General features: G+C 35.8%; 1 protein-coding gene across 1 annotated transcript; it reads left to right on the top strand.

Annotated features, from left to right (window-relative positions):
* Nucleotides 1–43,548: 43,548 nt before the first annotated feature.
* LOC130970774 (beta-amyrin 28-monooxygenase-like) lies at nucleotides 43,549–48,755 on the top strand. Its single transcript, XM_057896955.1, has 4 exons — nucleotides 43,549–44,099; nucleotides 45,254–45,672; nucleotides 47,720–47,907; nucleotides 48,259–48,755. Exons 1-4 carry the CDS (start codon nucleotides 43,567–43,569, stop codon nucleotides 48,556–48,558), a joined length of 1,440 nt encoding a protein of 479 aa, XP_057752938.1. The 5' UTR covers nucleotides 43,549–43,566; the 3' UTR covers nucleotides 48,559–48,755.
* Nucleotides 48,756–72,089: the final 23,334 nt, after the last annotated feature.

Below are 72,089 nucleotides of genomic sequence, written 5' to 3'. Positions count from 1 at the left end.
GAGACTCATAATCTATTAGGGCTTGGGGTGGATAGGAGGGTTCTTTGTTTTGGAGAAAGAGTTCATAATAGGAAGGTGGTTCTTCTTGGTGAGATTGTGGTGGTTCAACACTCTCCACTTTTTCCACTTGTTGCACAATACACTCCATGGTTGCTTGAAATTGATCCAATGCTTCCTTGAGATGATCCCTTGACTCTTGTTCCACTTGGATAACATGATTAGGATCATATGGCTCTTGGATCGATGGACATGAATGTTCCTCCATGGAAGGTTGTAGTGGAAGGTAGAATTCGTCTTGTGGTTGAAGATTTTCATACATTGGAGGTCTCATCTTGGTAATAGTATGGAGGGGGTGGCTCTTGGAAGTGTTGATATTGTGGTGGCTCCATATATGGTTCATATGGCTCAAAAGGTGGTTGGTGTAGTGGGTATGAATTGGGGACATATGGAGGTGTTTGGCAAAATGAGGCTTGTAAGTATAGTTGAGGATTATGTTAAGAATAAGGTTCATAAGCATATAGTGGGGCTAGTTGGTAACAACAAGGAGTCCATCATAGCTATCGGATTGATATGCATTAGGAGCGGGATTATACCTATAAGAAACCGGAGGAGGTTGTTGCCAAGAAGGTTGTCCATAAGCTTGAGGCTCCTCCCACCTTTGATTGTTCCATCCTTAATGCATATCCTCATTGTAATCTCCACTTCCTACAACATAGTTATAACCAAACTCATAGCCAAAAGGATGAGAGTTCATGATAGCAAAGACCAAAACAAATGCACAAAAACAAAGAGATAAAATCTAACTACCAAGTCAAACAAGCAAATCAACAAAAGAGCAAACTATTCACAATATTAACATATGTACAATAACCAATAACAAATGCACATTTGCAACTCTCAAGCAACGGCGCCATTTTGATGAATCGGACTTTTGTGTGGTATAGAATTCACAAATGAATCCTCGTTGCAAGTATAGTTTCTAAACCAACAATAATCCTTTCATACAAAAATTTAGTTGTCACAAGTAACAAACCCCTAAAAATATAAACCGAAGTATTCAAACCTCGAGTCGTTCTCCTTAGGAATTTCAATAAGGTGTTCTTGTTATTGGTTAGAGGTATGTTTTGGGGTTTTTGGAATAAGAGACTAGAATTGTGAATTGCAAAGGAGATAAACTAATAACTATGAAAGCTCTTGGCAAGGTATGAGAACTAGAAATCCTATTTTAGTTATCCTTATCAATTGTGATGAGAATTGTTCATTGCTCCCACTTTGGTTAACCTTTAACTTTGGAGGAAAGTCAAGTGGATGAATCAATTTGATTCCTCAAGTCCTAGTCAACTTTTAAGGAAAGACTAGCTTTAATGGAATTCAAATCAATTAGCAACCTCTAAGTATCAATCAACAAGAGAGTTTGATAACTCAAGAGTCTCCAATCATTCAACCTAAGCCAAGAGGAGAAAAATCTACACTAGCATCCTTTCAAGCATTTAATCCAACACTTGGAAGGCATCAAAGGAAGGTAAGAGAAAATTGCAAGAAAAGTAAATCCATAATTACTAATAGCAAGAAATTGACAATCAACAATAAAGGAACATGAATCATAAATTGCATTAAAAGAGAAATAGAAGAACAAGAGTGCATCAACATAAAAGTAAAGAATTACAATAATTAAAGTACAAAACTAGAGAGAGGAAGAGTGGAGGAGCAAGAATTGATAAAGAAAAAGTAAATCAAAGCATGAATTAAACCAAGATCTAGAGAATAATTAAACCTAATTCTAGTCCTAATTCTAGAGATAAGAGAGAGCTTCTCTCTCTAGAAACTAACTCTAAACTAAAACTAAACTAATTGGTAACTAACTTGTTCATTCTCCTTCAATCCCTGAGTTAAATAGCATCAGAAATGAGTTGGATTGAGCCCAAAATGCTTCAGAAATTGCTGGCCACGAGTTCCCTTTAAGTGAGTCACATGCAACATCGATGCGTACGCGTACATCACGCATACACGTCTCTAAACGCGTTGCAACTATAGAAAATCTTATATCATTTTGAATCCCCGGATGTTAGATTTCCAACGCAAATGGAACTGTCTCAGTTGGACCTCTTTAGAACATGTTATGATCGATTAAGTACGAAGAGGTCGGGCTTGACAGCTTTGCGATTCCTTCATTTCTTCATGAGTTCTCCATTTCTACATGCTTTTTCTTCATTCCCTCAATTCCAATCTTTGTCTCCTAAACCTGAAATCACTTAACAAACATATCAAGGCATCTAATAGAATCATGGTGAATTAAATTTAGCTATTTTAAGACCCAAAAAGCATGTTTTCACTCTTAAGCACAATTAAAGGAGAATTTACAAAATCATGCTATTTTAGTAAATAAATGGGAGACAAGTTGACAAAACCCTCTAAATTTAACACAAGATAAACCCTAAAAATGGGGTTTATCAACCTCCCCACACTTAAACAATAGCATGTCCTCATGCTAAAATCAAGAAGGACAAGAAAAGGGGTATGAACATTTATTCAATGCAAAGAAACTATATGCATCCTATCTAAATGAATGTAGCTAAATGCCAAATGATTCTTCCTACTTGGTTAAAAGTAAATCAATTCTCCAAGAGAATGTATAAACAGGTAGGGCTAAGGTCATATGATGATTCATGAATCCTACCAATTCAAGTATAAAAAGAAGTTCAAATAGACTTGCAAGAAGAATGCTCATGAAAGCCGGAAATCAAGGAATTGAGCATCGAACCCTCACTGGAAATGTTTGCACTCTAGTCGCTCGAGTGTATAGGGTTGATTCTCTCAATTCTTCCCTAATCATGCTTTTCAAGATTTTTTTTCATCTAACAATCAACAATTATTCAATGCATGCATACATTCATCATGAGGTCATTTCATAGGTTGTAATAGGGCTAGGGTCAAGGTAGGGTTATATATATGGTTAAGTGGACTAGAATATGAATCTTTGATTAATCTAGACTTTCTCACCTAACCTATATAACAACCTATACAAATTCAAAGCTAACCTAACTACCCATTCTTCACTTTTTCACATACTCATGCATTTTCTTTTGAGTACCACACATATTCATTGATCTTTATTAATCTTTAATTTGGGGCATTTTGTCCCCTTTTATTGCTTTTTTTCTTTTATTTTTTCTATATTTTTTTCTTATTCATATATTTTTTTATTTTTTCTTTAACATTTTTTCTTTTATTTTTTTCAAACTATATACAAGAACATCAATGCATAAGGTCTATACATTTAATCAATACATGAGGATGCACCTGATTCCCAAATATAGAAATACAAAACACCCTTTTATCCTAACCAATGTTCCCAAACTTGAATAATAAACACTCTCACTAGCCTAAGCTAATCAAAGATCCAAACAAGGGACATTTATTATTTTTCGCTTTAGGCTTGTAATGTGCTAAAATAGAGAACAATCGGGTTAAGCGTAGGCTCAAAATTAGTTAACAATGGAGAGTAAAAGGTAGGCCATGTGGGTAAGTGAGCTAATGGAATAATGGCCTCAATCATGTAAATGCATGAATACAAGAAATAATTAGACATATAGAATTAAGCAAATCAAGGATCACAATCATAGAAAGAGAACAATTGCACACAAGAAGGAAAATAAGTGGTTATAAGATGTAACCACACCATTAGGCTCAAAACTCACTTTCTTGTGTTCTTATCTCAAAACCATGTTCCAAAATACATTCTTCAAGTAAGTTCAACAAAAATTTATTTTTCAAATTGGTGGGGTGCCCTAAAGACAGTTTCTTGGAAAGTCAATTATCACCCTAACAAAGTAGTCCTAATAAGAAAGAAGTGGTAAAAATGTGTACAAATTCTAACTAACATGCAACCTATCATGCAGTGCAACAACTAGCTAACATTGGTGTTGAAAAGGAAGTTGCTACCCATGAAGATCGGTCGGACAACCTCCCCACACTTAAAGATTGCTCCGTCCTCGGTGCATGCAAAGAAGAGCAAGGTGGACGGGTTGCTACAATTGATGAGAAAATAACAACAAGCTATAAAAACAAAATGAAAATTCAATGAATAAAAGTATGCAAATGCAATAAATAAAAGAAAATAGAAGATGAGAAAAATAACTCTTTTTTTACGGAAGGTAAAGACTAAACTAAGAAAGGGAGAGGAGAGAAGAAGAAAGGTAGAAAGAAAGAAGAAGGAAAAAATGGAAAGGAGATGAGAAAAGAAGGTGGGTGGAATAAGGCGATCCACGCGTACGCGTGCGCGAGGGTGGTGTCCGAGAGGATCGATGCGTACGCGTCCTTCACACTTGTGCATGGGTTGGTTTGTGCGAGAGGCACAAAACTCGTGCGATGTAGGCACAACTCTCGGGTTGATGTATGGAGGGATGATACTTCTTGATCCATGCGTACGCGTAAAGCACGCGTGCGCGTAGATGGGCGAAAATGCGTGGGGCATGCGTACGCGTGCATGGCGCATATGCGTGGGTTGGTGCTCTGTTTTTCAAAATTTTTTCATGTTTTTGCACCAAACCAAGCATCCCAAACCTCCAAACAGCTACCAAAATACCATAAAACCTTATTTAACATACTAAACTACTAATTAAACTAAACAAAACAAACAAAACATGAAATTAAACCAACTTTACAAATTTTTACAACAGAAAAAAATGAAAAGAATTTACCATGGTAGGGTGTCTCCCACCTAGCACTTTTGTTTATTGTCCTTAAGTTGGACTTATGAGGAGCTCCCATCAAGGTGGCTTCTGCTTAAATTCTTCTTGGAACTTCCACCAATGCTTGGTTCTCCATTGTGCCCTATTATTCAAAAATAATGATTCCAAGCTTGATTGAGTTCCGCATAAGTTAGGAGCTCCCAAATTGGATCCTCATCGCGTAATCCGGGATCCCACACTTTATTTTCACACCCGTCTTGTGGTTGATCATCATTAATCCATCCGGGTGATAAGTAAGAGGAATTCTCAAGGTAATACCAAACTCTCCTTCTAGACCCATTCAATTGGGCACTAACCCAATCCTTACATCTAATCCTTGAAGTATCAATCAAAATTAGTCTTGATTTGCAACTCCAACCACTAAACACTCTTCTCTTACGCATCACTCCACAAAGCTCTCTAAGTTGACCATTCGTTTCAAGCAAGCCATATTCGAGTGGGATAATAAAACTAATAGAGATAAATTTCACCAACTCAAATGTAAAAGTTGATGACAACCTAGGCAAAGGAGCTTCCAAATGTCTTGATAAAGCATATTCCATCCCCCTTTTTCTAAGGATATCCACCTCTCCACAATATTTCCTAATCTTAATCCTTTGTTCAAAAATTTTATCTAACTCTTTTCCTTTACTCAAATCATAAATGGGAGGATGAGAGAGATTTACCTCCATATTACTTTCTATCCCATCGGGAGAAGATTCTTTAAGTTCAAGGAATTCTTCGCCACTAGGATTTGATGCTTGATCTTCAATTCCAAGGGAACTCAATTCTTGCTCTATCCCATCCAATTCTTCATTTGGAATATGCCTTGGAGGATGTGCACTTTCCTCCTAAACATCAACTTCAACCTTGTTGGAGGGCTCTTCTATGACCTTAAATTCCCATGGAGACTCTGCATCTCCTAAATCTTCAACCACTTCTTCCTTTTCTTTAATAATCATAGCTTTCTCCAATTGTTCCAACACAAAGCAACTTCCCTCATTTCCCACCGGAGTTTCCAATCTCTCCTTCATGCTATGCTCTTCCTTGGATTCTTCGCATGTAGCCATGGGAGTTTCTTGAGTATTCAAACAATGGGATGCTAACCGGTTAACCTCCTCATCTAAGGCAGCCATGAAGTTTTGTGCTTCCCTTTTCACCTCTTCTTGTTCTTGAAGTAGCAAAGTGAGAAACTCATTGTCTATTGGGGCTTGAGGTGGATAGGAGGGTTCATTGTTTTGGAGAAAGGGTTCATAATAGGAAGGTAGTTCTTCTTGGTGGGATTGTGGCGGTTCAACACTCTCCATTTTTTCCACTTGTTGCACAACACACTCCATGGTTGCTTGAAATTGATCCAATGCTTCGTTGAGATGATCCCTTGACTCTTGTTCTGCTTGGATAACATGATTAGGATCATATGGCTCTTGGATCGATAGACATGAATGTTCCTCCATGAAAGGTTGTGGTGGAAGGTATAATTCATCTTCTGGTTGAAGATTTTCCTATATTGGAGGTTTCATCTTGGTAATAGTATGGAGGGGGTGGCTCTTGGAAGTGTTGATGTTGTGGTGGCTCCATATATGGTTCATATAGCTCAAAAGGTAGTTGGTGTGGTGGGTATGAATTGGGGTCATATGGAGGTGTTTGGCAAAATGAAGCTTGTGAGTATGGTTGAGGATTATATTGAGGATAAGGTTCATAAGCATATGGTGGGGCTTGTTGGTAATCACAAGGGGGTCCATCATAGCTATCGGATTGATATGCATTAGGAGTGGGATTATACCTATAAGAAACTAGAGGAGGTTATTGCCAAGAAGGTTATCCATAAGCTTGAGGCTCCTCCCACCTTTGATTGTTCCATCCTTGATGCATATCCTCATTGTAATCTCCACTTCCTACCACATAGTTGTAATCAAACTCATAGCCAAAAGGATGAGACTTCATGATAGCAAAGACAAAATCAAATGCACAAAAACAAGGAGATAAAATCTAACTACCAACTCAAACAAGCAAATCAACAAAAGAGCAAACTATTCACAATATTAACATATGTACAATAACCAATAACAAGGGCACATTTGCAACTCCCCGACAACGGCGCCATCTTGATAAATCAGACTTTTGTGTGATATAGAATTCACAAATGAATCCTCGTTGCAAGTATAGTTTCTAAACCAACAATAATCCTTTCATTTAAAAATTTGGTTGTCACAAGTAACAAACCCCTAAAAATATAAACCGAAGTATTCAAACCTCGGGTCGTTCTCCATAGAAATTGCAATAAGGTGTTCTTGTTATTGGTTAGAGGTATGTTTTTGGGTTTTTGGAATAAGAGACTAGAATTGTAAATTGTGAAGGAGATAAACTAATAACTATGAAAGCTCTTGGCAAGGTATGAGAACTAGAAATCCTATCTTAGTTATCCTTATCAATTGTGATGAGAATTGTTCATTGCTCCCACTTTGGTTAACCTCTAACTATGGAGGAAAGTCAAGTGGATGAAACAATTTGATTCCTCAAGTCCTAGTCAACTCCTAAGGAAAGACTAGCCTTATTGGAATTCAAATCAATTAGCAACCTCTAAGTATCAATCAACAAAAGAGTTTGATAACTCAAGAGTCTCCAATCATTCAACCTAAGCCGAGTGGAGAAAAATCTACACTAGCATCTTTTCAAGCGTTTAATCAAACACTTGGAAGGCATCAAAGGAAGGTAAGATAAAATTGTAAAAAAAGTAAATCTACAATTACTAATAGCAAGAAATTGACAATCAACAAATCAAATCAACAATAAAGGAACATGAATCATAAATTGCATTAAAAGAGAAATAGAAGAACAAGAGTGCATCAACATAAAAGTAAAAAATTACAAGAATTAAAGTACAAAACTAGAGAGAGAAAGAGTGGAGGAGCAAGAATTGATAAAGGAAAAGTAAATCAAAGCATGAATTTAACCTAGATCTAGAGAAGAATTAAACCTAATTCTAATCCTAATTCTAGAGAGAAAAGAGAGCTTCTCTCTCTAGAAACTAACTCTAAACTAAAACTAAACTAATTGGTAACTAACTTGTTCATTCTGCTTTAATCCTTGAGTTAAATAGCATCAGAAATGAGTTGAATTGGGTCCAATATGCTTCAAAAATCGCTGGCCATGAGTTACCTTTAAGTGAGTCACGTGCAGCATCGACGTGTATGCGTACATCCCTAAATGCGTTGCAACTATGACAAATCTAATATCATTTTACAGCCCCGGATGTTAGCTTTTCAACGCAACTGAAACCGCCTCATTTGGACCTCTTTAGCTCAAGTTATGATTGATTAAGTACGAAGAGGTCGGGCTTGACAGCTTTGCGATTCCTTCATTTCTTCATGAGCTCTCCATTTCTACATGCTTTTTCTTCATTCCCTCAATTTCAATCTTTGCCTCTTAAACCTGAAATCACTTAACAAACATATCAAGGCATCTAATGAAATCAAGGTGAATTAAATTTAGCTAGTTTAAGACCCAAAAAGTATGTTTTCACTCTTAAGCACAATTAAAGGAGAATTTACAAAATCATGCTATTTTAGTGAATAAATGGGAGACAAGTTGACAAAACCCTCTAAATTTAACACAAGATAAACCCTAAAAATGGGGTTTATCTGATACCGCTAGATCCAACGGTTTGAAAAGAGGTAAGTGAAAGATCGGTAACAACGTGTTCTGAGTACGATTAAGTTGGTATTTGGTTTTGGCTATCATAGATTGAAATCCAGTGAATGTCAGTCATGCTAAATTGTGGTTTAGTACTTGAGAAAATAAGTGATAGAACTAGTACCAGACGAGAAATCAGAGTAACGCAGCGGAGACTTGCAGAAGCAGTAACACAGGATAGCTACGAATAGGAGCTGTAAAAGTTTACTATAATATCTTAAATTTGAATTCTCGAAGGGTTTAGTGGGTTACTGCAAGTAATGATCCCCAAATAATTGGAATTGATTGCGGCTACGAGCTTTGATGGTTCTGAAACAGATAAGGAAATTATCATTGATGCGTAACTGGATTTAAATGATGATTGAGTGTAAGTCGTCATGTTTGAGAGACGAGTACTATAATAATTGGTCATGGTGATCTTGGATTTAGATCAAGATTTATAATGATTGTTTTCAAAGGATAAGTTTGGAAGCCCTTAAATTGAAATGTTGATGTTGTGCTAAGATTGCTTTGAGGGAACTCATGACGGGTGGTAAACTCCAGTTTTTAGGGGAGGTGCTGTCGAAATTTTTCCAAGAATTTGAAAGAGTGGTGGTTATGGTTTTGAAAATGATTTTTTATTTGAGTAACTTTAACAAAAGAGATGTGCTTCAAATGCTTTTATAGATTATTAAAGAAAAGTGGATTCTTATGATTTTGTTAACTTGTTATTTCAAACTCATTTGACTTCTAAAAATGAAGAGAGTTTTGATTAACTAGTCAAAGATTTTATAACAGCAAGTTATATAGAAATTCGAAGGTTTGGGAATAAGAAAGTAAGTTTGGAGGTTATGCTTGGAGTTTAGCTGTGATTAGTGGTAATTGGCTTGGCAGAGAGAGAGGACAATGATGGAGTATGATTAAGGTATGGTGATTATTTTTGGTTAATTATAGTGATGTGGGACGATGACTATGATTAATGATGACGGTAATATTATTGATGACATGATTTGAGATTTAATAAGATGTGAGTTGATGAAATGACGAAAGTAACAAACGAGGTTGTTGGTCAGCATTGGACGAATGATCGAGACCCTCAGAGATAGAGGAATCAGAGCGCAGCAATAGAAGCGCGTAGAGTAAAAAAACCTTGGATCTACCAAGCGTTGGATATAAAGGCAGACTACGCTCATGTACTCGTAGTGATGGATGGAATTTTTGAGGGCGAAAATTTCTGTTAGGGGGGTAGAATGTAAAACTCGGTCAAACTGTAATTAATTAAATAATAAATTAAATAAGAGCGAATATGGTTAAAAAATTTGGCAATCAGAATTTGATAATTTAAATATGATATTTGGATTCAGTGAATTTTTCTGAGTCACAAAACATAGTTTTCTGTGTAAGAACGCGCACTGAAATTTTGACCGGTAGTACCGACTGAGATCTGTCTAGTACTGCAGCTGAAAAAATTGATTATAAGTAAATGAGCTTAAGAAATTAAGAATTTTAATTAGGGAATGTAGAAATATTTAAAGTGCGATTTAGAACTCAAATCTTAAGGGTTTTGGCCCAAAATTGGGCCAATGGACAAAAATAAGTGAACCGGGCCTAAGTAGACCCAAGACCCAACATATATAAATATTAGTTATGAGCATTTCAGCTCATTTGCCCTAAAGAATTGGGTTTGGGGCGCTGAATTGAGAAGAGAGAAGAGAAGAGAGAAACCCTAACTCTCTTTGATATTCAAATCACCATAACTTGAGCTACGGGGCTCCAATTAACGAGCCGTTTATGGCCATGTGTTGCTCTTCTCATCCTCTACAATTCTATCTAAGTTTTGTGGTGATTAATCCACTGTCCTCTTCCGAATTTTCATTTTCCTCTTTAAATTTGAATTTGGTTTGGGTTTTGAGGAAACCTTGTTGTGATTTTGGTTGTTTAGGAGTACTTTAGTATGAGCCATGGGTAATATTCATCACAAACTTCAGTGGGTTAAGGTAAGAAACCCTCCAACCCTTATGACTTATCAATTTTATGAACCTTAGGTTAATGTATATATGTGAAATTACTTATGTTAGTGTATTTGGTGATTTTGGTGCACAATTGGGAGATTGGTGTTGCTTGAGGAGCTTTGGTGAGGCTTGGAGCTAAGGTTGGTGGAGACTTCCAAAGAAGAGGCTCAATTAGTTTGGCTACAAGAGGTACGGTTTAAGTTTCATTTAAGTACCGTGTGGTGTGATGAGAATTCCTAAGCTAGATGCCCCTAGGATTAAGTTTGGATTGTGTGAATGGTTGGTGCTAATATGCATAGTTGATATGTAATGTAAATTAATGATTTGGGTTGAGAATTGTGTGAATTGGTATGTTTGGTGTGTTGAGAATATGATGAATTGGATAATGAGTATTGGTTTGTGGAATATGCATTTAAATTGTGAATTTAGGCTGGAGGCTGTGAATTTTGGGCCGGAGGCCGGAAAAGGTAAGTAAGATAAGTTGACGTGTGTCTTGTGTGATAACATGAGTAATTGGATGCATTTTAGATATTGAATGTGTGAATAATAATTGGTTTGGTTATTGAATAATATGATTTGAGGAATTGAAGAGTGGAATTTGATGGTTTTGCGTGAAATTATGTAGATGAGGTAGGTTTGGTTTCGGTTGAGTGTAATTATGTGAATGTGATTGGGTTGTGGTCAATTGGATGAGTGAAAATGAATTTGGCTTAGGAATATTGAAAAAATTGGTGATTCCTATGTTTGGGTAAAAATTGATTTTTGGCCAACTTTGGAGGTGCGTAACTCGGTCCACGAAGTTTGAAATTCTTCAAAATTAAATTTTTATGAAAGTTTATTCAACGATCTTTCCAACGATTCAGAAACGGTTGAAAAAGGATTTTTGTAGAAGAAGTTATGTGTGTTGGAAGTTTGGGGTTTGAAATTGTGAATTCTGCAACTTTTTAATTAGTAAAATTTTTGGCAAAAAACACTCCCATGCGTAAGCATGGCCGACACACACACGTCGTTTTCAAATTTTCACTCCCCACACGTGCGCATGGTCCATGCGTATGCGTCGATGTGCTGCATTGATTGCCCAGCCAAATTCTTGAGAGTTGTTCAAGCATTGAGCTGGTTTTGTGCGTGGGGCATAAAACGCACCCACGCGTACGCATGGCTGACGCGTAGGCATACCTTGGCTCTTCTCCCATCCACGCGTACGCGTAGGCGACGCATACGCATCGTTGTAACTTGTGGCTTTCCACGCGTGTGCGTGGGTGACGCGCACGCATTGACCCTGTTTTCACCCCAAGGTTGATTTTTGAGTTTTCAAAGCTAAATTTCAGACTTCTAAGTCTCCATTCACACCCTTTATGACCTAAATCTTTACAATGTGCCTGGTAATGAAAAGAAGCTAGGGCATGTGATAACTTGTGGATGAAGTAAGTGAGATTAATGATGAGTTATGGTTAATGGTGACTGTATGAGTTGTTGAGGGTGATGATGGAAGTGTGGTGTATGCCGTGAGCCGAAGAGCTGTATTTAATAATGATTATTGGCTGGTTATAGGTTATGTTATAAGCTGGATGGCTATGATAAATATTGATTTATGGCTAGAAATTAAAATATGACTTTGAATGATTACTTTATCTTGAGCTCTTTTTCTCGAAAGTGCGACCCCAGAGAGATGAAAGAAGGTGAGGATCCCCTTCCTTGTTCCTCCTGGTATTGTAAAATCGCCCCCAGCGAGATGGTGGGAGGTTAGGATCCCCTCCTTGGTTCCTCCTGGGTATATGAGAACGTACCTCCTGGGTAGATGCAAGGGTTGTGGTTGCGTCCCACTTGCTCCAGGTTGGTTAGTATAGAGGCTCCCCGGGTAGACGCAAGGGTTGTGGTTTGTCCCACTTGCTCCGGGTTAGAGATTGTGATGCCTGGGTAGTAGCAGGGGTTGTGGTTCAACCCACTTGCTCCGGGTCAGAGATTGTGATGCTTGGGTAGTAGTAAGGGCTATGGTTCGTCCCACTTGCTCCGGGTCAGAGATTATGATACCTAGGTAGTAACGGCAGTAGTGGTGATTTTACTTGCCCCAGGTTGAGCTTTTGAGACTCTCGGGGTAGATGGAGTGGTTAGCCCCCACTTGCTCCTAGTCGAGTATGATTTGAGATTCTGCCGACCCTATGTCGTAAGCGTGGCCAGGCACTGTGAAAGTTTTGGATGAGCTCGCCCCCTGTGGAACCAGTGTGGGTGTTGTATGATTATGATTATGATCATGTTTATGATTGAGAATAACTCGAGTTGGGAATGCACGACAGAGGGACAGTCCAATGGTTAGCTACCAGGACTTGTCGGGTTGGCTATATAATCGACAGATGATATCATCAGCTATAGGACAGCATTCATCATTTGCATATGTTTGAATTGTTTGGGTTTGCCTATTTGTTTTGGATTGCTATATCATATATGCTATGATACCTGATTATGTGCTACTTGTTCTACTTGTACTTTAATTGTGTATTACTCGTCTATATTGCTTGTGTTTGTACAACTGAGAGGTCCTTCATGTTGGTGTCAGTGGACACTGAGGGCTATTCTTGAGGAGATGACTTGATGATGCAATTGAATAATGATGATGATTATTGAATGAGATAATTTGAGTTCCCTAGGTAGACACAGTTAAGTGAATTCACTTGCTCCAGGTGAGTATATGATGTATTGATATAGAATCGCTGAGACAGAACAACTGGTGATGGTTTTGTTTATCATTTTGATTCTGATTCGTGGGAGAGTTAGAAAGTTGGGAAGCATGAGAAATATGAGTTAGATTTAGCTTTCCCTTATGATAGTTGCCTATTTATGGATTACCGAGAACATAGGGTGAATGCTTGGTGGAAAGAAGTTTAGGATGTTTAGTGAGTTTTTATTGCAGTGCATTGAATTTATTTGGCACTTTTATCGTACAGGAAACCCATGGGTCGGGGATTCTCATTTCGTATATATCTCTTGTTTTTCAGATGCAGGTCCAGGTGCTCTGCAGTGAGCTGTGGTTCGTTTGAGAGACGGAGAAGATCCTTATATTCTCTACTTTATATTTTGCTTAGAATCTCTCCACCTTTATTTTGAAAAGATTATATTATGTATTGAACTCTTTGGAATTTGCCTATAGAGGCTCTTATGTTTCTTTTGGGAGAGATTAGGAGATACAGTTGTCAACTACTTTTATACTGTACCCTAGCCGACCTAAACTTCGCGGATCGTGACTTGTGGCTATTTATTATATATATATATATATATATATATATATATATATATATATATATATATATATATATATATATATATATATATATCTGTTATCTATCTCTTAATTCTCCTTTATGCCTTTATCCGTATATCACTTTCGACTTCAAGGTCTATCTTTTTGTTGTCGAAACGTGAGTGATATGTCTTCGCGATTTTATCTTTTTCTCTTTTCAGGCTTCTCGATTAATATTCCCTTCAAATATACTTATATTTATGTATTAAAAATCCACCTGAGAGTCGTACCACCGTAATATCATTGACTTATGACTTGAGCATAAGGATTTGAATATTAGGATGTTACAAAGAACGAAGGAAATAGTGAAAACGAAGAAAGAGAATGCAGAGAACGAACAAAGAGAAACACAGAGAACGTAGATCGAAAACGCTGAGAAAATTCAAAAATAGAAACGAAATTCTTTCGAAAAAGGCAGTTATATATTCACGCGTTAATTGAAAAGTTGGTTAAATAGTAACGCGTGAGATGAATTAGGTTAAAGAGATTTATAGGACTTATATCAAAAAATTACTTGTATATGGAGAATATTTCAAATACGAAACCCATGCAAATAAATATAATCTCTTGTATGATAACAAACGTACATTGCTACCGTGTGCAATTATGCTCTAATAAAGATCTGAATTAATTAGTTAGATAATAGCAATTTTTTTTTTTTTGGGTAGATAGACAATAACAAATTTAATGATTAAAATTTATGATAATAATTCAAAAATAATAAATTTGATAATTAGATGATCTTTTAATATAAGTGTAAGATTTGGAATTATGCAGAAGAAGAATGAACAAAAGAAAAGAGAGAAGAATTTGCTATAGTATTTGGAATGAATTTTTGTATGTATTGATTGTTCAATATTACATTACAATACAGAGTTGATCCATTATTTATAGGCTTATAGCATAGCTGAACCTTCATCTGTCGAGAGTGCAAGTCAATGTTTCTTGCACTTCAAGAAAGTCAGGTCAATTAATTTTGTTAAACCAGAATCTGTTATATTCTTGCTATTCTTGGAAGCTATTGAACTACTCTCTACAATAATAAAGATATTATTTATTTATAGGTGATGATGAACAAATAGAAAAACAATCAAATAATAAACGTCCAATATTCTATCATTAACAAGAGTATTAATTAAAATCAATTTAATTAATATTCAAATATTTTAATATTTTCTAATAAAAATTAATCTTCTTAGTTAACAGTTAATTAATATTTATCTATTTTTAAGTTTATTCTTCTATAATAACAGCCCAAACATTCAAATTTTACTCATTTTTTTTTATTATGTAGTTGAAAATATTATTTCACATGATTAAGTATAAGAATTAAGAGAGTCCATCACAGGCACCATTGACATTGCCACTTAAACATGATTTTCCTTACACCCCATGAAGTTAGGCACCCCCTAATATTGTGCCCTTAAATTGCCGGCAACATGCTTGCTACCCAGCACGCACGCGAACCATACCCACCTCTTTTTATAATCTTAGAACATGTATAATCTCTTATGACATTTAATGGCAGAGGATATAAAAAAATAATAAAAAAGACAACATATTAATAACAAAAAGAAAACTTATTACACAACTATTTTTTTTTTCTAAGAAATAAAAAGGTAAGTGCGTAAGGAAAATAATAATAATAATAATAATAATAATAATAATAATAATAATAATAAGTGAATTTTTTTAAAATAAATGAATTTTTTAAAAATAAAAATTTAGGACCAATACATATCAAATCAAATATGCACACAATTCAGTTTGAGTATTTACCCATTATAAAAATGATACCATTTTTTTCAATTTTTATCATATTTCGCATAACTTTAACATTTATACTCTTCTTTTTTACTTTCACAGTCTTTTTTTCCATCTTTTCCTTTTTCCTCTTCAGTTCCAAGATCAAGCCATGGTGTAACTGTCACACGTGTCGCACTTACTTCAACATGTCATGGACCACACGCTTCCCAAAATTTTGTGAATGATACACCCACCTCCTCCGCACTTCACCCACCAGAAGCATCCACCTTCACGTTCTCGATAACAGCATCACCTCCAACTCCGACAACGTCTACCATATCCTTGAGACCAAGTTCTACAACTACCCCAAGGGCACGCCTTTCTCCACTCTCCTGCACGCAATATAGATTGGTGGACATTAAGACATCATGAGAAGATTCTCTTTCGACAATATATGCAAATTCTCATTTGGAATTGGCCCTGAATGCTTCATTCCTTCTCTCCCGGAGTTCGAGCTAGCAGACAACTTCGACCTCGCATCCAAGCTATCAGTACAGCGAGCAATGTCGCTGTCGCCGCTCATATGAAAACTGAAGCGACTACTAAACATTGATTCGGAGAAGAAGCTAAAGGAGCGATCAGAGTGGTGGACAATATGACCATGGAAATAATAGGGTAGGGGAGGAGGGAAATGGAGATGACGATGAACCTTAATAAATTGGACTTGTTATCTAGATTCATGGGATCCATCGAAGACAACATGTACTTGAGAGACATAGTCATTAGTTTTCTTAGTATGAATTGGTTGAGAACAAGTTGAAGATTTTTCTTCTTTCGAACATTGAAGTTGCAGAGTGTGCATTGTGTAACTTGAAGTTGCAATGTTAGACTGTTAGAGTTATGCAAGCTATAATGGAAATTGGGAGCGAACAGTATAGTTTCTGAATAGAATGGGTCAGGGACTACTTTGCACCTTTTTAGAGATGTCGGAGACTATTTTGTCTTCGATTAGAGTTGACAAAGTAAAGGACCTAAGTGACTAACGGAGTTAATTCTTAAAGATCAATCAAATAATTCGTTTTAGTTGGGGTCAAAAGTATTTGGTCCAAAATTTTTTGGGGACCAAAATGGGTAAATACTCTAAATTAAATATACAATCTTTTCTTTTACACAAAACTAAGTGAGTATATACCCATTTTGGTCCCAAAGAATTTCAGACTAGACACTTTAGTCCCCAACTAAAATTAATTACTCGATTCGTCCCTAACAATTAACTCCGTTAGTCACTTAGGTCATTCGCTCTATCAACTAACAGAGGACAAAATAGTCCCTGACCCCCTCTATTCAAAAACAACACTGTTTTCTCCTAATTTCAATCATATATCGCATAACCCTAACAGTCTAACATTGTAACTTCAAACTGTAAAACCCGGTTAATTAATGACTAATTAATCCATAAATTAGAATTTATTCTAGAAAGCCAAAAATATTATTTTTATGGCTTAATATGATAGAGGAGATTGAAATGAGAATTTCGATACCAATTTTATAAAAATCGGCCCAACATTGGACCGAACGGGCCAAACCGGACCCATATTGGGCCCTTGACCCAACCAAACTAAACCTAAAACCCTAAAAACAGCACTCTCTCTCCTCTCTAAACCCTCAAACACGCTGGAAATGGTATGAGAAAGGGGAAGAACACTCTTCCAAGATTCTAACCCTCACTTGATCTTCAAACCACTATAACTTTTGATCCGGAGCTCCGATTACCACACCGTTTGCGGCCACGCGTTCACCGCGACGAGCTCTAAAAACCCACTACTTTATTCTTGAGTTAAGCCATGATTTTAGTCCATTTTTCCCAGCCTTAAATTCGAATTTTATAGAGAAAAAGTATTGAGATTTTAGGCTCTTTGATGTTATAGGATCCAACTAGCTTGAAGAAGAGGCTTAATCTTGTCTCCTTGGTCCTTGGGTGTGGTGAGATTCTCAACTCTAGTGGAATTTGTTGGTTTATGATGTTGGGTATTGAGTTGTTGTGCTTGGATATGAAAATTGTGTCTTAGGTAGTGTGTATGTGAATATTGAAGCTTGATTGAGGTTTTGGAAAGCTTGGAAAAGGACTTTGGTTTGTTAAAAATATGTTCTTGGAGGTGTTGAAACCTTGAGATCTTGTGGAAAAGTGATTTGGAAGTGCTCCGGGTTGAGCGGAGAAATCGGCTAAGGTATGGTCTCGGTTTTCTGTATCTAAAATGTAATGTGGTGTGAAAACTTAGGCTAGAGGCCCTAAGATAGGAATTGAATTGTTGATGTTGTTGAATGGTTGAGATATATTATGTAGTCATATATGTGATTATGAATATTGATGTTTTGGTGGTATGATGCATGAGAGATATGCATATTTTGATATATGTTTGATGATTGGTTGAGGTTGAATTGTGAGTCAAACCATGTTGATGGTGAGGATGATATTGATTGTATGTAATGATGGTTGATTGGAAATGGTGTTGTTGAAAATTGAGATAAGGAATAATATATGACATGATAATGTGTTTGAAATTGAGTTATTTGATTGAGATGGGTTAAAATGGTGGGATGGTGGTTGTGAATTTGATGAAAATGTTAATGTATGAGTTGAGGAGGCTTGAGGTTAATTTTTGGCATGTTTTGGTTAATTTTGAAAAGGGTAGAATTGGTTTGTTTTGAAAATGGCATTTTATGTTTTGTATGAAAATGTGATTTTTGGGCATACTTTGACGGAGCATAACTTGGACTCCGGATCCCCGATTTGTGCCAAACTTGTTTAGAAATGAAATTGGATTCGGGATGTTTATGGCGTTTGAAGAACGAGTAAAAAATGATTTGAAACAGAGAAGTTATGCCCGTCGGAAGATTGGAGTTTGAAATTGGAATTCTGCAGCCTTTAACTTAGTAAAATTTTTGGCAGAAGCACTCCCACGCGTAAGCGTGGCCAATGCGCACGCGTCGTTTTCACTATCCACGCGTGCGCCTGGCCGACGTGTACGCGTCGATGTGCTGATTCAATTACCCAGCCAAATTCCAAAGAGTTGTGCGGGAATTGCGCTGGATTTGTGGGTGGGTACAAAACGCACCCACGCGTACGCGTGGCTGACGCGTAGGCGTCACTTGGTTTTTCTCCCATCCACGCGTGTGCATGGGCGACGCATACGCATCGCTGTACTTTTGGCTTTCCACGCGTGTGTGTGGGCGATGCGCTCGCGTGACCCTGTTTTCACCCCAAGGTTGATTTTTGAGTTTTCAAAGCCAAATTTCAGACTCCTTAGCCTCCGATCTCACCCCTTATGTCATAAATCCTTATGAGATGCCTGGTGCACGAAATTGTGATCATCAATGACGCCATCAACATGGTACGCTCAATTGCAATCTCAACTCTTTATCACAACTTCGCACAACTAACCAGCAAGTGCACTGGGTCATCCAAGGAATAAACCTTACGCGAGTAAGGGTCGATCCCACGGAGATTGTTGGTATGAAGCAAGCTATGGTTATCTTGTAAATCTCAGTCAGGCGGATTTAAATGGTTATGGATGATTTATGAATAAAACATAAAATAAGGATAGAGATACTTATGTAATTCATTGGTGAGAATTTTAGATAAGCGTATGGTGATGCTTTGTCCCTTCCGTCTCTCTGCTTTCCTACTGTCTTCATCCAATCCTTCTTACTCCTTTCCATGGCAAGCTGTATGTTGGGCATCACCGTTGTCAGTGGCTACAATCTCGTCCTCTCAGTGAAAATGTTCAACGCGCTCTGTCACAGCACGGCTATTCATCTGTCGGTTCTCGATCATGTCGGAATAGAATCCATTGATTCTTTTGCGTCTGTCACTAACGCCCCACAATCGCGAGTTTGAAGCTCGTCACAGTCATTCAATCCTTGAATCCTACTCAGAATACCACAGACAAGGTTTAGACCTTCCGGATTCTCTTGAATGCCTCCATCAATTCTAGCTTATACCACGAAGATTCTGATTAAGGAATCCAAGAGATATCCACTCAATCTAAGGTAGAACGGAGGTGGTTGTCAGGCACACGTTCATAGGTGAGAATGATGATGAGTGTCACGGATCATCACATTCATCAAGTTGAGGAACAAGTGACATCTTAGAACAAGAATGAGCTGAATTGAATAGAAGAACAATAGTAATTGCATTGATACTCGAGGTACAGCAGAGCTCCACACCTTAATCTATGGTGTGTAGAAACTCCACCATTGAAAATACATAAGTGATAATGGTGATCATTGGCTTCGGCCCCAAAGAGGGAACCAAAAGAACCAAGATGAAAATACAATAGCAAAAGGTCCTATTTGTAGAGAACTAGTAGCTTAGGGTTTACAAAGATGAGTAAATGACATAAAAATCCACTTCCGGGCCCACTTGGTGTGTGCTTGGACTGAGCATTGAAGCTTTCATATGTAGAGACTTTTTTTGGAGTTAAACGCCAGCTTTTGTGCCAGTTTGGGCGTTTAACTCCCATTCTTGTGCCAGTTCCGGCGTTTTACGCCAGAATTCTTGAGCTGACTTGAAACGCCTATTTGGGCCATCAAATCTCGGACAAAGTATGGACTATTATACATTGCTGGAAAGCCCATAATGTCTACTTTCCAACGCAATTGAGAACGCGCTAGTTGGGCTTCTGTAGCTCCAGAAAATCTACTTTGAGTGCAGGGAGGTCAGAATCCAATGGCATCTGCAGTCCTTTTCAGCCTCTGAATCAGATTTTTGCTCAGGTCCCTCAATTTCAGCCAGAAAATACCTGAAATCATAGAAAAACACACAAACTCATAGTAAAGTATAGAAAAGTGAATTTTAACTAAAAACTAATAAAAATAAAATAAAAACTAACTAAAACATACTAAAAACATACTAAAAACAATGCCAAAAAGCGTATAAATTATCCGCTCATCACAACACCAAACTTAAATTGTTACTTGTCCCCAAGCAACTAAAAATCAAATGAGATAAAAAGAAGAGAATATGCAATGAATTCCAAAAACATCTATGAAGATCAGTATTAATTAGATGAGCGGGGCTTTTAGTTTTTTGCCTCTGAACAGTTTTGGCACCTCACTCTATCCTTTGAAATTCAGAATGATTGGCTTCTATAGGAACTCAGAATCCAGATATTGTTATTGATTCTCCTAGTTAAGTATGATGATTCTTGAACACAGCTACTTTATGAGTCTTGGTCGTGGCCCAAAGCACTCTATCTTCCAGTATTACCACCGGATACATACATGCCACAGACACATAACTGGGTGAACCTTTTCAGATTGTGACTCAGCTTTGCTAGAGTCCCCAATTAGAGGTGTCCAGGGTTCTTAAGCACACTCTTTTTACCTTGGATCACGACTTTATTATTTTTTTCTTTTTCTTTCTCCCCTTTTTTTTCGTTTTTTTTTTGTATTCACTGTTTTTTTTTTTTTTTGCTTCAAGAATCATTTTTATGATTTTTCAGATCCTCAGTAACATGTCTCCTTTTTCATCATTCTTTCGAGAGCCAACATTCATGAACAACAAATTCAAAAGACATATGCATTGTTCAAGCATACATTCAGAAGTCAAAGTATTGCCATCACATCAAAATAATTAATCTGTTATAAAATTCAAGATTCATGCAATTCTTCTCTTTTTCAATTAAGAACATTTTTCATTTAAGAAAGGTGATGGATTCATAGGACATTCATAACTTTAAGGCATAGACACTAAGACACTAATGATCATAAGTCACAAACATAGATAAACATAAGCATAAAAATTCGAAAAACAGAAAATAAAGAACAAGGAGATTAAAGAACGGGTCCACCTTAGTGATGGCGGCTTGTTCTTCCTCTTGAAGATCTTATGGAGTGCTTGAGCTCCTCAATGTCTCTTCCTTGCCTTTGTTGCTCTTCACTCATGATTCTTTGATCTTTTCTAATTTCATGGAGGAGGATGGAATATTCTTGGTGCTCCACCCTTAGTTGTCCCATGTTGGAACTCAATTCTCCTAGGGAGGTGTTGATTTGATCCCAATAGTTTTGTGGAGGAAAGTGCATCCCTTGAGGCATCTCAGGGATTTCATGATGAGGAATTTCCTCATGTCCATGAGTGGGATCTCTTGTTTGCTCCATCCTTTTCTTAGTGATATCCATGAGGACTTGGTCCAACCTTTGATCAAAGTTGACCTTTTTTTGAGTTTGAAAAGGGACCTCGGGGATCACCTTCTTCATGGCCACAACTTCATAGAAGTGGTCTTGATGCACCCTTGAGATGAATCTCTCCATCTCCCATGACTCGGAGGTGGAAGTTTTTGCCTTCCCTTTCCTCTTTCTAGAGGTTTCTCCGGCCTTAGATGCCATAAATGGTTATGGAAGAACAAAAAGCAATGCTTTTACCACACCAAACTTAGAAGGTTTGCTCGTCCTCCAGCAAAAGAAGAAAGAATAGAGTAGAAGAAGAAGAAATAGAGGAGATGGAGGTGGCTTTGTTTTTCGGCCAAGGGGGAGAAGTAGTGTGTAGGTTGTGTGAAAATGAAGGAGTGAAGATGGGTTTATATAGGGGTGGAGAGAGGGGTAAGGTTCGGCCATTATGGGTGGGTTTGGGAGGGAAAGTGGTTTGAATTTGAATGATAAGGTAGGTGGGGTTTTATGAAGGATGGATGTGAGTGGTGAAAAGAATGGTGGGATTTGATAGGTGAGGGGTTTTTGGGGAAGAGGTATTGAGGTAATTGGTGAATGGGTTAAGAAGAGAGAGAGTGGTGGGGTAGGTGGGGTAGGTGGAGATCCTGTGGGGTCCACAGATCCTGAGGTGTCAAGGATAGTTCATCCTTGCACCAAGTGGCGAGCAAAATTGCTCTTTCTGCCAATCCTGGCGTTAAACGCCGAACTGGTGCCCATTTCTGGCGTTTAACGCCAGCTTGATGCCCATTCCTGGCGTTAAACGCCAGTCTGGTGCACTTTTCTGGCGTTAAACGCCCAGAATGGTGCCAGACTGAGCGTTAAACGCCCAATTGCTGCCCTTACTGGCGTTTAAACGCCAGCAAGGTTTTCCTCCAGGGTGTGCTATTTTTCTTTCTGTTTTTCATTCTGTTTTTGCTTTTTCAATTGATTTTGTGACTTCCCATGATCATCAACCTATAGAAATCATAAAATAACAAAGGAAATTAGATAAATATAACACTGGGTTGCCTCCCAACAAGCGCTTCTTTAATGTCAGTAGCTTGACAGTGGGCTCTCATGGAGCCTTACAGATACTCAGAGCAATGTTGGAACCTCCCAACACCAAACTTAGAGTTTGAATGTGGGGGTGACGAATGAATTTTTGTCGGTATAGAATTTATCAAGTGATCAATCGTAGTATAGTCTAAACCGACGCAAAATCCATCATCAAACAAATCTACAATCTATAATCGAGAGTATTAGTCCCGAGTCGTTCTTCCCTAGGAATGCTACAAGGATGCATGTTATTGGTTAAGTGGTCTTTTTGTGGCTTGAAGAGTGTGGCATAAAAGTGTGAATAAAAGAAAACAACAATCAATCAATATCAAAAGCCTTGGCCAAGGTTGAACATTGGAAGTTCCATCACTATAGCTTCATTCAATTGTGATAACAAAGGAGTGTTGCTTTACTTAGTTAACCCCTAATTATAGAGGAAAGTCAAGTAAAAGTAATTAACTCAAGTCACAAGTCCTAGTCTTACCCTAGGGAAGTCTAGCTTTAGTGCACTCTAAGTCAATTAGCAATCCTCAATTCTTAATCAACAATTGACATCCATTATTCAAGTGTCTCCAATGACTCAACCATTAGGCCAAGTGAGAGAATACTACTCCATATCTAAAGTTGGCATTTTCTCAAACACTTGGAGAGCAAGAATGAAAGACATAGTAAAATGGAGAGAAAAGAATTAGAATCAAAGCAATTCAACACAAGAGATTAACAACAATCAACAATGAACAACAATAAAAATGAAATCTTCAATGAATCAATAGAATCCAAAACAACAAAGTTAAACCTAAGATCTACAAGAATTGAACAATTACAAAACACTAATGGAGATGAGAGAAGATGATCTACAACATGAACAAAGTAAATTGAGTGTTGTAATAGATCTCACCAAGGAATGGTTGAGAATTGAGAGGATGAAGATGAATCCTAGAGAGAAGTTGGAGTTTCTCTCTCTACAAAATGCAACTAACTAAAAATATCTATCTAATGATCTAGAATTAGTCTATGGGTGTGAATGTGTGAAAATGTGTTGTATGTGTGTCAATCCCCTTCAATCCTTAGCCCTTATATGCATTTTGGCGCCAAAGTTGGTTGCTAAAACCTTCCAAAATCGCCAGACACGTGTTGTAATAAAAGAATCACGTGCGGGCTTCGACGCGTGCGCGCATAGTGCGCGTGCGCGTCCCTTGCCAATTCTGCGATGTGCGCGCGAGCGCCTTGTGCGCGTACGCGTGCTTGGCCGAGATCAACTCTTTGGCTTTTTGTGCTTCTCTCCACTTGCATGCTTCCTTCCTTGCTTCCTTTGATCCATGCCTAGCCTATTTCAATCCTGGAATTACTAGCAAACACATCAAGGCATCTTATGGAATCAAAGAGAAATTAGAATTCATCAAGATAAGGCTTAAAAAGCATGTTTTTACACTTAGGCACAAATATGGGAGAGATAACAAAACCATGCTAATTCCTAGGCTAAATGTGACAAAAGGTTATCAAAATACTCCAAATTCAATACAAGACAAATCCTCAAATTGGGGTTTGTCAACCTCCCCACACTTAAACCTTAGCATGTCCTCATGCTAAAATAAGAAGGACTAAGGGTCATGACATTGAATGCAACTAAACTATATGAGTCCTATCTACATGCAACTATCTAAAGCAATTGAAAATACTTGGTTCAAACAAATCAATTCCCAAGAGACATGCGTAAGCACAAGAGCTAGGCATATAGGAACTAAGTCCAAACCACAATTATATTGAATCATCAAAAAGAGTTCAACTTGCAAGAATATAGATAATATGGGTGAATACATATGATTGAACTTTTGAACCCTCACCGGATGTGTATCCGCTCTATTCACTCAAGTGTTTAAGGGTTAATTCACTCAATTCTCTTCTAATCATGTTTTCCAAAATTTGATTTTCTTCTAACAATCAACATTTATTCAATGCATGCATACATTCATCATGAGGTCTTTCAGTTAGGTTGTAATGGGGTTAGGGTCAAGGTAGGATCATTTATGGTTAAGTGGACTAGGATTGAATCTTTGATTAGCATAGACTTTCCCACCTAACCTACATAATGACCTATACAAATTCGAACTATTCTACCCACCCATTCTTCACTTTTTCTTGCATATTCATGCATTCTTATTTTATTCATAACACCTATGCATTGATTCCTTTTTATTGACTTTACTTTGGGGCAATTTGTCCCCTCTTTACTATATATTTTTCTTCTTTTTCTTCTATATATTTTTTTCTTTTGTTTTTCTCATTTTCACTTTTATTTCTCTTTTCTTTTTTTTCTTTTCATTTCTTTTTCTTTTTTTTCTTTTTTTTTTTCTTTTCATTTCTTTTTCTTTTGTCAACTATATACAAAAACATCAATGCATAAGGTCTATTCATTTGATCAATACATGAGTATGTACCCAATTCCTAAACATGAAAGTGTACTACCCCTTTTATCCCATCCAATGTTCCCAAGCCTCACCAACTTTGAATAATAAACACTCTCACTAGCCTAGGCTAATCAAAGATCCAAACAAGGACTTTTATTGGTTTTCCGCCTTAGGTTTGTAATGTGCTAAATTGAGAATAAGTTGGTTAAGCATAGGCTCAAAATTGGCTAACAATGGAGAGTAAAAGGTTGGCTATTTGGGTAAGTGGCTAATGAAGTAATGGCCTCAATCATATAAATGCATAAATACAAGAGATAAATGGACATATAGAATCAAGCAAATCAAGGATTACATTCATAGAAAGAGAACAATTTCACACAAGAATGGAAGATAAGTGGCTATAAAATGTAACCACATCAATAGGCTCAAGTCTCACAAGCTTGTGTTCTTAGTTCAATACATGCTTCACAAAGTATGAAATTCAAGCAAGTTCACCAAAATTTTCCTTCAATCAATTGGGTAAATGCCCTATGTTCAAACTCCTTGGAAACTTTCAATGTTCAACTAAGCATTGTTGTAATTGAAAAAATTCAAAAATTTTCTTAGTTCACCCTTCCCTTTCACTTAAAACCAATTTCTTATGCAAAAAGGGTGACTAAGTGTTTGCAAGTCAAAGTATGATTTCTAATCACAACCACGAACTAAAAAGAAAGATATGCAACAATGTATAAAAAAATTCAACTAAAAGTAAAAGTATGAAATCTATCATCTAAAACATCTAAAGATATCCATAAGCATCAAAGTATCTAAAATCCAAAATAAATCCAAAATGAGTAGTAAAAGTATCAAGCAGTAAAAGTATCTAAAATAAACTCAAAATACATCAAATATATACAAAGAGTGTGCAAAGTGAGATAGCTAGAAAAGTGGCTAAAAATGTTCACCGGTATCTAATGATGCCACCGGCTACCTCCCCACACTTAAGATCAAGCATCGTCCTCGATGCTAATCCTGAGGATCCGGGATAGGTACACCGGTAGGCTCTGGCTGTGGCTGTGGTACCGGCTGAGACTCCTGTGTCTGAGGTGGTGCCTCCATATGTGCTGGCTCATACGCATGAATACCCTCAGTCTGTAAATCTGTCTCCTCATTATCATTATTTTAAAACGACGCGGGCGCGCACCTTGCGCGTCCGCGTGCATTGATGACACCAGGGACCTACGCGTGCGCGTACAGCGCGCTTAAGCGCGGAAGGTCGAAATGGGTAAAGACGCGTGCGCGTACCGTGCGCGCACGCGTGAAAGGAGTTGGGCTGTAGGCTTAAGGTTGGCCCATAAGAGGCCTAACTCTCTGGTCAATGGCCTGGTGGTTGCACAACTAGGCCTGCGCGTACGCGGGATGTACGCGTCCGCGCGAGCTGAATTGGGCCAGGGGCTTAAGGTTGGCCCGTAGGAGGCCTAACTCTCGGGGGCTTGGCCTAAGATCTTGCAGCAGCGATTTGACGCGTACGCGGCAGGTGCGCGTACGCGTGATACTCCTTATGGTTGTATGGCGCGCACGCACGTAGTGCGCGTAAGCGTGGAGTGAATTGGGCCTAAGGCACAACGCTGGCCTAGGGAAGGCCCAACTCTCTGGATTATGGCTGATGATGCATCCGCTCATGGACGCGTGCGCGTACAGCGTGCGCGCGCGTCCACCCCCTTTTTTTTTTTTGAATGCCTAAAAGCTCTAATTGCCCAAAGACTCCCCATGGTACCTACAACTCCTTATTTAGTCAAAAACCTATACTTTCTAAAATGCAAGTTGGTTTTGAGATTTATTCTATTTCTACTAAGCACAACATACATGTTAATATGCTAGCAACTAATGTACACAAACAAGCTAATTATGAGATGAAAACGTACCTACAATGGTAACTCAAATCACTTATTAAACAAAATTAAAAGAGTATGGAAAGAGTTTACCATGGTGGGGTGTCTCCCACCTAGCACTTTTAGTTTAAGTCCTTAAGTTGGACGTTTTGATGGAGTCCTTGCTATGGTGGCTTATGCTTGAACTCTTCTTCGAATCCCCACCAATGTTTGCTCTTCCAATAGCCTCCGGGATCCCAATTTAAACGTACAAGGCCGTCAAGGGGGCCTAAGCAAGTAACAATGCCCTTAAGTTGATCGTGGTCTATGTATGTTCCGGGGTCCCATACTTTATTTGTCAACCCCTTTTCTTCTTGATCTTCATGCTTCCAATAGGGTGACAAATTTATTGAATTCTCTTTGTAACTCATACTCATCATCCTAGTTCCATTGAATTTGTCTTCACTCCACTTTTGAAACTCTAAGTTTGATCTTCCATCCCTTATGCTCCTTGATTCAAATTGTCCCCCAACATCTAATCCGTTCTTACTCTCTAGCCCACAAAGAGTTCTAAGTTGACCGTCCGTTTCTAACAACGCATATTGATATGGGCCAAGAAAATTAAAGGATGAGATGATTACCCACTCAATTTGTGATTGGGACGGTGACTTAGCAAGGAAGATTTTCAATGATCTTGACATTGTGGGTTCCACTTCCTTTGGCTCCTCCATGATGATTTCTATCTTTTGATAACTCTCTTTAAATTCTTCTTGTTTGCTAACTTCCTTCAAACCTTTATCATTGATCAAATTATGTGTTGGAGGTTGCGCACCCTCCTCAACATTGGTTTTACATTCGAAGGGGAGAGCTTCAACAAGATCACCATTGTCACTTGATGTAGAGTTATTTTTGTTGATGGAACTTCCTTCTTGTTCAACCTCCTCTAGGTCTTCTTCCACTTCTTTATCTTCAACAATCTCTATTTCCTCCGCTTGTTGCAACACACACTCCATTTCCTTGTACTCATCTTGAGACTCTAAAGTCTCTCTCATACCTCCCTCTTTGGTTGCTTTCTCACAATCATCCGTGAACTCATTTCGCTTGTGATATGAATCCCAAGAATCTATCTTTTGACGGATGGTTGCTTGAAGTCGATCCATTTCTTCCTTGAAACGATCCCTTAAGTCTTGTTCCGCTTCACTAACATAAGTAGGATCATATTGCTCTTGGATTAATGGACATTGATATGCTTCCATGGAGGTTGGTGGCAGAGAGGAGAAGTCATAATATGGTTGGAAAGAAGATTCATCAAAGCTTTGAGGTGGGAAGTTATTTTGGTTATTGGTAGAGGGTAAAATTATACGGGACGTAAATTCTTGGAGGGTAGAGGTGAAACTAGTGAAGGCGGTTTGGATCTCTTCTTGCTCTTGAAAAATGATACCAAGTGCATCATCCATGGGGACTTGGGTTGGAGGGTAAGAATGTTGGAGTGGTGGTGATTCAAGGGTTGCTTGTTCGTAATCGTCACAAGGGTATGCATAGGGGGAATATAGATTTGGATCATATGTGGGCACTTGGTGGAAATAAGATGTGGGTTGAGAATATGGTGCATAGAATGGTGGTGGTTGAGAGGTATAACCATGATAAGAATCATCATATCCATAGGAATGATATGCATTATAGGAGGGACTACCATCATAGTAACTTGAGGGGGGAGATTGCCATGGTGATTGCTCATATGGATATGGCTCCCTTCCTGAGAATTCGTCTATCCCATAATGTGAGCCATCATTCAAGTTTTCATCACCTACAAAGTAGTCATAGTCATATCCAAAACCACAAGGACGAGAATTCATAGTGGCAAATAGAAACAAAACTAATAGAGATCTAAAACTAACAAAAACTACCGAACAAACAAAAGAAAAACATATTCACGATATTCACATATTTACATTAACCAAAAACATGGCACTTATGCGCATTCCCCGGCAACGGCGCCATTTTGACGAATGAATTTTTGTCGGTATAGAATTTATCAAGTGATCAATCGTAGTATAGTCTAAACCGACGCAAAATCCATCATCAAACAAATCTACAATCTATAATCGAGAGTATTAGTCCCGAGTCGTTCTTCCCTAGGAATGCTACAAGGATGCATGTTATTGGTTAAGTGGTCTTTTTGTGGCTTGAAGAGTGTGGCATAAAAATGTGAATAAAAGAAAACAACAATCAATCAATATCAAAAGCCTTGGCCAAGGTTGAACATTGGAAGTTCCATCACTATAGCTTCATTCAATTGTGATAACAAAGGAGTGTTGCTTTACTTAGTTAACCCCTAATTATAGAGGAAAGTCAAGTAAAAGTAATTAACTCAAGTCACAAGTCCTAGTCTTACCCTAGGGAAGTCTAGCTTTAGTGCACTCTAAGTCAATTAGCAATCCTCAATTCTTAATCAACAATTGACATCCATTATTCAAGTGTCTCCAATGACTCAACCATTAGGCCAAGTGAGAGAATACTACTCCATATCTAAAGTTGGCATTTTCTCAAACACTTGGAGAGCAAGAATGAAAGACATAGTAAAATGGAGAGAAAAGAATTAGAATCAAAGCAATTCAACACAAGAGATTAACAACAATCAACAATGAACAACAATAAAAATGAAATCTTCAATGAATCAATAGAATCCAAAACAACAAAGTTAAACCTAAGATCTACAAGAATTGAACAATTACAAAACACTAATGGAGATGAGAGAAGATGATCTACAACATGAACAAAGTAAATTGAGTGTTGTAATAGATCTCACCAAGGAATGGTTGAGAATTGAGAGGATGAAGATGAATCCTAGAGAGAAGTTGGAGTTTCTCTCTCTACAAAATGCAACTAACTAAAAATATCTATCTAATGATCTAGAATTAGTCTATGGGTGTGAATGTGTGAAAATGTGTTGTATGTGTGTCAATCCCCTTCAATCCTTAGCCCTTATATGCATTTTGGCGCCAAGGTTAGTTGCTAAAACCTTCCAAAATCGCCAGACACGTGTTGTAATAAAAGAATCACGTGCGGGCTTCGACGCGTGCGCGCATAGTGCGCGTGCGCGTCCCTTGCCAATTCTGCGATGTGCGCGCGAGCGCCTTGTGCGCGTACGCGTGCTTGGCCGAGATCAACTCTTTGGCTTTTTGTGCTTCTCTCCACTTGCATGCTTCCTTCCTTGCTTCCTTTGATCCATGCCTAGCCTATTTCAATCCTGGAATTACTAGCAAACACATCAAGGCATCTTATGGAATCAAAGAGAAATTAGAATTCATCAAGATAAGGCTTAAAAAGCATGTTTTTACACTTAGGCACAAATATGGGAGAGATAACAAAACCATGCTAATTCCTAGGCTAAATGTGACAAAAGGTTATCAAAATACTCCAAATTCAATACAAGACAAATCCTCAAATTGGGGTTTGTCAGGGGGTTCAACACCAAACTTAGAAATTGGTTGTGGCCTCCCAACACCAAACTTAGAGTTTGACTGTGGGGGCTCTGTTTGACTCTATTTTGAGAGAAGCTCTTCATGCTTCCTCTCCATGGTAACAGAGGGATATCCTTTAGCCTTAAACACAAAGGATTTTTCATTCACTTGAATGATCAATTCTCCTCTGTTAACATCAATCACAGCCTTTGCTGTGGCTAGGAAGGGTCTGCCAAGGATGATGGATTCATCCATGCACTTCCCAGTCTCTTGGACTATGAAATCAGCAGGGATGTAATGGTCTTCAACCTTTACCAGAACATCCTCTACAAGTCCATAAGCTTGTTTTCTTGAATTATCTGCCATCTCTAGTGAGATTCTTGCAGCTTGTACCTCAAAGATCCCTAGCTTCTCCATTACATAGAGAGGCATGAGGTTTATACTTGACCCTAAGTCACACAGAGCCTTCTTAAAGGTCATGGTGCCTATGGTACAAGGTATTGAGAACTTCCCAGGGTCCTGTCTCTTTTGAGGTAATTTCTGCCTAGACAAGTCATCCAGTTCTTTGGTGAGCAAAGGGGGTTCATCCTCCCAAGTCTCATTACCAAATAACTTCTCATTTAGCTTCATGATTGCTCCAAGGTATTTAGCAACTTGCTCTTCAGTGACATCTTCATCCTCTTCAGAGGAAGAATACTCATCCGAACTCATGAATGGCAGAAGTAAATCCAATGGGATCTCTATGGTCTCATTATAAGCCTCAGATTCCCATGGTTCCTCATTAGGGAACTCATTGGAGGCCAGTGGACGTCCATTGAGATCTTTCTCAGTGGCGATCACTGCCTCTTCCTCCTCTCCAAGTTCGGCCATGTGGGTCATGTTAATGGCCTTGCATTCTCCTTTTGGATTCTCTTCTGTATTGCTTGGAAGAGTACTAGGAGGGAGTTCAGTAATTTTCTTGCTTAGCTGTCTCACTTGTGCCTCCAAATTCCTAATGGAGGACCTTGTTTCAGTCACAGAACTTTGAGTGGTTTTGATTAGATCAGAGACCATGGTTGCTAAGTCAGAGTGGCTCTGCTTAGAATTCTCTCTCTGTTGCTGAGAAGATGATGGAAAAGGCTTGCCATTGCTAAACCTGTTTCTTCCACCATTATTGTTGTTGAAACCTTGTTGAGGTCTCTGTTGATCCTTCCATGAGAGATTTGGATGATTTCTCCATGAAGGATTATAGGTGTTTCCATAGGGTTCTCCCATGTAATTCACCTCTTCCATTAAAGGGTTCTCAGGATCATAAGCTTCTTCTTCAGATGAAGCATCCTTGGTACTGCCTGGTGCAGCTTGCATTCCAGATAGACTTTGAAAAATCATATTGACTTGCTGAGTCAATATTTTATTCTGAGCCAGTATGGCATTCAGAGTATCAATCTCAAGAACTCCTTTCTTCTGATTCATCCCATTGTTCATAGGATTCCTTTCAGAAGTGTACATGAATTGGTTATTTGCAACCATTTCAATGAGCTCTTGAGCTTCTGCAGGCGTCTTCTTCAGATGAAGAGATCCTCCAGCAGAGCTATCCAATGACATCTTGGACAGTTCAGACAGACCATCATAGAAGATACCTATGATGCTCCATTCAGAAAGCATGTCAGAGGGACACTTTCTGATCAATTGTTTGTATCTTTCCCAAGCTTCATAGAGGGATTCACCTTCCTTCTGTCTGTTTGGACTTCCACTCTAAGCTTACTCAATTTTTGAGGTGGAAAGAACTTTGCCAAGAAGGCAATGACTAGCTTTTCCCAAGAGTTCAGGCTTTCTTTAGGTTGTGAGTCCAACAATATCCTAGCTCTGTCTCTTACAAAAAAAGGGAATAGCATTAGTCTGTAGACCTCAGGGTCAACCCCATTAGTCTTGACAGTGTCACAGATTTGTAAGAACTCAGCTAAAAACTGATGAGGATCTTCCAATAGAAGTCCATGGAACTTGCAATTCTGTTGCATTAGAGAAACTAATTGAGGCTTAAGCTCAAAGTTGTTTGCTCCAATGGCAGGGATAGAGATGCTTCTCCCATAGAAGTCGGGAGTAGGTGCAGTAAAGTCACCTAGCACCTTCCTTGCATTGTTGGCATTGTTGTTGTTTTCGGCTGCCATGTCTTCTTCTTGTTTGAAGATTTCTGTTAGGTCCTCTACAGAGAGTTGTGCTTTAGCTTCTCTTAGCTTTCGCTTCAAGGTCCTTTCACGTTCAGGGTCAACCTCAACAAGAATGCTTTTGTCTTTGCTCCTGCTCATATGAAAGAGAAGAGAACAAGAAAATATGGAATCCTCTATGTCACAGTATAGAGATTCCTTGAGGTGTCAGAGGAAAAGAAAAATAGAAGGAAGAGGTAGAAGAATTCGAACTTATCAAGAAAGATGGAGTTCGAATTGTGCATTGAGGAGGAGTGTTAGTCCATAAATAGAAGGATGTGAGAAGAGGGGAAGAAATTTTCGAAAATTAAAGTGAATTAATTAAAAGAAATTTTGAAAAATAGTAATTGATTTTCAAAAACTAAGATTGGGAAAGAAGTTAAGTGATTTTTGAAAAACATTTTGAAATTAGAAATCAAAAAGATATGATTGAAAAATATTTTGAAAAAGATGTGATTAAGAGATATGATTGAAAAGATATAGTTTTAAAAAGATATGATTGAGAATATATGATTTGAAAAACAATTTAAAAAGATTTGATTTTGAAAAATTTTGAAAACTTGAAAAAAATTTTAGTTAAAAACAAAATCTTCCCTCTTGTGCCATCCTGGCGTTAAATGCCCAGAATGGTATACATTCTGGCGTTTAACGCCCAAAACTCACCCCTTTTGGGCGTTAAACGCCCAGCCAGGCACCCTGGCTGGCGTTTAAACGCCAGTTTTCCTTCATCACTGGGCATTTTAAACGCCCAGTATTTTTCTGTGTAATTCCTCTGCTGTATGTTCTGAATCTTCAATTCTCTGTATTATTGACTTGAAAAGACACAAATTAAAATTTTTTTGGATTTTTAATGATGAGGAATAATCAAAATGCAACTAAAATCAAATAAACAATGCATGCAAGACACCAAACTTAGAAGTTTGTATACTATTGACACTAACAAATTGAGAATGCATATGAGAAACAACAAAACACTCAAGGCAAGAGAATTTAAAGATCAGAGTAAAGAAATCATCAAGAACAACTTGAAGATCAATTAAGACACATGAATGGATTTGAAAAATGCAAGAAGAAAAGAAACATGCAATTGACACCAAACTTAAAATGAGACACTAGACTCAACAAGAAACACAAAATTATTTTTGGTTTTTTATGATTTTGTAATTTTTTTGGATATTTTTTTTTTTGAAAATTGAGTGAAAAAGAAAATAAGGATATCAAAATTCTTAATGAGAATTCCAGGAATCATGCAATGTTAGTCTAAAGCTTTAGTCTAAAGAAATTAGACATGGCTAGCCAAGCTTCAGCAGGACATTACATTCAAGAGCTAAATTGATGAGAATCAATCAGCTTTGGTGATGATAAGAACATCACCTTGAAACACTAGAATTCATTCTTAAGAACTCTGAAGAAAAATACCTAATCTAAGCAACAAGATGAACCATCAGTTATCCAAACTCAAACAATCCCCGGCAACGGCACCAAAAACTTGGTGCATGAAATTGTGATCATCAATGGCGCCATCAACATGGTACGCTCAATTGCAATCTCAACTCTTTATCACAACTTCGCACAACTAACCGGCAAGTGCACTGGGTCGTCCAAGTAATAAACCTTACGCGAGTAAGGGTCGATCCCACGGAGATTGTTGGTATGAAGCAAGCTATGGTCATCTTGTAAATCTCAGTCAGGCGGATTTAAATGGTTATGGATGATTTATGAATAAAACATAAAATAAGGATAAAGATACTTATGTAATTCATTGGTGAGAATTTCAGATAAGCGTATGGAGATGCTTTGTCCCTTCCGTCTCTCTGCTTTCCTACTGTCTTCATCCAATCCTTCTTACTCCTTTCCATGGCAAGCTGTATGTTGGGCATCACCGTTGTCAGTGGCTACAGTCTCGTCCTCTCAGTGAAAATGTTCAACGCGCTCTGTCACAGCACGGCTATTCATCTGTCGGTTCTCGATCATGTCGGAATAGAATCCATTGATTCTTTTGCGTCTGTCACTAACGCCCCACAATCGCGAGTTTGAAGCTCGTCACAGTCATTCAATCCTTGAATCCTACTCAGAATACCACAGACAAGGTTTAGACCTTCCGGATTCTCTTGAATGCCTCCATCAATTCTAGCTTATACCACGAAGATTCTGATTAAGGAATCCAAGAGATATCCACTCAATCTAAGGTAGAACGGGGGTGGTTGTCAGGCACACGTTCATAGGTGAGAATGATGATGAGTGTCACGGATCATCACATTCATCAAGTTGAGGAACAAGTGACATCTTAGAACAAGAATGAGCTGAATTGAATAGAAGAACAATAGTAATTGCATTGATACTCGAGGTACAGCAGAGCTCCACACCTTAATCTATGGTGTGTAGAAACTCCAACGTTGAAAATACATAAGTGATAATGGTGATCATTGGCTTCGGCCCCAAAGAGGGAACCAAAAGAACCAAGATGAAAATACAATAGCAAAAGGTCCTATTTGTAGAGAACTAGTAGCTTAGGATTTACAAAGATGAGTAAATGACATAAAAATCCACTTCCGGGCCCATTTGGTGTGTGCTTGGGCTGAGCATTGAAGCTTTCATGTGTAGAGACTTTTCTTGGAGTTAAACGCCAGCTTTTGTGCCAGTTTGGGCGTTTAACTCCCATTCTTGTGCCAGTTCCGGCGTTTTACGCCAGAATTCTTGAGCTGACTTGGAACGCCTATTTGGGCCATCAAATCTCGGGCAAAGTATGGACTATTATACATTTCTGGAAAGCCCATAATGTCTACTTTTCAACGCAATTGAGAGCGCGCCAATTGGGCTTCTGTAGCGCCAGAAAATCCACTTCGAGTGCAGGGAGGTCAGAATCCAACAGCATCTGCAGTCCTTTTTAGCCTCTGAATCAGATTTTTGCTCAGGTCCCTCAATTTCAGCCAAAAAATACCTGAAATCACAGAAAAACACACAAACTCATAGTAAAGTCTAGAAAAGTGAATTTTAACTAAAAACTAATTAAAAATAAAATAAAAACTAACTAAAACATACTAAAAATATACTAAAAATAATGCCAAAAAGCGTATAAATTATCCGCTCATCAATGCCTAGCAATGAGAAAGGAGCTTGGGAGTGTGGTAACCTGTGAATGAAGAAATGGGAGAATTAATGATCAACGATGATCAAAGATGATTGTATGAGATACGGAGGATGGCGGTGGAAGTGCTTTATGTGCCATGAGCCGAAGGGCTGTATTTGTTAATAAATTAGCATGTTACGGATTGAATCATGAACCGGATGGCTGAGTTATTGCCGAATTACGGTGGAGCCTTTAATGAATTATGGCTAAGTATGATTGCATATATGCTTATTGAATGAAATGTGAATGTTGCACTTCCACTATCTGAGATACGAGTTTCCCTGGGTGAAAGCAGTGGCTAGCCACCACGTGCTGCAAATGGAGACTCGATACTCTGCTGACCCTATGTCGTAAGTGTGGCCGGACACTATGAAAGTTCCAGATGAGTTCACCCCTGTGGATATACACCAATGAGGGTGTTGGATATGAATTTTGAACTATGTTGTGAATAACTCGAGTTGGGGATGCACGACATAGGGACAGTCCAACGATTAGCTACCAGGACTTGTCGGGTTGGCTTTATAACCGACAGATGAGACTCATCAGCCATTAGGACAGGCTTACATCGTATGCATATTATGTGAATTGTTTGGAATTGCCTAAATGACTTTATATTACTTGCTAATTGTCTAAATGTCGTATCTGTTTCCTATTTGTATATCTCCTTGCTTGATATAATTGTGTTTGCCATACTATATTACTGCTGGTGGTTGGGAGGTCTGAAGGATTTAGAAAGAGAAGTATTAGTTAGACTGAAGATCTTTAGTTAGTTGCCATTTATGGTTTAGTCTGTTATAAGCTTTGATTTATCTGTTAGAAGTTCTAGGATTGCCTTCGGCTTTCCCAGGACATTACATGTTAGATATATGGGTACTGTTACCATACTGAGAACCTCCGATTCTTACCCATGTGGATCTTGTAGTTTTCAGATGCAGGTCGTGAGGCTTCTCGCTAAAGCATGCTGGAGACCTCTGGATTAGCGAAGATCCTTAGTTCTCGGGACTTTATTTTAGTTTTATGTTTTTGCTTAGATACTTTTATCTCCACTAAATAATACATACTGTGTTGACTCCTCTTAGAGGTTGTTTTAGAGAACATGTTTCTGTATTTTTGTCCTTTGGGTTTTCCTTTAGGTTCCTTACCTTATATATATGTATATACTTCTATACTCGGACCGGTTATCTTCGCAACCGTATCTTAAGTTTTGATAATTGTGTTTTTGGCACTCTTTGTATATATCCTCGCATTAGCTTATCCTTTATCTGTTACGTTATGTTATCGATCGGAGTGTTGCGCTTTTCAATTTACGATTTTGTTTTATCACTTTTTCTTCAAAGGACCCTAGTTATAATCATTATTCACACTACTATACGTACTAAATTTTTTTACTTTAGAGGTCGTAATACCTTGCCATCTCTGTTTTTATGACATAAGCATAAGACTCTGTATGGTAGGGTGTTACACAAACTACACAATTCACACTCTGCAACTTTAATGTTCATAAGAAGAAAAATTCTCAACTTGTTCTCAACCAATTCATACTCAGAATACTAATGACTATGACTCTCAAGTACTTGTCACTTTTTATGGATCCCATGAATTTAGACAGCAAGTCCGATTTGTTAAGATCCATCGTCGTCGTCGCCATCTCCCTCTTCCTCTGTCATATCATCTCCATGGCTACATTGTCCACCACTCTGATCGCTTCCTTCAGATTCTTCTCTGAACTAATGTTCAGTAATCACTTCAATTTCCATATGAGCGAAGACAGCGAAATTACTCGTTGTATTGATAGTTTGGATTCGAGTTTGAAGCTGACTGCCAGCTTAGACTTCGGGAGAAAAGGAATGAATCACTCTGTGTCTATTCTAAATGAGAATTTGTATATGATTTCAAAGGAGAATCTTTTTATGATGTTCTAATGTTCAACAATCTATATTGCTTTCCGGAGAGTGGAGAAAGGCATGCCCTTGGGATAGTTGTGGAACTTGGTCTTGAGGATGTGGTGGACCTTGTCGAGATTGGAGGGGATGCTTTTATCGAGAACATGGAGGTGGATGATTCTGGTAGGTAAAGTGTAGAAGAGGTGGGTGTAACAATCACAAATTGAAAAGTGTGTGGTGCATGATATATTGAGGTAGGTACAACACGCGTGACAGTTACACCATGGCTTGAGTTTGGAGCTGAAGAGGAGGAAAGAAAAAATAGAGAAGAAAACTGTGAAGGTGAAGAAGGAGAGTACGAATGTTAGGATTACGTGAGATATGATGAAAATTGGGGGACAACGGTATCGTTTTCGAATAGAGGAGATCAAGGATCATTTTGTCTTCTATTAAAATTGTCAAGGATCATTTTATCTTCCATTAGAGTTAACGGAGTAAAGGACCTAAGTAACTGACGGAATTAATTGTTAGAGGCTAATTAAATAAATAATTTTAATTAAAGACTAAAGTATCTTATTTAAAATTTTTGGAAGACCAAAATAGATAAATACTCTTTAGTTTATTATATATATGATGTGAGCTGAAGTGATATAATTTGATTTTAGTTTCATACTGATGTGATATAAATTGAAATTTCAGTTCATATTGATAAGGAATGAAAATAGTCCGATAAATGGAGAAGGGTCATCCGATGAGATTTTTTTTTTATTGATCAAAGGCTCTAATTGAGGGATCAATACAATTGCTGTATTATTGACTAATCATATATACATTTGTTGGATAAAGACACTAATCATCTGTCTTCACTAATGTACATTATGTTATTAGTGATTTTTATTTTATTTAGTAATATGATATATACAATAGTTACTTTAGTTTTTATTGGTAATTACATAAAAATTAATTTCATCCCAGATTCAAGTTCCACATGAGAAATTAAAATTAATTTAATTCACATTGAAATGACTACTAATCAATTTTAAAAAATATTAGACTATTAATAATTTTTTTTCAATATATAGCTTACCCTTTTTTTTCACTCTTTGTCCACAAAAATGGACAAATCAAACATGTGATTAATTAAATCAGTAAAATTATATATAAATTTTTTTGACAATAAAATTTAACTAAATTAATTCAAATCCAATAAAAATTAATTTTATTATTCCTGTGTGTACACATTACTTTTTTATATTTTGTGTTTTTTCTGCGATCTTTTTTTACTTCTTCAATTCTTTTTCTTTGTGTTCTTTTACTTCTCCTTCGCGTTCTTTCTTCTCCTTTACATAAGATGACTGTTTGATTTAGTTTGCTTTTGAACAACCATTGAAAAGGATTGTGTAATGGTTTGGTTGGGACCCGATCCGGATGGCAAAGTCCAAGTTTTAGGGGAGGTGCTACCAAAATTTCTATAAAAATCTTAGACTTTGTTTGAAAAGTTATTTAGAAAGGTTTGGATTTAAGAAATTGTATCATTTGATTTATTAAGAAAATAGTTATGTTTTTTAGTTTAATTTATTTAAGTAAACTACATGTCTTGAGTTCTATTCATTTATAAAAGAATGATTTTACCATTTCAAATCATTGAAAGAAGGTATTATGTTCTAATATTGATTTTTAAAATCAAAAGGACTTATGCTTTTAATTAGACTTAAGAATTTCGTTCAGAGAAACTTTTTTATGTTTTTAAAGGAAATTGGACTTTTGACTGAGTAACTACGTTGTGACATTTTGGAAGGAGTTAGGAAATTGGTTGTAAGACGGAACCTGAAAGTGGTTTTGATTTAAATGGATTGGCTCCGTTTCAAGTGAATTGGTTTTGGATTAGGTCGGGACTTGTGATTTTATATGATTCGGTTTTATAATAAATTATGTTTCTATCTACTTAAACAAAGAATCCACAATTTTAAGAGTTTCAACAAGTACCTTAAGAAATTGAGATAGGTTGTCCTTTCCTAAAGACTTGAGACTCTGTCGAGAAACTTTTGTTATAAAATTCCATTGTTGGATGGATGATTTTGAATATTTCAAAAGAAATCTTTAATTTGCCACAGTTTTGGAAATTTTGGAAAAAAAAGATGCCGAGGGTGGCTTTGTTTTAAAAAGGGATACTTTAAGTAAAAGTGGCTTATGATCCTGAGATGATTTGAGGAATGGAAACTTTAAAGCCAAGGCTGAAAATAATTGATTTGTGATTTCAAAGTGAAGTGAATTGAGAAAAAGTGATTTATGAGTTAAATGAATATTTTATGAATTTGATGATGTTGGATGGTGGAAGTGCTATTTTGTTATGAGCCGGAATGGCTGTGTATGATAATGAATTATGGATGATTGCGGAATGATGTTATGAGCCGGATGGCTGAGATGAATGTTGATTTATGGTTGAGAATGAATGCATATATGCTGAGTTATTGATATTGTGATTGTTGCACTTCCAATTATCTGAGGTACGAGTTTCCCTGGATAGAAGCAGTGGCTAGCCACCACGTGCTCCAGGTTGAGATTCGATACTCTACTGACCCTATATCATAAGTGTGACCGGACACTGTGAAAGTTCCGGATGAGCTCGCCCCCGTGAATATACACCAGTGAGGGTGTTGGATGTAAATTATGATTATGATTGTGAATAACTCAAGTTAGGGATGCACGACAGAGGGACAAACCAATGGTTAGCTACCAGGACTTGTCGGGTTGACTTTATAATCGACAGATGAAACTCGTCAGCCACTAGGACAGGCATTCATCATATGCATCTATGTAACATTGTTTGAGTGTGCATATTGTACTTGGTTTGCCTTTGTGATTAATTGTGGTTAACTGCTAAATGTTCTACTTGAAGTAATTGTTTGTTTGTGCTTGAACTTTTCTATTTGTGTTTGTAACTGGGATTCTGTTGGACCGCGGTAATTGGTTGTTGTTTGGACTGTTTGGGCCTAGGACCGTGGTTGATCATGAGGTGGGCCGGAAGCCATGTTGGTGGATGTTTCTTGTTTGGAAAAGTATGAAAAACTAATTTAGATCAGTATAGATAAATCTTTTGAAAGGCTTTTGAATTTTCAAGAAATGAACAATTCCTCTTTTAGAAAAGATTTCAGATTTTTCTCTTATAGTAAACCATTGCTTTTGAAAAGATGCATATGGCGATTATTAATCACTGTAACAATTTTATCTCGCGTATCCTATTATAGTAATTCTGTAACTCTATAGTGAGAACCTTTTCGATGATGATGTTCTCACTCCCCTACAGATCTTTCTTTCAAGTTACGGACGACGATGTTCGGAAGAGCTTATTTCTTTTCTGTTAGACGACTTTTCTGTATTGTTTTAGTATTTATATTTCCCTTGTCTTTAACTTTGCAAGTCTTGTAAGAGGGATATGATCTTGATTTGAGATGCTTGTAAATTAATATGTATGTATATGTATATATAAATGTATTCCGATGAGTATTTTAACTTATATTGTAAGTATGAGTGTATGTTTTTCTAAAAATTTGGTTTAAGTTTTAAACAGGATTATATTTTAGTATTAAAGAGTATAAGAGTCGTTGTAATATCTGAACTATCAGAGTGGCGCAGCCAGAAGCGTGACTTTTGATAATTATGGTGTTACAGTGGAGATAAAAAATATCGTAATGGATGCTAAGTCTTTTTTTAACAGAATTTATATCAATTTAATTAAACTTAATTACTAAAATGTATCACTGATTTTAAATTAACCTAGGTATACTCGAAATTTATTTAACTAATTTTTATAACTTTAAAAATTTAAAAATAATATTTGTACACTAAAATTAGCTATCAAAATCAGTTATTAATATATTTGTGTTTAAATACATGTGTGGTTTAATTTATTTTTAATGTGTATTTATATTTTAACATGCATTTTATACTGATGACTGACTTTAATGACTGATTTTAGTGTATATGTAGCATAACTCTAAAAAATTATATATCATTACATATTAAAAAATTTCATTTATAAATAAAATTTAATATTATATACATACATACAAACACATACATATATATATATATATAATTTTTTTATAAGGATGACAATAAAGTTACTTTAAAGTATCAATAGAAGTGTAAATTTTTTTTCCCATTAATTTTACCAAAATTTATGTTTTTGAAAGAAATATATTACTTTGGATTAGGTTTCATATATGGTTTCATGGTTTCAATTCGAGCTAAAAATGACATGAGATTAAAATAACCAACCTAAACCTAGAAGAAAACATACTTGTAATCCGGGTTGAGTCTTAATTATTACCGAATTTAATTTAAAAATTATTAAAAATTATTAAAATTTATTACTTTTAGTTATTATTTTTATTTATTAATTTAATTCTTTTAATTTAGTAATGTAATATATTTTAATCCACACTTTTAAACATTAATAATTAATTAATGATTAAATACAATAAATTTTAATAATTTTTTAATATTTTTCAAATATATTTTTATAACTTTTCGAGAATGATAGTTGAGAAAAATTTATAAAAGAAATCTATATTTTATTTAAAAAGTTTGTGAGTAAAGTCGTGTGTCACACCGTCTATAAATAAAGATAAAAGAAATACATAGTACATACACACACAAGCAAGAAAAGCATGGACCACAAGAATATTAATATAAAATATAAAAATCTTGTTGTGCCTAGCATCAAAATAAACCAGTGGACCACACAAAAATTTTTATACTATATCAAATAAATTTTTATATTATGTGCAAAAATTATGATCTATCATATTCATAAGTTTATGTGTTATATGCAAACTTTTTTGTGCTATATATAAAAATTTATGTTTTATAACAAAATTTTTACGATCTGTAATAATTTTTATGTTTTATAATAAAACTTTTGTCTTAAAGAAGTGTGAAGATAAAAAACATCGTAATAGATGCTAACTTTTTTTTTAACTGAATTTATATTAATTTAATTAAACTTGATTACTAAAATGTATCTGTAATTTTAAATTAACCTAGGTATATACTCGACATTTATTTAACTAATTTTTATAACTTTAAAAATTCAAAAATTTTATTTGTACATGAAAATCAGCTATAAAATCAGCCATTAATATATTTGTATATAAATTTATATGTGGTTTAATTTATTTTTAATGTGTATTTATATTTTAACATGTATTTTATACCGATGACAGACTTTGATGGTTGATTTTAGTATATACATAGCATAATTCTTAAAAATTATATATCATTACATATTAAAAACTTTCATTTATAAATAAAATTTAATATTATATATATATATATATATATATATATATATATATATATAATTTTTTTTATAACGATGACATTTAAGTAACTTTAAAGTATCAATAGAAGTGTAAATTTTCTTTCATTAATTTTACCAAAATTTATGTTTTTGAAAGAAATATATTACTTTGGATTAGGTTTCATATATGGTTTCATGGTTTCAATTCGAGCTAATAAAAATGACATCAGATTAATATAACCAACCTGAACCTAGAAGGCATACTTGTAATCCGGGTTGGGTCTTAAGTATTACCGAATTTAATTTAAAAAATATTAAAAAATTATTAGAATTTATTATTTTTAGTTATTATTTTTATTTATTAATTTAATTCTTTTAATTTAATAATGTAATATATTTTAATCCACACTTTTAAATATTAATAACTAATTAATAATTAAATACAATAAATTTTAATAATCTTTTAATATTTTTCAAAAATATTTTTATTACTTTTCGAGAATGATAGTTGAAAAAAATTTATAAAAGAAATCTATATTTTTTTTAAAAAGTTTGTGAGTAAAAGTCGTGTGTTATAATCACACCGTCTATAAATAAAGATAAAAGAAACACATAGTACATAGACACACACACAAGCAAGAAAAGCATGGAACACAGTTTCTACCTCTCCCTTCTACTTCTCTTTGTTTCATTCGTATCTCTTTCTCTCTTCTTCCTCTTTTACCGTCACTGGTCTCCGTTTACGGCCCCAAACTTGCCACCGGGAAGGATGGGTTACCCAATCCTCGGGGAGAGCATCGAGTTCTTGTCCACCGGATGGAAGGGACATCCTGAGAAGTTCATCTATGATCGCATGATCAGGTTTTCCTCTGAAATCTTCAAGACCTCCATCTTTAACGAACCCACCGTTGTGTTTTGCGGACCCACATGCAACAAGTTCTTGTTCTCCAACGAGAACAAGCTGGTTAACGCGTGGTGGCCGGAGAACGTTAAAAAGATTTTCCCAACAACGATCGATTCCAAACTGGAGTCCAAGAGGATGAGGAAGTTGCTACCACAGTTCCTCAAACCTGAAGCTCTGCAACGCTATGTCGGCATCATGGATTCCATAGCTCAAAGGCATTTTTCTTCCCATTGGGAAAACAAGACGCATATCACCGTTTTTCCTTTGGCCAAGAGGTGATGACTTATTATTCTTCATTGGATAGCGTTTAAGACAGAAATTTAGTATTGTGTTCGACCGTGTATTTAATAAATCTAGAAAATGAGAATATAAAATAGTGAAATTTATAATAATAAGGATTGAAATTTTGACATTTTTTTAATAACTAAAAATATTCGTATTTTATCTTTATATTTATCTTGAAACAAATATCATATATATACTAAAATATAACTCAATCTTATACATTTTATATTAAATATAATATAAAAATTTAATTCAATATTTATTTCTCAAATTTTAACCTTTCTTCTAAATACAAATAGAAAAAATTTATGGACCAACAATTTTATTAAAATTTGGCCAGCATTTAACTATCTAAAAGAAAATAAATAATCTTATACCATTAAATATAATTTCACACAATTAAAAACATTAATAATAACTAATTAATGATTACAAATTATAAAATTTGTTAGTCCCCTAACACTCTTCCTACAATATTTTTGCTATGTTGTCAAAAAAATTGGTGTCTAATTATCAAAAGAAAATATATAATTAATATATAATTTAAGAATATTAATTTTTTTTATAAATATAAGTTTAACAAAAAATTTGACATTAAGTGATAAATATTAAAGAATTAATCTTCAAAAACTTAAACAGATAAGTAAAAATATATGAATAATTATAGGTGAATTCTATAGTGCTTATAACTTTATGTCTAACTTTTACTTAACTTACTTCTTATGGCAACTTTTGAATATTTAATAATTATTTACTTTTATACTTTTAAAATTAAATATTGATTTTTAACCCTTTTTAGTAAGTTAGACAAATACTTTTAGACACTAAACAATCACCATAATTATATATCTATTAGATGATTAATTATAATTATTTATATATTTTTTATTATTAATTTAAATTTTTTTTAAAATAATTTTATGATATAATATCAAAATTTTTATAATTTATAATTTAAATTTTCATTTTTGTTATACACAAAAATTAACATAAGGTAAAAAAAATCTAAAAAAAATTTAGGCAAATTTAAAAGAAATTTTATGTTTGTACCTCAGGTATTTATGCCTCATTCAATCAGGTTAGACTTTTTAGGAGTGGTTTTGTGACTTATTGAACATATATTAAACAATTTACACATATACAGGTACACGTTCTTGTTAGCTTGTCGTTTGTTCATGAGTGTGGAGGATGGAAAAGACGTAGAAAAAATAGAAGGCCCTTTTCATCGTTTGGCGTCCGTAATCTTAACACTGCCAATTGACTTGCCTGGAACGGCATTCAACAAAGGAATCAAAGCATCAAAGTTCATAAGGAATGAACTTTTGAGGATCATAAAGCAGAGAAAGGTGGAGTTGGGTGAAGGGAAAGCGTCCCCAGCACAAGACATACTGTCTCACATGTTGTTGACACCCGATGAGGATGGACATTACATGAATGAAATGGATATTGCTGATAAGATCCTTGGCCTTTTGATTGGAGGACATGACACTGCTAGTGCTGCATGCACTTTCATAGTCAAATACCTTGCTGAGCTTCCTCATGTTTATGATCAAGTATACAAAGGTCAGTCTATTCATTTCATATGCTTTCTTAGAATGACTCACCAAGTAATATACTTTTTGCTTAAATATATGTATTTTTAATATTTTAAAATACTGCAATTTTATCTATTATATTAAGATTCATTGGTTTTATTATTATAGAATGTGATTTTCATCATAAATGATACTATTGTTCTTTTGTACAACAGTGAGGTGACAAATCCCAAGTGATCAGTAACACAAACATGTTATCCAACCCTATAATTTTTATTGCAGCGTAGATTCTTTAGTTTTTGAAAGATGCAGGAGATCTTTTTTTTTTTGTTTCAAAAAAATTAAAATCAGAGCTTTCGTATTTCATCCTTTAAAATAAACATGAACAGAAGAAAAGAGATGCTCAAGAAAATGAATAAGCTACTTGTTTCTGTTCATGTATTCTTTAATGTTTTTCCTCTCCTGTCATATATATAACTTGTGGTGTTCGTAGGCAACCATAAAAATCAATTTATACAAGTCATGCATGAAGTCAATATCTTTCTATTCTTATTCCTGAAAACGTAAATTAATGTCACACGCAAACTAAATGATTTGGTTGGCGTTTGAATCACCAATTACTTGCTTCCAAAATAAAATTATTTCATGGTTGACAACGCAATCTTTATGGGAGTTTGAAGCCCTGGCTAGTGTCGTGTTAACATGTTATTCAAATTTTTATAAGTCAAAGGAAGTTTACTAATTGAATGAGTTTTTGCAATTAACCGCTTAATTTAATTTACTTGCCAGCTTGATTACTACCACAAGCTACTTCTATTTCTGGGAATGCTAGGTAAATAATGATCATCTTGAACAACATTAACAACCACCAATCAAATAAAAATATATAATACTCTAATTTAATGCTATTAATTAAATTTACTCTTTTAATCCTATTAATTCACATTGTTCACACATTATTCAAAAAAGTTATTGATTACTTTTATTTTTCTTTTTATTATGGGAAATACTAGGGAGATAATGACTTTGTTAAACAATATGAATAACCACCAATCAAATAAAAATACACTACACTTCCAAATTAACCCTCTAAATTTTAATATTAAAATAACCATCCATACACTAGTAAAATAAACATCCAATATATCTATTGTTTACATTATTTAATATTTTCATTGTTCACCTATACTTTTCCTTGTATTATAATCTGACTTTTAGGTTAATGTCCTTCTACCGTTCAACATTTATTAGCAAACCTCATTAAATTATTAAATAATTATGAAAGTACTAAAATAAGAAATGGTTCCATAGGAATATTTGTTATTTTTTTTTACTATGAAAACCTAAAATTGTATTTAGAATACTTCCAAAAGCTTAAACATGATGATGTCCCTGCTCCCCCAAATTATAAAATAAAAATAATAATATCTCAAATTAGTCATTAAAAAATTATTCTAATAATTTAATTTTTAATAAATTTTTATTAAATAAATTTTTATTATTTGAACGTACTAATTTATAAAAATTTTTAAAATTTTCATATTAGTCGCTTTGTATAGATGAATAATTTAATATAAAAATTAATTTTTTAATAAAATAAATATTTAAAAGATTAATTTAATTATTAAAATTTATTTAGGATTAAAGTATTTAGCTAAATTTCTTTTAAAGATCAATTTAAATATTGCTCTAAAATAAATACTACTAGTCCGATGAAAAAATTGCGAAAGAAAATTGGATACCTTAATAAATAATATTCTCACAATTTTAAAAGTGTGATTGTCTAAATAAAAAGTATTTTTAATATTTAGCTTTATGATAAATTAATGATGAGCTAAGAATGGTTAAATAATTTGGTTAATTTAGTTAAATTTTTATTTAACTACTCTCAATTATCAACTTTACGTGAAATTGAGTGTATCTAAGTTCAACCTAAATTAATACGAAGTAATTATCAAGAAAAAAAGTAAAGATAAATATGAGGAGTAAAATAACAAAAGCCTAAACATGAGGCTACGACATACTTAACCTTTTCATTTGAACTCAAAATAAATAAGTTGGTGTTCCTCATGTAGAGCAAACGGAAATAGCAAAATCAAAATCTGAAGGAGAGTTGTTAACTTGGGATGACGTCCAAAAGATGCGATACTCTTGGAATGTAGCTTGTGAAGTAATGAGACTTGATCCTCCACTCCAGGGAAGTTTCAGGGAAGCCATCACTGACTTCATCTTCAATGGCTTCTCAATTCCGAAAGGATGGAAGGTATATATACAAATTAAAATAAATAAATTATAATTATACTATATAAACACTAAAAATTAGCTATTTTTCTATTATTTAATCAGTTTTATTTTTGTAGTGTTGAATTTTTTCTTTCAAAAAAAACAACTAAAGTCAATTAACAAATCATTTATCTATATAAAATATAGACTGAAAATAAATTAATTAATATATATATTCATATACAAATATATAATAATTAATTTTTTTTTTTTGTGTGCCTAGTATTTTTGAATAAAGTATGGTTAGTTTAATTGATGATCACTATTTCGTATTCTCTTCATTTAACTTTTTTTATTTTTTTCTTTTGTTATTCATATACTACGTATGAAGTTATACTGGAGTGCGAATTCGAGTCATAAGAATCCAGAATATTTTCCAGAGCCGCAGAAATTCGATCCAAGTAGATTCGAAGGCAAAGGACCAGCTCCTTACACTTATGTGCCATTTGGTGGAGGACCTAGAATGTGCCCTGGTAAAGAGTATGCAAGATTGGAAATACTGGTTTTCATGCACAACCTAGTCAAACGCTTCAAGTTGCAAAAATTGATTCAAGATGAAAAAATTATAGTTGATCCAGTGCCCAGACCTGCAAAGGGCCTTCCAGTCCGCCTTTATCCTCACAAAGCCTGAAAGAAAGGTCATGGATCTTGGTACTAACTGGTGGTTATTCGTATACTAAGTCTACAAACTAATACTTATATTGTTACACTGTTTTCTTCTTTGAATTTGTATCCTATATATATCTTGCTTTGTTGAACTTCAAAACTTAAAAGACTAAATTCAAAAGAATAATGCGACTTGCAGAAAGATTGTATGGTCAAGCTATGCGTGACTCTTATACGTACATTTAAGTTTCGAAAGTTGAATTCTAAAATATTAAAAACAAATAGAAAAAGTTTGACGACTAAAATATTTCAATCATAATTAACCAAAATTTTTTAAATTGACTTTATTTATATAATTTATTTATATTTTAATTTTTTATTTTATTCTCTTATCATTTCACTTATCACACTTTTAATGAGCCCCATATATTAATTAAATTAATTATAATAACATATCCCTAAATATTAAACATCAACTGAATCATATATATTCATATTTTATTTTATATTTTGATATTTATATTTAGGATTACAAAGACTAACAATAATAAGAAACGGTAATAATAATATTACTTAAGTGATGTTAATTATAATCGATCCATATAAGATAAAAGTTTCATATAACCACTAATTTCTTGATTCATCTCATTATTAATGGAGGCAGTCAAAGTAACGTAAAGGCCATCTACATTCAGAGACAAAAATTACGATTTTAGTGCAATTGAAGCACAATCAAAAGCGTCGACATTTAGAAGAAAAATCATGACTTTAATACAATTGAAAGTACAATGAAAAAGCTTGATCCATCAATTCTTAGAGATAATGCTTAAATCATTTTATTTAATTGACAAATTTATTCGTAACATTTATAAATTTATGTACATAATATTAATAATTTTATATTAATAAAATTTATAATTTCGTACTCATAACATTTATAATTTTATATATATGATATTTATAATTAATAAATTTTTATAATTAATATTATCAAAATTCAAACTATGTATCTTATTATATTTTTTAAATTATTTTATATATGTACTAATAGGTCATGAATTATGATTTTAATATTTTTATTTAATATTCATATATATGTTTATTTATTAATTTTAATATGATGAAATAATAATTACTTTTAAAAATTTATTTCTTAATTTTTGTTTATATTTTATATTTTATTTTTTATTTTCTAATAGTCTAGGTGTAAAATATAAGTTATATAGTAGAAGTTATTAAAAATTTTTAACATCTATAATTTTATATTATAATATCTTATTCATACCCTGGTCCAACACTACTAGAAAACTAGTTATTACAGACGGATATTTCCGACGAATTTTATCCTATGAAAATACAGACAGAATTTCAGAGAAATTTTTTGTCAAAAAACAAAAAAATGAATTAGCATAAATTACAGACGGAAAAAAAAATCTCTCTATAATTCTGTCAGAAAAATTAATTTTTTTCGTGGGAAATAGTTACAGATTGAAAATCCGTCTGTAATTAAATAGACAAAAACACTGAATTTTATTAAATTATTAATTTTTCGCCGGAAAAAAAAAACTTAAAGCTAATCTAACCTCTCTCTTTCTCGGGCTCCATTCACAAATAACTTAAACCTAATCTACCCCCCATTCGCAATGCCTCCGTCGAAGATCGCAATGCCTCCGTCGAAGAACCCCTAACCGTGACGAAGAACCCCTAACCCTCCTTTGAGTTTTTTCGTTCTTCTCTCGCCACTCTCACCCTCAAGCTCACTGAGTCTTACCACTCTCACGGCTGGTCTCGCCGTCGATCTCTCTCTATCTCTCCAATATATCGCTTCTCTCACGGGCGTTTCAGACTCAAGGTCGTCACGCTCTGTTTTCGTCGCTGCTCTGTCACCGTCGCTGCTCTATCACGCTCTGTCACAAGTGAATCGATGGAATTTGACCCAATTCCAATCGGTTCCTACTCCAAAGAAAACCACAGCATCTACCAGCAGTTGTTTAAATTACGCCGATTCAAGTATGCATTATTTAAATTATGCCGATAAACTTTAGGGCTCAATTTTTCTACGCCAGTTTTAGCTAGGTTTATCATACTCTGCTTTTGTGGCTCAATTGTTTAATGGTTCCAACTATTATATAAAGCAAAACAAAAAGTATACAAAATTAATTGAAGCAGAAAAGCTTGATTGAAGACACTGTGATAGTCAAGTTCAAATAAAGAGAATGTGACTAGTAATGAATAAATTAAAGTTGCATAATATTTCGTTAAATGTTAAAACATTTTTTAAATATATATAAGGCAATTTTGAACTATATAGTTTGCACATTTATTTGAACTTTTGCAGCAAAGCATTGCCGTATGGAGTTACTCATGCAGCAAAGGTTAGTGGCTTGCCCATGGTTTCTTGATCAAGTCCTCCTTTAGTAAAATTCTTAGTGTCTTATTTTTATATCTGTAGTGTAAGTATCGTTGGATCAGCTTTAGAGCATATGAAGAGGACTCATGAGGCTGTAAATGAGAAAGAGTCCAAGCATATTTCTGCAGCAGCGTCACTAATCAGGTATCTAGTGAATTGATTGTGAGAAACTAAGTATTTTTTTATATTTTTTTACTTCCCCTTTCATGTGAAAAATTACTTGATAGCTATTTTAAATTTTAGCTCTACAAAATTGAAGCTAGGAAGCTCAGCTCCTCCTCCAAGAAAGGCCGGTGGCCAGAGATGAGTGTAACAGAAGGTAAATTATAATATAGACATCTTCAGACAGAACATGGTAAGTGTTATTATAGGCATGAACATTGAGTTTTGAGGTAGAGAGGAGAATGAATATGCCATGCGGCAATACTCTGTAAGTTTTTTTTTTATATTTTTTAATTTTATTTTTAGATAAAAGGATATTCGTTTTCCATAGATGGCATAATAAGGTGCATACAGGATTCTAAAGTTATAAGGACGGTGAGAGACGTTTCCATAATAGCTGCCAGTGTTAAGAGTTTCAAGTAAAGCTTGAAGACTGTTCTTGTTGAAATTGAATAAGCTTAATGAGAGAATGACTTGGAAATAGCAAGAAGCTAGTTTCTTATTCACCTGAATCACCTCTGAGATAATACTTTGATAAAGACTTCTTTGTTTAATGTTGTATGATTTTTAATGTAACTATTTTCTATAAAAAACGGTTAATATTTTTCAGCAATATATTTTCTGGACACCTGTTCAATGTTTTGATTTAGATTTTCTCATTTTTTAATTATGACGACAATTTTATGATACAGGGTGTTTATTATTATTTCTATCAAATATTCAAGAACAAAGCCGAACTGGCTGCACTAGAACAGAAAAGGCTAGGCATTGGCAATGGATCAGTTGGAAAATATTAGATTAAACCTAATATTATACAGTGATGTTCTTATTATACAGTGATTTTGCTTTATCCAATGAACCCAGAAAGGAAGAAATGCTTTGAAGAGTAAAGTATATCATAAGCTGCCATCAGTTTACCAAGATCAAGTATTTAAGTCTGAAAAGCGTAAAGTATATCATAAGCTGCCATCAGTTTCAATGCTTTGAATTCAGTGATACTGCTATTAATTTATTATGAATGCATAATTGACGTTAGGATTTTTGCTAGTAAAGAATTTTATAAAAATAGTCACGTTGTAGATATATATTCTAAACCAACAGAAATCCCTTCATACAAACGTTTTGGTTGTCACAAGTAACAAACCCCTTTTAAAATTGATAACTGAGTATTTAAAACTCGGATCGTCTTCTCAAGGAATTGCAGGGAGGTATGTTCTTATTATTGGCTATGAAAAGGGTAAAATTGGGGTTTTGAGAATGAGGAATAAATATGGAAAATAATTTAAATGACAATTAAAATAAATAAATAAATACTGTAAAGCAAGCCTTTGGCAATGTATGAGAAATTGAAAGTCCAGACTTTGTTATTCTTAGCAATAATAATGAAAGTTGAATCTTAATTCCACTTAGTTAACCTTTGCTAAAGCAAAGGAAAGTTAAGGGATAAATTAGTTGACCTTTGAATCCTATTTATTTCCTAAGAAAAGATTGGGATTATTGAAGTTCAGTCCAATTAGCAAAGATAACAATTATCAATTATGTTAAGCTAAGATAACTCCTGAGTTACTGATTTCTCAACCAAGACCAAAAGGAAAAGAAGTTAAATCTGCTGGAATAAAAATTGTCTTCAAATTAGGGATAATAAAAAGGAACAATCATAAACTGAAATACCTCAAATATCATTAAATAAAAATGTCAATTCTAACATGGACAATATCAACAGTCAATTGGGCAACATCAATCAAACACAATAAAAGCTTCAGAGTAAACAAAAATAGAAGAGAAATTAAATAGTAAAAGGAATATTGAACCTGGGATTGAGAGTTACTCCTAAAACTAAAAGAAATCCTAAATCCTAAATCCTAAAGAGAGAGAGGAGAGAACCTCTCTCAAGACTAAACCTAAATCATGGAAAGTGACTAAAAATTCGCAGACTCCCTGAATGGATGCATTCCTCCACTTCATAACCTCTGCTCTATGACTTCTGGACTTGGATTTGGGCCAAAAATGCTTCAGAATCCACTATGAGCGTTTTCTGTAATTTCTGGTGCGTGGCCTCTGTCACGCGTCCGCGTGGGTCACGCGGTCGCGTCATTTGGAGTTCTTCTTATCACGCGGTCGCGTCAGTCACGCGTCCGCATCGTATGCGATTCGCTCAAGTCGTGCGGTCACGTCAGCCATGCGGCCGCGTCGCTGTTTCTTCGCTCTTGGCACGCGATCGCGTCGTCTATGCGATCGCGTGGATGCCAGTTTCTGCAAAACTCTGTTTTGCACTTTCCTTCCATTTTTGTACGTTTCCTTTTCCATCCTTTAAGTCATTCTGCCTTAGAAGATCTGAAACTACTCAACACACTAATCACGGCATCGAATGGAAATAAAGGTAATTAAAATAATTAATTTTAAAGCATAGGAAACATGTTTTTCACATACATCACATAATAAGGAAGAGAAAGTAAAACCATACAATTAATATGAATAAGTGGGTGAAGGATTGAATAAATCACTCAGATTAAGCACAAAATATATCATAAAATATGGGTTTATCAACCTCCCCACACTTAAGTAATAGCATGTCCTTATGCTATGTCCAAGGTAAAAAGTAAGGTTGAAGTGGTTGAATGCCATGCAATGCAATTCTAATCTAAATGCAACTAACTAAATACATGATGCAATTCTAATTTTATTCACTCATATATAAAGCTTACATGTAGTTAAATCAATTCACATTCTCAAGGATTCATATATATATAGCCAACCTTAGATAATGATAAAGCACTTTTACAATTGAGATGGGAGAGAAAAACATTTTATAAACTTGCAAGACAATTAGTAATTTAAGCAGAGATATATGTTAATGAGTTAGTGAACCCTCACTGGATTTTGTGTTTACTCTCTAGTCACTCAGTGTTTATTGGGTTAATCACTCTATTCTTCTTTTTATTCTTACTTTCTATAACTTTGTTTTTCATCTAACCAATCAACAATTATAAAATATAGACATACCAAAATCATGAGGTCTTTAATTAAGGTTGTAATGGGGCCAAGGTAAAGGTAAGGTTATATGTGTAAGGCTGAGTGAGTTAATAAGTGAATCCTTAATTAGTCTATGATCTCACCTAACATACATAATTTCTAAAGTAAAGCTTCTTTACCCATTTTCCCATAATTCCCACTTTTTATGTCATATGCTCATATTTTGTTCTTATACCATGTGCATTTGCTTTAATTTGCATTTTTGGGAAATTCTTTTGTATCCCTCTTATTGAAAATAAAAACTTTTTTTTTAATGCACATGGTAATTAATTATTTTAATTTCACATGAGCATGTTTCCCAAAAATTCTTAATTTCTTTTCAATTTTTCTACCCTTGTTTCTGTCATCCATGTTCCCATAAAGTTTTCCCACACTTAATTAATTACACAATTTCTATCTTAAGCTAACCAAGGATTCAACTTGGGATTTTTTTATTTGTTTTTCTGCTTAAGGCTAGTAATGTGGTTATAGAACAAGAGGGGATTAAAAGGTTCAAAGGGGGCTAACAAGGATGGCATAAAAGGTAGGCTTTATTTGGGATAGTGAGTTAAAATCAAACAAGGCCTCAATCACTCTCTTGGTATGTATCTATATTCTATAACTGGACATATAGATTAAAACAAAGCAAAGAACACCAGAATAAAAAAGAAGAGTGGAACACACAGGAATAAAATATTATGGTTTAAATGTAACCATACAATTAAGCTCAAAACTCACAGGTTGTATGTTCTCAAACTCATAAATCATATATCACTCATGTATGTCATGGGAGTTTAGTAAAATTTTCCCATTATTCTTATAAAAAAATTATTTTAGGTGGTCTTTAAGGTTTTAGTGTTTCTCCTTGATGAAATGATGTTAACTAACTAACATGTAATGCTATATATACAAGGTGTGGATTGTTTATAACTTTGTTAAAGTCTCTAGCTTACTTCCTTTTTATTTTTCAATTAAGTCAACTATAATATACTAAAAAGGGTAAACTATACTAATTAATCCACTTACTCTATAGCTAATAAGTTAGAACTGCAATCTAAACTAAATAACTAAAATATGAACTAAAAATACAAAATGCAGAAAAAGAGTAGAAATACATAAAAGTAGCAATGTATAAGTACTCAGAAAATAACATTAGAAAAGAAAAATACAGAAAAATATCCAAAATAAAAGAAAAGAGTCTGTAGTGGTTCACCAAGCTAGTACGCCAGAGATGGCGACCTCCCCACACTTAAAATGGAGCATCGTCCCTGATGCTCAGTCAAGCCGGGTGTGAAGGGGTGTCATCACTAGTAGGAATAGTAGCTGGAGTCTCGGTGGTGGTGGGCTGAGGATCTGGCTGCTGTAGAGGAGGTGCTGACTGGATCGGGATCTCAGGATCTGCAGCCTCAATCTGATGTGGGACCTCTGCCTGGGGAGCAGCCTGCTCTGTGCCTGCCTGCGGATGGGTCTCCTCTTGGGAATGAGTCTCCTCTTCGTGCTCATCCGCCTCCTCCTCTGATGGCTCTGATGGTGTGTCAGGCTCGCAGGGGATGTCACTGCCCTGTCGGATCATCAGCTTCAGATGCTCATAGCATCGCTTGCTGCGACGCTCCGATCTCTTATACCAGTGCCGGTTACGGCGCTCCATCTGATCTAGCTGTCGGAACAAGCGGTGCACGAGGCGGTACACTGGCTTTGAGGCAGGTGGAGGTGCAGTGGTGGCAGTAGGGGCAGCTGTGGAGGAAGAGGGTCCGGCGGACGGTGGGGCTGTCTCATCAGTAGCAGTGAAGGGTGGTGGTCTGTAGCCCAAAGCTAGGAAGTTCCTACTGTGAGGAATAATCTTCCTACAGTCCGCAGCCGGTGGTCTCTCATCAGCATCCTCCCAAGGCACGTTAGCACGACGACCCATCTGTGTAACCAAATAGGGAAAGGGAAGAGTGCCTCGGACGTGGACCCTGGCCATGTAGGTTCGGATAAATCGTGGCAAGTATAGGTCCTTACCCTCCATCACACACCATAGGAGGGTGATCATAGCAGCTGGAATCTCTGTCTCATGAGTACTCGGCATCACATAATTACTCAGGATTCGATGCCATAACCGAGCCTCATCATTTAAGTACGCCCTCTTGATTCCCTTGGGCAAGGTGGTGTCCTGACCCATCTCCTAAGGAACAGTCAGGTCCAGGGCTATCCTCGCCTTAACAGCATCCCAATCAAACTTCATCAAGCGCATGTCCTCCTCAGCCTTTTTGTAGCCATCAGGCTGATCAAACTTAGGTGGGAGCTGTAGAATGTCCTCTATAGCCTCTTCAGTGACCAGAATCTGCTTGCCCCTTAGGTGTACTGCATCCAGGGAAGTCAAGAAGTAGTTGCAGTAGAATTCCCTTACCCAAGATGCGTTCACCTCAGCCAAATTTCTCTCCAGAAAGAACCAGCCTCTTTGTTTGATTTGCTCAGTGGTGTATTACTGAAGTTCTCCTGGGATCTTCAGAGTCCTCTCCAGGTATAGGTTCCTGGAGGTTGCAAACACCGGATACTTCAGCTCACAGTACCGGTTTGCAAATTTCACTGGATCATTGGCAGGGAGCAGCTGGCCAGCTTTCTCCTGTTGGGTAAAGTTCTTCTCCCTCCAGGAGGAGTCATGCATCAGATCGATGATGGACATGGAGGATTCTCCTCTTTTACGCTTGCGAGTAGTAACCTTGCCTTTTCCTTTCCTCTGGGTGGCAGACATCCTGAAAAATGGAAAACCAGGATATATAAAAATAGGAAAGTAAATAGGCATATAGTCAAAGAAAACATAAAGTGGCAAGGGAGAAATAAAATAAGGAAAATCAGTTTATTAAATGTGCATTAAGGATTATATAGGAGTGAAAAGTTCAAAAGGAAAAATTCACAATCCAAAATGTAATTAAATTCATGTTAAATAGAAAAATATCATTATGCCATGGTTAGAAGGTTAAAAGAAAGTGAAAAGTTAGAGAAAATGTTGTAAAAGGGTAGTTCGGTTAGTGTTGAAAAAGAGTTCAGAAAATTAGAATTAGTAAGTCAGTAGGATAAAAAATTGGGTTAAGGTAAGCGACATAATGAAAAATTCCAAGTAACAAGTATTCACAGGTAGGAACTATAAGTAACTCATAACCAAACAAGAAAAACAGGTTGATGCTGATTCAAGTAGATATAAAGGAAGTAAAAATTGGAATCAAACATCACAGATGTAGTTTATGAACCAGGAAATCAAAAAGGATAATGAAGCTTGCCTTGGCATTCATGAAATGGTTCGGATAAAGCAGAGGAAAATAGAGTTCAAAATGCCAAACCAAAACATGAATGAGAACGTTTTACAGAAATTTGGGCAGCATTCCGGCTAAAAATTGGATATTCCCGGAAAATAAACAGCAATCAAATAGTTCATATGAATTAAAATTAAAGCTTGCAATTACATATAAGGAATATAATCATGAAAATTCAGTGTAAAGTGCAGCATGAAATAAGAATTTACAGCATATAAGCTAACATCAGAGCAGCAGCAGGATTGCAAAAACATAAAGCAATAAACACGAACGGTGCAATTATCAGGCCTAAATCCACTAACCACAGCCTAAGCTACCTAACAACCTAAAAATTCACTACAGCATGCATATCTAACTAGCCTAAATATGAACAAAAATAGAAAAATATGAACGAACTACGAATGGATAGAATGGGACGTGATGCAGAACCTGGTAGGCGAATTAAGGCGAGTGGGGCAGAAAGGTGACCGGGGGTGGCGGTGGTGGCATCTGGTGCGGCGGCAGAGGATGGTGCGGCGGCGGTGGCAGTGGGTTAGGGGGCAGGGTCTTTGGGACAAGTAGGGGTAGGGGGGTAGGGGGTTGGGACGGGGGTGAGGGTGGTGGTGGTTGGAGGTGGCGCGGCTGCTGTGGCGGCGCGGTGGCGGCGATCGCGGAGGGATGGGGGGTGGCGGTGGTGGGAGAAGACGGAAAGAAGAAGAAGAAAGAGGGGGTAGGAGGGAGGTGGGTGGTGTGGCGGCGGGTTCTGGGTGGTTGGCGGGTGCGGTGGTGGTCGGTAGTGGTGGGTGGGTGGTGGTTGTGTGGGTTGGGGAGAAGAGAGGGAGGAGAGGGTTTGGAGGGGTGGCGCGACTGATAGGGTTCACGTGACAGGGGGGTTATATTTTCAAATCCACGCGATCGCGTGGAGGATGCGGTCGCGTGGTGGGGGTGAAAATGGGGATGACGCGATCGCGTAGGTCGCGCGATCGCATGGGAGGGGTAGAAGAGGGGATGACGCGATCACGTGGATCGTGCGATCACGTCGCTGGAATTTGTGCTAGACGCACGATTCCAGCATCGTTTCAGCGCAACTCTCTATCTCCTTTTGGGATTTGTGCAATCCATGCAACGCGATTGCGTCGTTCACGCGGTCGCGTGGCATTGGTTATGTGCATGTGACGCGAACGCATGTGGCATGCGATCGCGTAGGTCATTTTGTGCAAAACGCACAAGGGCCGCACGATTCCAGCCCAACTTTCTAGACGTTGGGTTTATACGCCGATCTCCAGGGCACGCGGCCGCGTGGGTGACTCGGTCGCATGCGTAGTGTTTTCGCAACTGACGCGATCGGATGATCGATGCGGTCGCGTCGCACGCCACTTTTTTTTATGCAGAATAAGATGCAAATGCAGATGCCATGAATGTTATGCAAAATTCCAGGTTCAATCAAAACTCAAGAACAAACAAAATAGACAAAAGTGAAAACTGAAAAAGGGGTCGATCATACCATGGTGGGTTGTCTCCCACCTAGCACTTTTAGTTAAAGTCCTTAAGTTGGACATTGGATGAGCTTCCTGTTATGGTGGCTTATGTTTGAATTCGTCCAGAAATCTCCACCAGTGTTTGGAATGCCAGCATCCTCCGGGGTCCCAAACAAAGTACGTAAAGTCCTTGTGTGAGTTCAAACAGGCTTGTAGGCTCTCGGAGTATTGAATGTCAGAATAGACTCTAGGATCCCAAACTTTTCTTCTACACCCGTCTTTGTCTTGATCTACATTGGTCCAGTCGGGTGATGAGTAATCCGAATTCTCACTGCAGGGACCAAACGGCTTCCGAGATCCTTTAAATTGAGCTTGACACCAATTCTTGCACCTCAAGTTGAAGTGCGAACCCTTACTGAATCTTTCATACCAGCGCTGAGTGCGAGTCATATCCCTTTTCCTCTAAAAATCGCAGAGAGCTCTAAGCATGTCATCTGTTCCAAGTAAACCATATTCAAGTGGAAAAGTAAAGATAAAAGGCAAAGGTGTTACCCACTTGTAATTTGTGTTGGGCGGTAATGGCCATGGGATAGTTGTTTCCAGTGGTTCTATAAGTTCTACTCGCTTATAATCTTCTGTGAATTCTTCCACTTCAACCATATCTTGATCAGAGTCTTCAATTTCTTCCTCATCATCGCTCGAGTCATATATTGGAGGTTGAGAAAAATCTATCTCAGCATCATCTTCATGTTCACTCAGGGAAGATTCTTTTGTCTCAGAGAAATCACTTGCGGATGCAAGGTCGTCACTAAGAGAACAGGACTTGTGATCATCATCATCAAGGAAGCCTATGTCCTGGGTTATTCCGTTCAGTTCTTCATAAGATATTTGCAGTGGAGGCAGTGCAAAATCCTCCTCAGCGTCAATTGTAACATCCTTGACAGAGTTCTCCACAACTCTGGATTCAAGTGGCGGTTCGGCATCTCCTGAATCTTCAACCAACTCTTCTTCTTCTGCAATGACAGCTTCCTCTATTTGTTCCCGTACGAAGTTATGCTCTATGCTGTTTACTGGAGCTTCTAGCGTCTTCTTTGTACTGCGTTCTTCATTGAATTCTCCACATAAAGCCATGGGGGTCTGTTGAGGGGCTGAACGTCTGGAAGATAATTGCTTTAACTCCTCCACTATTGCTTGCTCCAGTTGATGAAGGGTTGCAGTAAATTGTTTCATTGATTCTTCAAGGCGAACCTGTGATTCTGGCTTTGATGGATATGGGTATGGTGTATGGGGGAGTGGTGGTTCTTAGGAGTAATTGGATTGGTGTTGGAGCAGATAAGGATCGTATGGTGGCGAAAGGTGAAAAGAAGCTTGTGAGTGTGGTGGTTCGAGGTTATATTGAGAGGATGGTCTATAGGCACGGGGTGGGGCTTGTTGGTAGTTACAAGGTTGTCCACCATATCTTTCAGCTGGGTATGTATTGTAGAATGGTCGTTGTCCATGATATCTTGGAGGGTGTTGTTGCCTAAAGGGTTGATTAGATCCTCTTGACTCCATCCATCCTTGATTGGTATGACCTTGATGCATATTCCTGCTGTGGTTTCTATTTCCTTCAACAAAGTTAGAACTAAACTCAAAGCGAGAGGGGTGAGAATTCATAGTAGTTATCAGAAATAAGGGGGAAAAAAGAAACAAATAAACAAGTAAAAGAAAAATATTTACAATAACCAATAATAAGGCACACGTTTGCAATTCCCCAGCAACGGCGCCATTTTGACGTTAGGATTTTTGCTAGTAAAGAATTTTATAAAAATAGTCGCGTTGTAGATATAGATTCTAAACCAACAGAAATCCCTTCGTACAAACGTTTTGGTTGTCACAAGTAACAAACCTCTTTTAAAATTGATCACCGAGTATTTAAACCTCGGGTCGTCTTCTCAAGGAATTGCAGGGAGGTATGTTCTTATTATTGGCTATGAAAAGGGTAAAATTGGGATTTTGAGAATGAGGAATAAATTTGGCAAATAATTTAAATGAAAATTAAAATAAATAAATAATACTGTAAAGCAAACCTTTGGCAAGGTATGAGAAATTGGAAGTCCAGACTTTGTTATTCTTAGCAATAATAATGAAAGTTGAATCTTAATTCCACTTAGTTAACCTTTGCTAAAGCAAAGGAAAGTTAAGGGATAAATTAGTTGACCTTCGAATCCTATTTATTTTATAAGAAAGATTGGGATTATTGAAGTTCAGTCCAATTAGCAAAGATAACAATTATCAATTATGTTAAGCTAAGATAACTCCTGAGTTACTGATTTCTCAACCAAGACGAAAAGGAAAAGAAGTTAAATCTGCTGGAATAAAAATTGTCTTCAAATTGGGAATAATAAAAAGGAACAATCATAAACTGAAATATCTCAAATATCATTAAATAAAAATGTCAATTCTAACATGGACAATATCAACAGCCAATTGGGCAACATCAATCAAACACAATAAAAGCTTCAGAGTAAACAAAAATAGAAGAGAAATTAAATAGTAAAAGGAATATTGAACCTGGGATCGAGAGTTACTCCTAAAACTAAGAGAAATCCTAAATCCTAAATCCTAAAGAGAGAGAGGAGATAACCTCTCTCAAGACTAAACCTAAATCATGGAAAGTGACTAAAAATTCGCAGACTCCCTGAATGGATGCATTCCTCCACTTCATAACCTCTGGAATATGACTTCTGGACTTGGATTTGGGCCAAAAAGGCTTCAGAATTCGCTATGAGCGTTTTCTACAATTTCTGGTGCGTGACCTCTGTCACGCGTCCGTGTGGGTCACGCGGTTGCGTCATCTGGAGTTCATCTTATCACGCGGTCGAGTCGGTCACGCGTCCGCGTCGTATGCGATTCGCTCAAGTCACGTGGTCGCGTCAGCCATGCGGCTGCGTCGCTGCTTCTTCGCTCTTGGCACGCGATCGCGTCGTCTATGCGATCGCGTGGATGCCAGTTTCTGCAAAACTCCGTTTTGCACTTTCCTTCCATTTTTGTACGTTTTCTTTTCCATCCTTTAAGTCATTCTGCCTTAGAAGATCTGAAACTACTCAACACACTAATCACGGCATCGAATGGAAATAAAGGTAATTAAAATAATTAATTTTAAAGCATAGAAAACATATTTTTCACATACATCACATAATAAGGAAGGGAAAGTAAAACCATACAATTAATATGAATAAGTGGGTGAAGGATTGAATAAATCACTCAAATTAAGCACAAAATATATCATAAAATATGGGTTTATCAATAATCCCATCAATAATTTCTCAGCTAATTTCTGCAGGTAACAACTCCTTTACTTTGCTAATATATAGAAACTATAATCAGATTTTCAGTCATGTTTTGCTACATTTGTAAAAGTAGTTGTGTTCATGCTTGTGATGAACGGATAATTTATACGCTTTTTGGCATTGTTTTTAAGTAGTTTTTAGTATGATCTAGTTACTTTTAGGGATGTTTTCATTAGTTTTTATGTTAAATTCACATTTCTGGACTTTACTATGAGTTTGTGTGTTTTTCTGTGATTTCAGGTAATTTCTGGCTGAAATTGAGGGACTTGAGCAAAACTCTGAAAGCAAGGCTGACAAAGGACTGCTGATGCTGTTGGATTCTGACCTCCCTGCACTTGAAATGGATTTTCTGGAGCTACAGAACTTCAAATGGCGCTTTCTCAATGGCGTTGGAAAGTAGACATCCAGAGCTTTCCAGCAATATATAATAGTTCATACTTTATTCGGAAATTGATGACGTAACTTGGCGTTGAACGCCAAGTACATGCTGCTGTCTGGAGTTAAACGTCAGAAACACGTCATGATCCGGAGTTGAACGCCCAAAACACGTTATAACTTGGAGTTCAACTCCAAGAAAAGCCTCAGATCGTGGATAGACCAAGCTCAGCCCAAACATACACCAAGTGGGCCTCGGAAGTGGATTTATGCATCAATTACTTACTTCTGTAAACCCTAGTAGCTAGTTTATTATAAATAGAACTCTTTACTATCATATTATCATCTTGGTTTTTTTCCTTGGATTGTATTTTGATCCAGTGACCACGTTTTGGGGGCTGGCCATTCGGCCATGCCTGAACCTCTCTCACTTATGTATTTTCAACGGTGGAGTTTCTACACACCATAGATTAAGGGTGTGGAGCTCTGCTGTACCTCAAGTTTCAATGCAATTACTATTATTTTCTATCCAAATCAATTTTATTCTTAATCCAAGATATACGTTGCACTTCACCTTGATGAATGTGATGATCCGTGACACTCATCATCATTCTCACCTATGAACGCGCGTGACTGACAACCACTTCCGTTCTACCTTAGGCCGGGCGCATATCTCTTAGATTCCCCAACAGAATCTTTGTGGTATAAGCTAGAATTGATGGCAGCATTCTTGAGAATCCGGAAAGTCTAAACCTTGTCTATGGTATTCCGAGTATGATTCTGGGATTGAATGACTGTGACGAGCTTCAAACTCCTGAAGGCTGGGCGTTAGTGACAAACGCAAAAGAATCAATGGATTCTATTCCAACCTGATTGAGAACCGACAGATGATTAGCCGTGCTGTGACAGAGCATTTGGACCATTTTCACTGAGAGGATGGGATGTAGCTATCAACCAAGGGTGATGCCTCCAGACGATTAGCCGTGCAGTGACATCGCATTGGACCATTTTCCCGAGAGGATTAAAAGTAGCCATTGATGATGGTGATGCCCTACATACAGCTTGCCATGGAAAGGAGTAAGAAGAATTGGATGAAAGCAACAGGAAAGCAGAGATTCAAGAGGAGCACAGCATCTTCACACGCTTATCTGAAATTCCCACCATTGAATTACATGAGTACTTCTATCCCTTTTATTTATTTTATTTATCCAATTTAATTACATTTGACCCTATGATTCCACTCACTAACTGAGATCTACAAGATGACCATAGCTTGCTTCATACCAACAATCTCCGTGGGATCGACCCTTACTCACGTAAGGTATTACTTGGACGACCCAGTGCACTTGCTGGTTAGTTGTGCGAAGTTGTGAACCATGGCATTGACACCAAGTGTTTGGAGCCATTACCTGGGATTGTTGAAGTGAAAGAATGAATCACAATTTCGTCCACAAAGTTTTTGGCGCCGTTGCCGGGGATTGTTCGAGTATGGACAACTGACGGTTCATCTTGTTGCTCAGATTAGGTAATTTTTATTTTATTAAAAAAAAAATTTCGAAAATCTTTTCAAAATATTCTCCCTATTTTCGAAAATTATTCAAAAAATTTTTTAATATGCATTCTAGAGTTTCATGAAGCATGTTGAAGCCTGGCTGGCTGTAAAGCCATGTCTAAATTCTTTTGAACTGAGGTTTCAAAACCATTTTCATAGAGGCAAGCTAATTTGATTATTAGCTGTATGCTAAAGCTTGGCTGGCCATTGGCCATGTCTAGTGTTTTGGACCGGGGCTTTCACAAAAGCTTGGCTGGCTATTAAGCCATGTCTAATTCCTGGACTGGAGCTTTAAACTAACATTGCGAAGATTCCTGGAATTCATATTAAAAATTTTTGAATTTCTTATTTTATTTTTCCTATATATTTTACGAAAAAAATCAAATAAAATACAAAAAAATTAGAAAATCATAAAAATCAAAAATATTTTGTGTTTCTTGTTTGAGTCTTGTGTCAAGTCATAAGTTTGGTGTCAATTGCATGTTCATCTTTTTCTTGCATAAAATTTTCGAAAAAATTCATGCATTCATAGTGTTCATCATGATCTTCAAGTTGTTCTTGATGAACTTTCTTGTTTGATCTTCATATTTTCTTGTTTTGTGTTGTATGGTGTTTTTCATATGCATTCTTGCATTCATAGAGTCTAAACATGAAAAATTTCTAAGTTTGGTGTCTTGCGTGTTTTCTTTACATTGAAAATTTTTCAAAAATATGTTCTTGATGTTCATCATGATCTTCAAAGTGTTCTTGGTGTTCATCTTGACATTCATAGTGTTCTTGCATGCATCATGTGTTTTGATCCAAAATTTTCATGCATTGAGTATTTTTAGTGTTTTTCTCTCTCATAAAAAAAAAATTTCAAAAATCAAAAAAATATCTTATCTTTTTAAAATCTTTTTCAAAATCATATCTTTTCCATCTTTTCATCATTTTCGAAAATTTCAAAAATCTTTTTCAAAATATTTTCAAAATCTTTTTCTTATCTTTACATCATATTTTCGAAAATTGCATAAAAAATTAATGTTTTGATTCAAAATTTCAAGTTTGTTACTTTCTTGTTAAGAAAGATTCAAATTTTAAGTTCTAGAAACATATCTTGTGATTTCTTGTGAGTCAAGTCATTAATTGTGATTTTAAAATTCAAATCTTTTTCAAAACTAATTTCAATCTTATCTTTTCAAAACCATATCTTTTTAAATCATATCTTTTATATCATATTTTTTTTTTCAAAATTTTATCTTTTTCAAAAAAATTTTAAAATATTTTCTAACTTCTTATCTTCTTATCTTTTCAAAATTGATTTTAATATCTTTTTTTTTAACTAATTAATTAATTTTTTGTTTGTTTCTTATCTTTTTCAAAACCACCTAACTACTTTTCCCTCTCTAATTTTCGAAAATACCTCCCTCTTTTTCAAAAATTCTTTTTAATTAATTAATTGTTTTAAATTTTAATTTTAATTATATCTTATCTTTGATTTTCGAAAATCACTAACCCATTTTTCAAAATTATTTTTGAATTTCTCTCCCCCTCATCTTTTTCTATTTATTTTATTTATTTACTAACACTTCTCTTCACCTCTCTTCATCTCCAATCACTGCCTTTATCCTCACCATTGTGATTGGATTCTCCACTTTTATTCCTTTCTTCTTCTACTAACAATAAGGAACCTCTTTACTGTGACATAGAGGATTCCTCTTTCTTTTCTTGTTCTCTTCTTCCCTATATGAGCAGGAACAAGGAAAAAGGCTTGCAAAAAAAAAAAAAAACTGGCAAAAAAAATATAGAAAGAAAGAAAGAAAAAGCCATAGCCCAGTAGAAGAGCATTTGATTGCACATCAAGAAAGCATGAGAAATTCCCTCTTCAAGAAATCTCTGAGATACCTCAGGGGTTACATGTTCCTCCACATAATTATTGGAAGCAACTAAGGATAGGAACACCAAAATCACTAGGGATCATGCAACAGAAGCAAGGAAGAGACATAAAGGAGCTCAAAAAGCACCATTGGATCTTCAAAGAAGGCGCCACCCTCACTCAGGTGGACTCATTCCTTGTTCTAAAAAATTTTTTCCTACTTTTCGTTTTTTATATGTTTATCTATTACATGATCATTAGTATGTAGTAACTATGTCTTAAAGCTATGAATAAATTCTATAAATCCTTCACCTCTCTTAAGTAAAAAAAAAATTGTTTTAATTCAAAAGAACAAGTACATAAATTTTGAATTTATCCTTGAATTTAGTTTAATTATATTGATGTGGTGACAATACTTCTTGCTTTCTGAATGAATGCTTAAACAGTGCATATTTTTGATCTTGTTGTTTATGAATGTTAAAATTGTTGGCTCTTGAAAGAATGATGAACAAAGAGAAATGTTATTGATGATCTGAAAAATCATGAAATTGATTCTTGAAGTGTAACAACCCTAGTTTTTGAAAATCAAATAATTAGTTATTTGTGATTTATTTTAAGAAAATTATTTTGCTAAAGGTGATTAAATAGAGTTTCATGATAATTGAAGTTTAAATTAATTAGAATTTTTATATAATTTTATTAGATGTTTGGTATAATTGAATATATAATTTGGTAACTTTAAATAAGAAAAGCATTGTATAATTTAATTTAAATAAACTCTATTTTGAATAAATTATGTTATTAATTTGAACTTCTAGAAATTATTTTATTAGAAATGATTTGATTAATTTTTATAAATACTTTAAGTTTAAGTCAATTAATATTTATGTACAATTTTTAATATAATTGATTATTTTATAGATTGAAATTAAAGTTTCAGAGACAGAAAACTAATAGAGATTTGTATGATTTAATCTAGAAAATTGATATTTGAATTTAAATTGTACTTTACAAAATATAATTAACTTGTTCATTTTATAATGTAAATTAGAAATAATTGATTTAACTTAGCAATATGTTGATAAATAATGTTCCTAAATATTTTTAATAGAGTACATTTGATTTTAAAATTATCCTATCCTCCAATTTTATCAAAATATCTATTCATATCTATCCATATTACTTTATAAAATCCCTAATTCCTAAATTCCCAAATCAAATTCAGAAAACCCTAATTCCCAAATCCCAGAAACCCTAACCCTAATTTTTCCCCTTTCCCCAGCCCTGAAGCACGCAGCCCCCACCCCCTTCCTTCCTAAACACAATACACACACAAAACAGAGAAAGAAACGTAGAGATAGAGAGGAAGAAGAGAGAGCTCAGAATCGGAGAGGAAGGGACGGCGCTACGGCTAGGGCTCGCCGCCGTCGCAGTCGCCGTCGCGACTTGCTACCGTCGCAGTTACCGTCGCGTCTGGCTGCTGTCAGGTTCGGCGTCATCGTTCTGCCGGCATCAAGCCTGTTCTGCCGCCTGAGAAGAATTGCGAGGAGGAGAGAGCACACGTGAAGGGCAACGCCGTCACGAAACCATCGCCGCCGTCGTCATGCTCCGCTGCTGCCGCGTCTCACCAAGCAGTCACCGTCGTGCTTCCTGGTCGCCGTCGAAGAAGCTGTCGTTCGGAAGGAGGCATGGCTGTCGCTGGATAGAACACGATGGTAGTGAGAGGATGCCACCGCTGTTGACGCCGGAGCTCGACAGGGACTGCAGCGCCGTGGCCGAGCTATTGGGTTGCCGCAGCTGCTGTCGGGAAGGTCATTGGGGTTTGTCGAGGGTACTGTTCTGGTTCTGAAGCAATTCATTCATGTCACTGCTCATCTTTGTCCTCTGTTCTGCCTCTGCTTCTAGTTTCTAGAATCTGAGAAGACGCTACTGCCACTGCTGGAACTGCTGGTTTTGCTTCTCTGGCCTTGTTCTGGCTCCACTGTAAACCGTTACCGCCACTGGAGCTGCCCGAAAACCCTGTTGTTGCTACCCCGTTATTTTATTGTAAGCTATTTGTAGTTCAAATTCTATTGAACTCATTTCCATTTCCGACTTTATTGAATTTGAACTCTATTTTGTTGCCACCGTGGTTACTACTGCGAGAGTGAAGAGTAATCAGAAATAATGCTGCTGCTGTTGACCAGAGGTGCTAAACTGTTGCCGCTACTACTTTGGGATGATATGGCTGCTATTAAAGTTGTTGTTGATGAGTGCAGCATTCCCAATTTCTATGGATTTCGACTGACTGAGGTAGGGGATTTAACGTTTTTAATTTAGAATGCCTACCAAGTTATTGGATAAGTGCAAATGGTTAACAATATTTAAGAATTTCTTAATTGACATGAATGACTTGAAATGCATTTGAAATTAGTTAATTGTTGTGATTATTCTGAGCTGTGATTGAACTTAGATGTTGTTGTAAATAATGATTAATTTAGTGTAACTTATTAAATTGAAATATGCTGAACTAATTATTGAAAAGCGGCCGTATGGATAATTGATGAATTGAGTTTGGATTGCTGCTGTGCATGTTCTTTGGGTTTTGTTGTTGTGAGTGTTTGAAGCTATAATTGATATTGGTGTTCTAATTTTGATAGATTTGTTGGAAATTCTGATCTTAAGTGATATTGCTGAGTTGGCTGGAATCTGGTTGTGAATTGTATTTTGAATTATTGATTTTGTGATGGGATGGCTGAGTTCTGATCTTAAGTGAGTTATTTTGAATTATTTGATATTGAATTGGAATTTTAATATATTGGAATGGCTGTGAAATGGACTTGTGATGGGTTGGAACAGGTTGAAATGTGGCTGCAAGTGGTGATTCATTTATTGTTACTTATTAAATTGAAATATGATGATGTAATTATTGAATGAAATGTATTTGAGAAAGGTTAGTTGTGGTAATTATTCTGAGTTATAATTGAAGTTGGATGCGGATGTGAACTGAGTTCAGGTTATGGCTGTGATATTGAATGGCTTCGTTGCCGTGAGTAATTAACTGATGAGGTTTACCTTGATTTAAGGCCGTGATTGTTACGGGTTTTTCTGATTATTTTAGGATTGCTGAAAATTCCGATTTAGTTGATTATGCCAAGTTGGTTATTATGGTTGATTTAAGTCTAATTAGAGTTGATTTCGAGGACGGTTAAAGAATTGAAGGTTGACCACTGAACTATTTGTTTAAAAATACGATCTTTAGAATAAAATGGTAACTTTGCTAATAACTAAATTACTTTAAGAATAACTAGAAATATGAGAAAGTTTGTGTTTCCAATATTAGTTATGAATTCTTGAGACTGTACTAGTTTACTTTTTAAAAAATGGTTTATAGGAACTCTGATTTTAATTAATGTTAGGATGTTGGTTTTCAAACTGATTTATGATGAGATGATTACTGAGCTTCTGTTGTTATGGTAACTGCTGATAAAAGAACTGAAGATTTGTTGAGAAAGAGGGAACCCATAAGGGTGGTTAAGTCCGAGTTTTAGGGGAGGTGCTGTCGGAATTTTTATAAAATTTGAAGTTCTGTTAGGAATGTTATTTTAAAAAGATTTGGATGTGGGAAGATATATTATTTGATTTTAAGTTATTAAGAACAAAATAAATTATGTTTTAAGTTTGAAGTATTGAGAAAAATATTTACTTTTAAGTTTTATTTATTATGTTCTGAGTTCAATTTATTAAGGAAAATTATTCTATTTTGAGTTTGATTTATGTAAAAAAAAGAATTATGTTTTGATTTTGATTTAATTTGGAAAAAGAATTGTTATAAGGTCGATTTAAATATAAAAAGATTTATCGTTTTGGACTTAGTCGATGATGGTTAATGATTTTTTTATAAAATTGAAAAGTGAGTGTTCTTCTAAAAGTATTAATGAAAGACTTAAATTCTTGGAAATGGTTTGAGTTGAGATTTGCCAAAGTAAGGAATGAAAAGAGGATTTGGTTTTAAATGATTGGTTAAGATTTTTCGGGACGAGTATTTGAGGAAATTAAGAAAGGTTTAAGGAAAATTGTGATGAATTTAAAAGGGAAAAGAGAATGGGGAACTGATATACAGATTGTTGAGATTTAGAAAGGAAAATAAAGTGTTAAAAGGCGGGAATACCCCACGAACTGTTAGTTGTTTAACTACGGGGACACCCATGAATTGATAATTGGTTAAATTCGGGAAGTACCCACGAACTGAATGATCACTGATCTCGGGGAAACCTATAAATTGTTATTTGTTTTATATGCGGGAAAAACCCACGGACTGATAATCATTGATTACGGGAATAACCCATGAATTGTTGTATGTTGATCTCGGGTATAACCCACGAACTGAAGATCATTGTTTGCTGTGTATTGATCTCGGGTATAACCCACGGACTGAAGATCGCTATGTTATTGTGTATTGATCTCGGGTATAACCCACGAACTGAAGATCTCTGTTTTGTTTGTGAATTGATCTCGGGTATAACCCACGAACTGAAGATCTTTGTTTTGTTTGTGAATTGATCTCGGGGACGCCCACGAAATGAAGATCACTGTTTCCCCTTGTGCGTATATTATGGGGTCGGGCTTTGCGCCGACTGCCGGTAGTCACGAAGGAGTGGTATTTTTACCACCGACACATATGCACTAAGGACACAAAGGGAAGCCATATCTGGGACTTGTTCCTAGGTAATGTCGGGTTGCAGGGTGTAAACCGACACGTGAGCTCATGGCCTGCTTAGGACAGACATACATCATATTAGTTGTGTATTTGCATTTGGTTGTATTGCTTGTATTACTTGTTTGTGATTGTGTTGTTTGTCCTATTGTGAATTGTTTGTGTGTGGAATTGAGTTTCTTACCTGTGCTAGTAGTTTGTGAATGGATAGAGATGATTAATATTTGTTGTTATGACTTTGAATCAATTATGTGGCTGAAAGGTATTTAATATGACAAGTTTTGCAATTGAGATCAGTTTTGGGTTTAGAAATTCAAAGAAAGCAACTATTTAACTAAAGTAAGATTGACAAGTATTTCAAAGGGTTTGACAAAGATGGATTATTAAGCAAAGTTAATTATTTGCATGTTAATCATTACTTTCACGGCATTCCCATTCCCTACTGAGAACGTGTGGTTTGTTCTCACCCCAAAATTCTTCCACCCTTTCAGTGACACAGGTTCGAAGACACAGTTTGAAGCTGCGGGAGATTATAGAATTTACTTATGAGTTAAGTTACTTTCATAAAAGTTCCCTCGCTCTTATTGCTTAACATTTTTATTTTATACAGAGGGATAGGATTTGTATGTGAGTTTTATTTGAAATCTTGTGTATGACAGATATTATTATTAATAATTATGTGATTATTATTACTTGGTGATGCTTGCTATATGATTTGATAAATAAAAACAAAATTTTCTGGTATTTTTACTAAAACTGGATCGCAATATCGAGCTAGAGGCTCAATAATAAATAGTTAATAAAGGAAAGCAGGATGGTAACGCCTTACTTTCGGTACGATCATGACGTTCTGGAAGTTGGGTCGTTACATGAAGCAAGAAAAAGCAGTGAATGGCGAAAAAATTAAAAATTAATTGACGAAAAAAAATATTTTGAAAAAAAAAAGAAAAAGCAAGCAGAAAAAGCCAGTAGCCCTTAAAACCAAAAGGCAAGGGTAAAAAGGATCCAAAGCAAAAGAGTGTGCTTAAGAGCTCTGGACACCACTAACTGGGGACTCTAGTAAAGCTGAGTCACAATCTGAAAAGGTTCACCCAGTTATGTGTCTGTGGCATTTATGTATCCAGTGGTAATACTGGAAAACAAAGTGCTTAGGGCCACGACCAAGACTCAAAAAGTAGCTGTGTTCAAGAATCAACATACTTAACTAGGAGAATCAATAACACTATCTGAAATTCTAAGTTCCTAGAGAAGCCAATCATTCAAAACTTCAAAGGAAAAAGTGAGATGCCAAAACTGTTCAGAAGCAAAAAGCTACAAGTCCCGCTCATCTGATTAGAACTAATATTCATTGATATTCTAAATTTATAGTATATTCTCTTCTTTTTATCCTATTTTATTTTCAGTTGCTTGGG

The sequence above is a fragment of the Arachis stenosperma genome, chromosome 3 (genome assembly GCF_014773155.1).
Source record: "Arachis stenosperma cultivar V10309 chromosome 3, arast.V10309.gnm1.PFL2, whole genome shotgun sequence".
Lineage (NCBI taxonomy): Eukaryota > Viridiplantae > Streptophyta > Magnoliopsida > Fabales > Fabaceae > Arachis > Arachis stenosperma.
Note: the sequence above shows the minus strand (reverse complement) of the source record. Positions and strands in the feature narration are given on the sequence as shown.

Excerpts from the sequence above, each read along its gene's own strand:
- LOC130970774 (XM_057896955.1), top strand. The coding sequence starts at position 43,567 with ATGGAACACAGTTTCTACCTCTCCCTTCTACTTCTCTTTGTTTCATTC. Across the intron at positions 44,100-45,253 it reads GTTTTTCCTTTGGCCAAGAG|GTACACGTTCTTGTTAGCTT; the intron begins GTGATGACTTAT and ends ACACATATACAG. Across the intron at positions 45,673-47,719 it reads TTATGATCAAGTATACAAAG|AGCAAACGGAAATAGCAAAA; the intron begins GTCAGTCTATTC and ends TTCCTCATGTAG.